Raw genomic sequence first — 72,089 nt, forward strand, 5'->3', positions numbered from 1 at the left:
AGATAGGGATCTATTTATAAAACAACAACAAACCAACTAACACTGGCTGATATTTTTTTATTTGACCTCTACAATAAAAATAGATCAATAACAGATGCAACAATTGCAATTTTTTTGGCAGTTTATTTTTTTTTAGTAAGTGTGACTTTTCTCCAATTGAGATTTTTTTTCTAAGAACTATAATTGACAGCATATCTACTTTTCAAGGCAAAATTTTAGTTTCTCTTAAAATAAGAACAAATAAACAAATTGCAACAACAGCACAAATAAATGCGAAGGAATAAAGAGAGATAAGAAAGATGTAAAATAACACTGGATAGTTTCATTGTTAATAGAATGTATTCAATAAAAAAAGTAATGCTTACAACTAATGTTATAAAAGTTATTCTCTCAAGAGCAGAGACTGATGTTCTTGAGGCTGATGTCTTTTGTTCTTTGATTAACATGACAGACAGCAGCAGGAATATTAGGATGCTGCCACCTTAAGAGTATATGCACAGATCCAATATACACAGCATGCATCATCTTTCTCAACTATTTATGAAACATAATTGACCTGAGTGTACACCATTTTGACATAATTTTATGCATTTGAGCCACTCATTTTGGTACTCACAAGCTGTCTGAGATGTGGCTTTATGTTAGCGGCACTTGTATAATGTTTTTTAATATATATATATATAGCGTTTTTGGTGTGAGCGTGAAACCTGAGGGAATTTGTAAAATGATGTGCAATACAAGCACTATTTAACCAGACGAATGAGACGAGGGAGTGTGAGGAGGTGGGTGTGTGTGTCACTTCGCCATTAGAGAGAAAGAGCGAGAATGCGCAGCTCACGTCATTGCCTGTGCTGCTGGCAACAAAACAGACCAGTTAAAACTGATTACGGTCCCATGCCAGTCGATTGATGCCTTATCTCTAATCAATAAGTAGTCATGTGTCCTAATTCAGACTGATACAGATAACACTTAAGCAGCAAACATTGGCCATAAATGTACCTGTTCTTCCAGCATCATGCGAACCGAGCGCTCTTTATCCAGCTGTTGTCGGAGTTCAATCATCTCTCTCCGCAGATCCTCCACCTTCTCCTCCTCCAGAATGTCTGGGGATCCAATCCCTTCATCCTTCTCTTCGGCGCGCCTCCTCTTCGGAGACGAGCCGCTGAACTCCTTCTGATGGGAGGAAGAGGAACATGAACCCAACAGGAAGAAAAGCGTGTGGGGACAGAGAGAGAGGAGTGAGGATACAGGACACACAGTGAAAAGGATGATACAAGTAATGTTTCACAAGCTTCACCTGTATGTAGCGTTTAAGTTGGGTGTTTTGTTGAAGCAGCCGCGTCTTCTCCTGCTCCAGAGAAAAGATGTATTCGGCCGTCTGCTGTAAGATGGCAGCCTGAAAAAGAGAAAGATCACATCACTGGCATCATGTGACGGATGCTAGAAGTGCACTACCATTCATACGTTTAGGTTCAGTAAGACATAATAGCAAGAATGCATTAATTAGATCACAAATGACAAAAGACATTTATGCTAGAACATTTTCAAATAAATGCTTTTCTTTTGAACATCTTTCCAAAGTATCCTTAAAAAACAACTGTTTTCAATATTGATAAAGCAGAAATGTTTCTTGATTATCAAATCATCCTATTAGAATGATTTATGAAGGGCCATGTGACACTTAAGTTCATTCAAATAGATAAGAGTTATTTAAAATGCAATATTTCACAACTTTACTGTATTTTTGATCAAACGGATACAGCCTTGGAGAACATAAGCGACTTCTTTCAAAAACATTGAACAGAAAACTTTTGAGGTGGCATATACACCGAGATAAAATCTTGATTTAAAGGAATAGTTCACCCCGAAATATTAACATTGCCATTACTTGCATTCTCTTTGCAAACCTGTTCATCAGATATTAAGTGTGCTCATGCAGCCCTTTATAATGCAATAAAGCAGATGGCAAGACTAATGAATAATGGAAAAATTTCAGTTTGTTTAAAAAAAAAAAACTATCATATGGGTTTAAAAGACATGAATGGACCACATATTCACTGTCAATCTTTACACCCGCAGTAGAAGTGCCACTAGTTTTCAGTGAACCATCTCTAAAAGGATATGGCTTAAGATTCACTCACAAGTCAATTGATTTGGTTTGCGTTTCTCAAAAGTATTGTGAGCAAAGTTGCTCAATCGTAGACCTCATTGGTGGCAACACACAATGCTTTTAGGAAATGCAGCCCTGGTTCACAAAAGGGTTGTAAATGATTCATTCATTTACACATTGGACTGATCGGATTCAGCTCAGTGACTCAATGATCAAATCCCAACTCACTCAACAACTACAAGTTTTGCAGTTTGGCATTGCAAGTTATATGGACTACTTCTGCACGATGCTTATCCATCCCTGTTGGAAGCTTTAAACTCACTTGACTTTGGAACAACATGAGGGCGAGTAAAAGTATTTTCATTTCTGAGTCAACTAATCATTGAAATCAACACTTCCACTCATACCAGGTGAAAGTTGCCGGACTCACCTTGCTTAGCTTTTCTCCGTCACTATGTGGGATGAGTGTTTTCAGAGACTGGAAGCCAGCGTTGATGCTCTGCATGCGCCGGCGCTCATTACTGTTGGCGATTTCCCGCCGAATACGCCGTTCCTGGTCCCGGGCCGTCTCTGGCGTGAGGGGAATGTTTGCTAAGCTGTGAAGAAGAAATGTCACTGCACTTTAGTTATTAACTCAATGAAACTCATTCTATATGAGATGTTTACACTACATATACTTAATCTAACGACTCAGATATGCTTCAAATGAAGCGAATGCACAAGCAAACCTGACTGTGCCGGTCATAATGCGTTGTGGACGCATTCTTCCTAACAGCACACTTAAACTACAATTAAACCCAGAGAATTCATAACATTTTATTACAAAGATGGTCTCATTATAGTGCTATGTATATGATAGTCCCAGTAGTTATTAATGATGTGCATTTATGTTTGAACCCAATCCTGACTTCATTTGATACAAAACACATATTTTACAGACTAATTTCGACTATTAAATTGCACACACAAAAAAGAAGCAATTTGTCTAACCAAGTTGTGTTCCAAATTTGAAGTTGATATCACAAAAATTGAGCCTACTTACAAAGTATAATTTCCATTCAATTCCATTGGTTTTCCCAGGATGAATTGAGTGTTTAAACGCTCAAATCACACCTAATATCTATGATGATTACTAAAATATGACACACCAAGTGTCTTTTTCATGACTTTTTTTTAGTAATCAAAGATTAGCTGTCATTTGAAAGCTTAAACACTCAAAATTCACTCAAAACTGTTATTAATTACTCGCTTTCATTCATACACAAATAAAGATCTTTTTAATGAAATCCGAGCGATTTCTGTCCCTCCATTGACTTCTACACAACCACTTTTAATCCCCAGAAAAGTAGTAAAGACACCATTACATGCGACATGATGCTCACATGAACACGTGTTAGATGGGAATATTTTGTAAATAAAGTGGCAAATTGCTTCATAAAATTGAGGTTAAACCACTGGAGTCACATTGATTACTTTAATGATGTCTTGGGACTTGGTGTTTGTGTTGACTGTCAATGGAGGGACAGAGAGCTCTGAGACTTCATCAAAAAGATCTTAATTTGTGTTTTGAAGTTAAACGAAAGTCTTATGGGTTTGGAACGACATGAGTTAGTAAATTACAGAATTGAAACCCTTTAATTAACAAGGTCATAAAGCAGCATTTATGATAAGCATGCACTTAAAGAAACTGTAGTTTGATTAATACACTGTAAAAATAAAATACAAATAAAAGGTGGAGACCGGATTTTTTTTATGTTCTAGTGACTGATCGGATCTAAATTTTTCAGGTGGCCAAACTGAATTTCTGTGAATTGATGCAATTTAAAAAAAATTGGGATGTGAACATTTTCAATTGGAGACCTGATTATTTTTACACTGTATATTGAAACACCATGTTATATCATATAATAATTCACTTCAAAGAATACCATGGCACTACCAATAGTGGTAGTCATTCTTTTTTCTCTTTTTATGATTTTTTTTGTGAATGAAACTTGTCAAAATGTTTATTTGGACAACGTACTTTAAATGTAAACACTGATTCAAGAAAAGGTGAATAAAGTTATATTACTTATATAAATGTATAATGTTGACATTTTTAATTATATAGGTAAGCTATGTGTTTTTTTCCTTGCTTGCATCCCTAAAATAGGATGCAACTAAGAGTATCAGAGTGCAAAATAGTAAATATTGACTTTCAATAAGTGATAATAAAAAAAAAAAAAACAAAGTGCTGCCCCCCACCCCTCCCCTACCCCTTTGCTTAGGTCCCTAAAACAGGATGCAACACTGAGAAAGAGAAACATTAGAGTGTGAAGTAGAAAATATTGACTTTCCTGAATGCTCATTCAAGTCCATTGTCTCTAAATTCAAGCCCCTGAAAATCTCTGCCTCACACGATCACATGCGTGCTTTGGCCGAGGAAATCAAACCCTAATTGAACTTCCTCCATGTCTGGGCATCTCGCGGGGTATCTCTGGAAAGCCTCTCTTATCAGCAGCGCCTCAGCTGCGTGAGGACAAACACGGGGAACAATTGTGCAGGCGCACATGAGGGGAGAGAGGGAGAGAAAGGCTTCCCTGCTCGCTTCCTTACATCCAAGCGGCTCAAACCCCAGCAAACAGATCCAAAGCCAAAATCACAACAAGAGCCAACAGTGGAACGAGAGATATGGTCAGATCAGCCATTTCCAGGCATACACATGAAAATGACCCAGCTTCTTTTATGCATGAAAATTAAATGGTCAAAAGAGAATTTTATTTTCAGAAGGGAGGCGTGAAACCTCGTACTGGTATAAATAAAGCTTTACAACAAAAAGTCTAACTTTTAAAATAACGTAAAATAGTTTATACATATAAAATTGCTTAATAAATATAAAATGATATATCAATCAATCAATCAATCAATCAATAATTTATTTATATAGCGCCTTACAGCAGCCAAAAGGTGCACAAGGCGCTTTCCAGAACAAACATCAAACAACAACATAAAGACAAATACAAACAAACAAGAACAAGACTAAAAGTCAAAAGCTTGATTAAAAAAGTGTGTTTTCAGATGTGCTTTGAAAATACTCAGCACCGTGATGTTTCGAAGGTGCACAGGGAGTGCATTCCACAACTTAGGTCCTAGAACACTAAATGATCGGCCTCCAAACTTTTTATACCTGTATGTTGTGGTAACCAGAGAAATTTGATCAGAGGAACGGAGTGTCCTGGCTGGCTGATATATTTTTACTAGTTCAGTGAGGTATACTGGGGCCGAACCATGGATGGCCTTAAACACAAACAATAGGATTTTATACTCCACCCTAAACTGCACTGGGAGCCAGTGAAGCGAGCGGAGGACAGGGGTGATGTGTGACCGTTTAGATGTGTTAGAGAGAAGACGTGCGGCAGCGTTTTGTACCAGTTGAAGGCGACTGATATATAATACCTTAATAGTCAAAATACCAAAATAATAATAGTATTGATGACAAGATCAATACTACAAGTACAAGATTCCTCAAATATTACTGAGCACTACTCATCTGTCTCTGTTTTAAATCTCACTAATTAAATGCTATATAATAATAATAATAATAGGACTTTTTTTAAATTTGAAGACAAGGGCGAATAGCCTTTACTTGCAAACTTGAACATGGTTTAAACCAAAATAAAATAGCTAGTGTACTGAATATACTTTAGTATAATTTCACCAACAAACATTTAGGCTACTAGCTTGGTGTTTTGAACTTTTACAGTTGTAAAATTAGTGTACCTTGGAAACCTTCAATTGAGATTTATATATACATGGAATTACCTGTAAAACGATCTGCAATTTGCCCCATGAATAACTAAACAACAATACCTTTGAAGGAGATAGCGCATAATTTGTATGCCAATTGACATCGGCAAAAACTACAATTCCCAGTACGCCATGCGCTAATCGGCTCACTGGCCCCGCCCCCTTCTGAGAATGGATCGCAGATGCACTGACGGGGCCTTCCTTCAACAGCATACACACCCCCTTATTAAAATAACACCAGTTATTAATTTACTAACCTCTAAAAACCAAACATCTCATTCACCGTGGACCGAGACTAAAATATTTAGCGAGATAACAAGCATAGCCGCTGGCCTAAATAAAAAACATCGTGTTCACAGTTGATACGGTCCGCCATTACAACAATGCGCCTCGCTCTCGCGCTTCCTCCGTCCATGCGGCAGCACCGACGCAGTCCAAATATCATCTGATCTCTTTCCCATCGCGCGCACGGCGATGTTTCTCGCGCTTTACGCCCATTTCAGCCTCATATGTCAGAGATACTCGCGTGCAATGAAAGTCTGGAGTCGTTTAACATTTGATTGCAGTGTGAAACAGACGACGCCAAACGCACGAGCCACAAGCATGGCCGCACTGCCCACAATAACTTAAGCCCCGAAAACGCACACCAGAACACGCGAACTTAAACCCAAACGCACTTTTAACCTACACACCTCAATACATTACGACTGATTTATGGGTGTAGCGAAATATGCGCGGTTTCTAACATTAAACACACGCGCGAGATCAGCAGCGTGGTGTGTGTGCATGCAACCACGTGGTTTGTGTTTGTTAGACACAAAATGTATCGATTTCGCCGAGATATTTTACAGGTAACACTAACCTGACAAGCCACGGTGGTTCCATGGACCCTCGGGAGAGGTATTAAATTGAGAAAATCGAGTCTCGCACGGGTTACGTCCTGTCTAAACCCACTAGATGGGCGCATGTACACAATAACACAGAAATCATGCGTGCATGTTACTCTAGTAGTAGTGCTGCTGCTGTTGGCGCGCGATTAAAGAATCGCGCACATAAGTGTGCGTCTCGAGCGCAGTGATTTAGAAGAGGGCACGTACCTGCACAAGCCCCCTATGACTTCTTTCTCGGTTTTCCTGAAATGTTGCAAGGAGGGCACCTTCTGAGCTGGTACCATGAAATACTCCATGCTTCCCCTCTTCTCTCCAGCTCTGGCTCCTCGAGTCTTCTTGTACTTTATTGGTTTAAAAACAAAACCGTCTATTTCTCATTTAAGAAGCAGAGTTGTGCGTATCCTGCTGATTTCGGGCATGAGCGCGTGAGATGAGTGTTGAGTTGTAAGGTTACTCTACTCTTCCAGCTGATGGGGTTCCCTCGTAGTGTGTGTGTGGCGCTCGCTTGCTCTCTTTCCCTCCCTCCTTCTGCATGTGTGCGCGCGCGTGTGTGTGTTTGCAGCTGATCGGATGTCTTTCAAGGCGGGAAACAGCTGGTAGGAATCACACACAGCCCTGCACTACCAAAAAGCCTCCTTCCGCCGAACGGGAGGACTTGCATGTAAACAAAGGAGTATTGCAACAGCGCCCATATTATTCTCCAGTAATCAGCTGGACTGTTTCATGTTTATTGCATGACGGAAAGCGCACTGTGTGATAGATGTATTTAAATGTATTTAAACAGCTGCCTCGCGCGCTGTGATTGCCGTGAATATCATGCATTATGTGACAAACTGCGCAGTTTTTATTAGATATATATTGTATGCAAATATGCGGTTTCATGAGTATGAATCCATAATTCACCATAATGCATATTAAGATTGTGACCAGAGCATGCAAGCGAACTCAATGCATGAATATTGAAGTATTAATCTATATGTCTTACATTGCAAATGTGTGTGTGTGTGTGTGTATATATATATATATATATATATATATATATATATATATATATATATATATATATATATATATATATATATATATATATATATATATATATGAAAGCACGATACTAATCAATGCACTAATGCTATAATAAGAATATTGAATATGATCATGTAAACAGATTATATTTTGTATAGCTTTTAGAGCCAATAAAGAACAAAATGCAAAATATCAAAGCGTGGATTATTTTAAAACGAATGTAAACATGTTTTAAAAATCAATGCATAATGCATTTTTTTAATGAATGAATAATATTGCTTTAGAATTGTTATGCCGTTTAGTGGATGTGAATGTTTATTTCTTTTTGACTGGGGGGTGAAACATGCGAGATCAGCTGACATGCTGGCAGGGCTTTATAACAACACCAACCAACGGAGGAGGAGGAGAGAGGAGAGGAGAGGAGAGGAGAAGAGAAGAGAAGAGGGCTGACACTCAAACACCATTTTGGGTGCATGAAAGTTGTAGTTGTAGGAGGAGGAAGAGGAGTTACCTAATCGTGTACTCGGAGCACAAATCACACACACAGACAAAATGGGAGCGGTCATGAAGAACCCGGAAATGTGTTTTACTCTCTGCCACTCGACTACATGCCGAGGGCGAGAACGAGCACGAACATGCGTGGACCAGACGGAGGAAATCACAGTGTAGATATTTCATATCTACGAGCTACGAGTTCTGCATAAAAGGAACACTTTTCCATGTGTGTTTTATATAAAATACATAATTATTCATATTAGTTTCCATATTATAATATTATATGTGTACACTTGTATATGTGTATTATATATATATATATATATATATATATATATATATATATATATATATATATATATATATATATATATATATATATATATATATAATGAATACATTAACAAATACTGCTTGTTGCCTGACCATAAGTTGCATAAGAGTTCTTATGTGGATATAATATTGAATTGGTTATGATTATGCATAAATTCTGCATTGATTTTAAGTTTAGGAAACCCAATACACACACACACACACACACACACACACACACACACACACACACACACACACACACACACACACACACACGCACACAGTAAAAAGGAAAAAGTGAAGGAACTTTTGTTGGTGTATAGCCTAATACAGTGAGATTGATTCGGATTTATTTCTTGACTTAAATAATACCTAAATTATAAATGAAAACAAATTCATTTAGATATGCCCTCAAACACATTTTTTATGTAGCTGACAAAACATTATTCAAACCTCTTGAAATCTGTCAAACATTTGAGAAAGACAAGACTTATGACTTAAAAAATAGAAATGAAACAGAAATGAAAATAATATTAAATACGTTAAAGAATATATATATATTAACAATAAATCTACATCTAAAACATTACAGTGCTGCTTACTGATATATATATATATATATATATATATATATATATATATATATATATATATATATATATATATATATATATATATATATATATATATATATATACATATATATATATATATATATATATATATACTGATATTACAGTGCTGCTTACTGATATATATATATATATATATATATATATATATATATAGGCACCTTGCAATACATACTGAGATCATTTATAGAATTCTTTTTTGTCCTTTAGCAGACCTCAGAGCAGTGCTGCTTTAAGCAGGTGCCATCTAGTGGTCACCTAGTTCAGCTCTACTACAAATAAAACTGCCTCAATTTTTGGGAGGCATACAAGAAAAGTTTTCAGATGGAAATATATATGAACATGGGTAGAATAATTAAAGTAATAAAATTCATTTTAAACCCTTAAAATGAGAATGTGATGTTATGTTATTCGATGTAGGCCTAATATCAGATCATTAGTAAAATCTAACTTCAATGGGCATGGAATCTGAACAAAGCTCACCCAAAACTGAAAATTATATCATGTACTCACCCAAGGTGTTCCAAACCTGTATGAATTTCTTTTTCCTGCTGAACACAAAAGAGGATATTTTGGAAAATATGGGGAACTAAACGGTTGATGGACTCCATCGACTTCCATATAGGGAAAGTACTATACTATGGAAGTGAATGAACTCATTGAAACATCAACTGTTTACCAACATTCTTCAAAATATCTTCTTTTGTGTTCAGCAGAAGAAAGAAATTCATACAAGTTTGGAACAACTTTGGGAATACTAGGAATACTTTTAGCAATACTGCACAATCAAATCCTTGTCATGATCTAGCGGTGTTGTGTTTTCATTTTATATGTAGATTCAGAAATATTAAAATTTCGTATATAATATAAAATATCTTGACTTAAATGATACCTAAATTAAAAATCAATACCACTAAATTTATGAAAATGTATGCAGCTGACAAAACATTGTTTTTTATTGTACTTTGCACTTAAATATAGGCCTATATTTTAACATTTTAAATGCTATTTTTCAAATTATATTTCAATACGAGTTTTGGTGTCATTATATAAAATCAATGTTATATTTTTGAAATGTAATAATGCTATATTTAGTATTATGTTTTTAATTAGATTTTAGTACAATACATATTTTTTTACATGTTTGCATACGAAAGCAAATATATTTTATTATAAAATAAATATTATTTATTATTTATATGATTAATCATATATTTGATCCAAAGTTTTATTATAAATATTACAAAGAGTGTTTTATTTATTTACATTATATTATGAATTGTCTGAAAGAAATTAATCAAGAGTGTCCACTATGCTGGACCAAAAATAATAGATCTAAGGAAGGGGTCTAAGGAGGTAATGTTTATTAAAGCTTCGGCGATAAAAAAGCTTTATTGCCATGCCAATAAAAATCTTGAGCGCGTTGTGGGGAGAGAGGGAGGGGGAGGTGGAGGGGAGTTTGTTTGGATGGGAGCCCAGGACGGCCTCCTCCTCGGCGCTGGATGGGGCGGAGCAGCACACATGCGCTGAGCTGGCAGAGTCACAGTCAGTCAGGGCTGATCCCTCCGCCCGCTGCGCCCGAGGAGAGGAGAGGAGACACGGACAGGCTCGCGTCCGGGGTGCTGGAGACCCACATCACCGCTCACTGTCTCCAAGGACAACATTAAGGCCCCAGGACTGGAAACGACCTGAGGAAATCGCAAACGGACACGGAGACACCGTCCGGACACGAATCTGAAAAGGGGACGTCTCCTCTCCATCGTCTTTGCGCACGACCACCCAATAAAAAAACCCTCTGGACCAGCGCCGCCAGCAAGCGATGCACCTTGATGTCAAGACAACGATCACCACGATCCATTTTTGTTTGTTTGTATGTGTTTTTTTCCCTTTTTTCCCCTTTCAGTGCATAATTCCTAATCTGTCATTCCAGGGTCGATAAAAACAGTACGGACACTGTTCTTGGTGTTGACACGCATGCATTTAACGGGTTTCTGCTTCATGAGAATATCCTCATGGCCTGAAACTGACACAAACTATCGATCTGTCGCGTTCACTCTGGATTGACGCCTTTTCTTCCTTGCAAGTCTCTAGTTTGTGTTGTTGTTGTGCTTTTTCGAACACTGTCATGTGTGTCCAGACAACAGTCTGATGGTTTCAGACAGCAGTAGATTATTCAGCCACTGGTGACAGTGTCTTACAGGTCCTTCTGCAGAATCAGCTGGGCCTTCCTTAAAAACTGAGACCTTATTTTGCAATCCAAAGGAATTGGAGCGAACATCCCCCCTGGAAAGTTTAAGGTGGAGACCAGTGCTGGGCCAACAACATATATCCAGGAGGTTTTACTGAAGGTAAGTCAGTCTAATGAACTCCGATGGCACGGCAACCTTGCATCATTGATCTCGAGTGCATTGCCAATATAAGCATGTGTATTTAGTTTTGTCCACTGAGCACGGTCATTTAGGGCAGCTTAAAGACCCTGACCTATTTTCCAAGAGTGTGTTCTCGGCTTTTGCCACAGATTTCTCAGGAGTTGATGCCTGCACTGCCTCCAAAAAATGAGAAACGGAGCTTCCACTTCCACTTCAATAGCAGACAGCCTGTCTGGAAGCACGTTGTAAATCTAGCATCATGTGATGAGTTTGTTGTCATTTGGAGTGCTTGACAATGATTCAAATGAAAAACTTTTGCGTAAGCACTCCTGCGTGGAAAAAAAAGGAGCTAATGTAATACATCCAAATATGATGCATTCTGGAAAGTTACTGTTATTGTTTGTCCATAGTGGTTTAGGCCTGGACATAAAGCAGCCATCATCCAATTAGGCAATTCCAGTGTCCCCGCGCTTAATTGTGAGCACATTGAGATGTGGTTTGGAACGGAGCCCGTCCTCATTGGCTGCTACACATGGGGCCATTGATAAAGGAGATGCCTGCCAGGACATAGTTAACCAACTGTGAGAGGGACATCACACACGGAGGGGGGGCAAAAACGCTCTTGAATAAAGGTTGTGCACAGGGCGGATTGATTTAATTTGGTTTACCTGGATGCATTTGAGATTAATGATTGCCTTTATTGAAACCCAAGCCTGTTTAGTTTGTGCAATGGTTTGCACGATATTTGACCTCTTAGTGTTGTGTTTTATAACCTTCTTTCTCTGTTTCGAGTTAAATGAAATCATTGTTCATATTCTGGATTAAATGCATTGAGATGTCCCTATAGTGACCCAAAGTTTCCAGATGTCATCAAACAGACAGATAGTCGATCTCATACTCTCACGTGTGTGTGTGTGCACAGCTTTCTGCCTTATTCTGCTATGCAAACATCTCATATTATTGCCGTCGGAGTCCTCACTTCACCGTATATTCTCCTCCAGCTGTGCGTGCTGGCATTGACTTGTGTTTTCGCGGTGCGAACCGACAGCTCTGCGATAGGTCTGTCTGTTTCACAACGTGCTCAAAGACAAAAAGAGAAGGCTGCAAATGCTTCTGGCTCACATATGAAGGGAAGCTTGGTAAGCTAAAGCAGAGCTGAACGTTGCAGAAATCTGAGATCTTGGCACACGGAGGCTTTGGCGTACTTTTGTGAGGGGTCTGGCCAGTGAATATACCGCTTGTTCTTCTCGATGCTCAGAATGGTTTGCCAAATATGACCCACCCTGAAGCGCTTCTGTGAATTCATGCCCATTACGCTCTCTAATGCTCAGTGACTAAAGAGGGGCCCCGGTCTGATCTTTACTCAAACGTGGGGCCAAACAGAAAGAATACGCCGAGGCTTAGGACACGTTCTTATGTGTGCACACTGCAACGCCTAAACACAACATTTGATAAAAGACCAATTGAAGTGCTTGGCTTTAGCTGGCGTTTGAAGATGTTTGGGAGAGGTTTATCCATGAATCAATGGAACGCCAGCACCAAGATCAAACGCTGAGTCTATCAAACTGCATAAAGGACAAAAATGTGTGCACTTTATTCAAAATCCTATATGATAGCATTATGTGAGAAACAGACCAATATTTAATGGGTTAGTTCACCCATTTTTGTGATGTCATTTCAAACCCCTATGGCTTTCTTTCACAGGTGGAACATTAAAGTAGATTTCCTTTTTTTTTGGTCCATACAATGAAAGTCAGTGGGGTCCAATGTTGTTTGGACCCTAGATATCTTTTTAAGTGTCCCACTTAATCATACAGGTTTGAAACAAGATGATGACCCAGTTTTCGGTTTTGGGTAAACTATCCCATTTTATTTAAACACAGAAAGTCGAAATGTGTCATGCCAGAATTGGAGTCAGTGACAAGACATGCAAGAACCAATGATCAATCACTGATACCAAAATTTATTTTATTAAAATGTTCTTTACACTAAAAAAAAGTTTTAATTTTTTTTTTTTAGAATTGTTCACTGAAAGGCTCTTTGAGGAAGTCAAAATTATTCTTCTATGGCATTGAAAAATACCAGTTTAGAACCTTTATAATTTTGAGTCAATCAGAATTATTCTTCTATGGCATTGAAAAATACCAGTTTAGAACCTTTATAATTTTGAGTCAATCAGATTTAAGAGCTAAGCCGGGGAAGATTTTCACTTAAAATGGATCTGTTCCTCACACAAGCCATTCTTAGACTTGAAATATAGCATGTAATATTTTTTGGACTTTAGTCACCATTATGAAGACGACTATGGACATTCAGCATAACATATTCTTTGAAAGAAATTCATATTTGGAAAGATTTGAGTACATGATGACAAATTTGAATTTTGAGTGAACGGTTACTTTTTATTTGTGCCATTGTCTCTTCATAATTGCTACTCCGCACACCAAAAGTGCATTCTTGGGTGTTTCTGTTGGTTGTTAAATATCTAGTAGCTCTAAGTAATTTGCTTTATGGTTTGAAGCCACAATTAAACAACCCTTTAAGGTATTTATTTAGAGGCTGCAACCCATACAGGGCATTCAGCCTTAACACCCGTGTTCCTCCACGTGGGCTAGATTTACAACCTCAGAAGAGTTCTGCAATGGAATTGAGAGTATGAGATGGTATCGGTGATGGGAATTTCAGATGGTCTTCTGCATTACTTCAGAACAGAGACAACTGACATCCACTTGGAATAAATGCTTAGCATTTGCTAAAAGGTGGGAGGAGGGTCTGGGAGGTCAGTGAGGCTGGGAATTTAACAAAGACTGGAGAAAGATTCCAGAAACATGTAGAGTTTTAAATGAAAATTAATAAAGAATACTTATAATGGAATACAGGACTGTCTGAAATAAATTATTTTGTAAAAATGTATTATAACGGGTTTAATATTTTGTTAAAAATATTTGTATAAATAACAAAAAATACCACAATGCCAAATAATACTTTGTATTTGCAGCACATTTCTGTATTCAGTTGTATTGTGAGTATTTTCAGCACATTCTGTAATTGGTTTCGTTGTGAGTACTTGCAACGTGTTTCTGTAAGTGGTTGCTTTGTTAGTATTTGTAGGATGTTTCTGTAATTGGTTGCATTTGTGAGTATTTGCAGTAGTTTCTGTATTTGGTTGTGTTCTGACTATTTGAGGTAGTTTATGTATTTGGTTGTGTTGTGAGTATTTGCAGTGGTTTCTGTATTTGGTTGTGTTGTGAGTATTTGCAGTGGTTTCTGTATTTGGTTGTGTTGTGAGTATTTGCAGCGGTTTCTGTATTTGGTTGTGTTCTGACTATTTGAGGTAGTTTATGTATTTGGTTGTGTTGTGAGTATTTGCAGTGTGTTTCTGTGTTTGGTTGTGTTGTGAGTATTTGCAGCGGTTTCTGTATTTGGTTGTGTTTTGAGTATTTGCAGCGGTTTCTGTGTTTGGTTGTGTTGTGAGTATTTGCAGCGTTTTCTGTATTTGGTTGTGTTTTGAGTATTTGCAGCGGTTTCTGTATTTGGCTGTGTTGTGAGTATTTGCAGCGGTTTCTGTATTCGATTGTGTTGTGAGTATTTGCACCGTGTTTCTGTATTTGGTTGTATTGTGAGTATTTGCAGCGTGTTTCTGTATTTGGTGGTGTTGTGAGTATTTGCAGCGGTTTCTGTATTCGATTGTGTTGTGAGTATTTGCAGCGTGTTTCTGTATTTGGTGGTGTTGTGAGTATTTGCAGCGGTTTCTGTATTTGGTTGTGTTGTGACTATTTGAGGTAGTTTCTGTATTTGGTGGTGTTGTGAGTATTTGCAGCGGTTTCTGTATTCGATTGTGTTGTGAGTATTTGCAGCGTGTTTCTGTATTTGGTTGTGCTGTGAGTATTTGCAGTGGTTTCTGTATTTGGTTGTGTTGTGAGTATTTGCAGTGGTTTCTGTATTTGGTTGTGTTGTGAGTATTTGCAGCGGTTTCTGTATTTGGTTGTGTTCTGACTATTTGAGGTAGTTTATGTATTTGGTTGTGTTGTGAGTATTTGCAGTGTGTTTCTGTGTTTGGTTGTGTTGTGAGTATTTGCAGCGGTTTATGTATTTGGTTGTGTTCTGACTATTTGAGGTAGTTTATGTATTTGGTTGTGTTGTGAGTATTTGCAGTGTGTTTCTGTGTTTGGTTGTGTTGTGAGTATTTGCAGCGGTTTATGTATTTGGTTGTGTTTTGAGTATTTGCAGCGGTTTCTGTGTTTGGTTGTGTTGTGAGTATTTGCAGCGTGTTTCTCTATTCGATTGTGTTGTGAGTATTTGCAGCGTGTTTCTGTATTTGGTTGTGTTGTGAGTATTTGCAGCGTGTTTCTGTATTTGGTGGTGTTGTGAGTATTTGCAGCGGTTTCTGTATTTGGTTGTGTTGTGACTATTTGAGGTAGTTTCTGTATTTGGTTGTGCTGTGAGTATTTGCAGCGGTTTCTGTATTTGGTTGTGTTGTGAGTATTTGCAGCGGTTTCTGTATTTGGTTGTGTTGTGAGTATTTGCAGCGGTTTCTGTATTTGGTTGTGTTGTGAGTATTTGCAGTGGTTTCTGTATTTGGTTGTGTTGTGAGTATTTGCAGCGGTTTCTGTATTTGGTTGTGTTTTGAGTATTTGCAGCAGTGTTTCTGTATTTGGTTGTGTTGTGAGTATTTGCAGCGGTTTCTGTATTTGGTTGTGTTTTGAGTATTTGCAGCGGTTTCTGTATTTGGTTGTGTTTTGAGTATTTGCAGCAGTGTTTCTGTATTTGGTTGTATTTTGAGTATTTGCAGCGGTTTCTGTATTTGGTTGTGTTTTGAGTATTTGCAGCAGTGTTTCTGTATTTGGTTGTATTTTGAGTATTTGCAGCGGTTTCTGTATTTGGTTGTGTTGTGAGTATTTGCAGTGTGTTTCTGTATTTGGTTGTATTTTGAGTATTTGCAGCGGTTTCTGTATTTGGTTGTGTTTTGAGTATTTGCAGCAGTGTTTCTGTATTTGGTTGTGTTGTGAGTATTTGCAGCAGTGTTTCTGTATTTGGTTGTGTTGTGAGTATTTGCAGCAGTGTTTCTATATTTGGTTGTGTTGTGAGTATTTGCAGCGGTTTCTTTATTCGGTTGTGTTGTGAGTATTTTCAGGGTGTTTCTGTAATTGGTCGTGTTGTGAGTATTTTCAGGGTGTTTCTGTTATTGGTTGTGTTGTGAGTATTTTCAGGGTGTTTCTATAATTGGTTGTGTTGTTAGTATTTTCAGGGTGTTTCTGTAATTGGTTGTGTTGTGAGTATTTTTAGGGTGTTTCTGTAATTGGTTGCGTTGTGAGTATTTTCAGTGGTTACTGTATTTGTTTGCATTGTGAGTATTTGCAATGGTTTCTGTATTTGGTTGCGTTAATAACTGTTTGGACTGCTTGGAAATGCCACAAAATGCTGCTTTAAAGGCAATTGCGGAAAAAGAGAAAACTGATGCAGAAAAGAGCTGCGCAAACAAACTCTGGTCCGGTGTAGAGAGACCCTGAGTCACACGGGCTCGGTGAGACCAGTGAAACCACCCTCTCTCGCTGGGCTTGGACCATGCATTTTTCTGCAGTTAAACTGCAACCACTAATCACAGCGTGGCCTCACCGTTTCCTCTTGGAACGTTTCGCTCACATCCTCCCTGCTGCACAGAGCCTGGTCCCGCCCCAGCCCGAGGACCCTTCGCTTTCTCTCTCCCCCCTCTGCACCTTCACGGGACACCGGAGGATGGTCCACGCCACCCGTCTCTACGTCCATGAGCCGCCAATGGTCTGGGTTCCAGTGCAACCGCTCCAAAATAAACACAGACTGCCTCCACACGGCTCACTTCTTTCCACTTTCTGTTTTCTTTTATGCCTTTCAGCCACGTACTTTCTCCTTATGACCACTGCAACAAACAGAGAGGAAGTATGACGGAAAAAAATTAACAGAACAGCACAAGAAACTCAAAAGAAGTCCTTAGGTCAAAGGTTATGACTTTACCAGATAATGAAGAAAAAATAGCCAGCAAGATACTTGCTTCTAATTCAATAGTGCATCCCATGATGCACCTCACAAATTTGTTTGTTGAATGTCCAGGGTAAGCAGAGTTGGAATATCTAGGCTCTATCTAAGACTAAGCTCTTATAGGAGAGTCACTATATGGGTCCCTATATTCCCAAACCTCCATTTGCATGTCAGTGTTTGAGGACATTACTATTCTTCTAAGATGGCCAATGTAGTACTAGTAAAGAATAAAAAGCTGTATGCAAATTTGGCTGGTAGTGTAATGACTCGAACGATCGGATCGAGTAGTAAAGTTTAAAAATCGTGAGGATGGTTCAAGCCTTTGCTGCACGACTCCGAATCGAGGAGCCACATCACCACAATTGTTTTCCAACTATAAGCTGTGTGCTGGATCATAATGGGCCAAGGGCTTCAGCAGTTAAACTGAAGCACAGCTGGTTATTATTATTATTTACTTACAAAGCCAACTGCCTGGATCTTTCAGTACAGCCACAATAACGCAACTGGAACACAATAACCGAATAAGACTGTAGAGAAAAGGGGAAGGGAGGGAGCTAAAACATTTCAAAAAGAGAAAAATGGCTCTCTCAAGTCTGGGCCTGGGCTTTACCTCCGTGTCCAGGCAAATCCTTTCCCGTCAATGTGTGCGAGAGTCCGAAACTGCCGCCTTCTTTCCATGATCTCCTGTTACCCACAGTCACTCTGGAGTTGTACATCACAAGCGGCACGTCTTGAGCCTGTTCATGCGTTCTGCCTCATTATAAAGTGATCAGAGGATTCAACTCTTTTCCAATTATCCTGTCCCTTTGCTCTCATATCTCTCTGTTAACTTTGGCACACAGCTGAGGCTGTTGAATGGGAATATTTGGTACTTTCTGTCAATTCTACAGTGTATTGTAATTCTTTGTCAGCGTCTACTCTACCATGAAACAAGAGGAGAGTTTTTTTCTAGCTTTTGGTTAAAAAAGTGCACGAATTCTAGAAGCTTCAATGCATTCACTGCAACTTTTTTGTTTACTGCAACACAACTCATGAGATAAAGAGACACTATTGATTACTTGGAGGGGAATTGACCATAGGGTTTGTAAAGGTTACAAATTACTTAGAGATTGTCGATACATGTGGTGTTCAGCCAAGGAAAATTGACATCTTCCTCCTTTTTTTAAATATTGTGAAGTTGTAGCTTGGAATCAATTGTTGAGTTTGTGATAATGCATTGAAACCAAATTGTGCAACTTCGTTTTCGGCCAGGCTGTCAAAGAAATGATCAACACATGCTTTGATGGGGAGATGAAAGCCAACATATGTCTTGATATTTGTTTTTCCACTAAAACGGTTTTGAAGAAACCAATTAAATGCTACTTGTTTACTGTTAAGATCTAAAACAGTTAAAAGTGTAGTGAAAAATAAATAAATGAACTAATTGTATTCAATATTTTATAATATATCCAGCAATATAACAAAAAAGTACTAAACATTTCGCAACCTATACTAGCGTTCAAAAGTTAGGGGTTGGTAAGATTTTGGTAAGATAGGAAACGTACATAGTGTAGCTTTAACTAGCTTTAGCATAACCCTTTTAATTCAGTTCAAACTATCTTACTTTGGGTGTCTATGAGGACCTCTTGTGGAAAAAAAAAGAATATAGCATGGGTGTTGGTAGAAATTAGAAATCACATTTGGGCACTTTGGGGGGCTATAGCCTAAAAGCCCACCGCCTGTGCATGTCACTGATGTGGACATTATAAAATCATTTTTTGGTAAAGTTTTAGCAGTTTTAGTTTACATTTTGAGCATTTTTAGGTTTTGGAATTTTGAGCATTCTAATATTCAAATTGACCTGCGAGTGACCTTACTTTTTAAAATTTCAACCAAAAAAGTCCTCGAATCCAGGCAATGTTTTTTTGTGTATTCATGGTTCAAGTAAGACAAAAGTCCAAGGGTCTTGGACCACTCAGATAATCACACAATTCTAAAAAAAATTATGATAACTCGAAAATGACCCGGGGGAAGGATGAGGGTTTACAAAACTTAATGGGCAAATAAAAAGTGCAGTAAAATCACTGTGATGTTCATTGTATTGTTTAATTTAATTCCAAGACTAATTTATTTGTGATGCATCACCAGCCCTTTAGTATCACAATGTGAATGCCATGGTATATAAACACAGGTACAACTCTTCAATAAAGGCCTCTGGTTTTAGCCGCTTGCCTCTGAAATTTTACATTAACTATTGCGCTGTATTATTTGTTGTTTTGTTTTTTTCCCGTTACACACCAAACTATCATTCCATTTATCATGCCGAAATGATACAGGTACTCACACTGCCTATCTATCGCCCTGTCCCTTGTTTGCTCTCTCTGACTGAGACAGAAGATGAAAGGCTCTTCGTGTTCGGGAGGAGCCTGCCGCTCAGCTGAGCTGAGTCAAAGGAACGGAGGGAGATAAAGGGTGAGAGAAAGAGGGAAGGAGGGGGAAAAATCCTGTCATGTTGACCTTGTCCGGCTGCCAGGGACCGGAGGGGGCGAGTATTGAGGGGAGGGCAGTCTTGCTTTGAGAAAACAGGCGCCCCATGTGAGGGGAACGAGAGAACACAGGCGCACAGTAAGGTTGGCAGAGACACCGAAGGAAAGAAGAACAGAGGCAGAGAGAAAACAGTGTGTGTGTGTGCAGGTGCCTGAAGATCCGCAACCACGTCCACTGTCTTCCAGCAAATCAGAAAAATGTATTTATATGAAAATAAAAATTCATTTGTGGTTTTCAGGGCCACATCATGGTCATGTAAGATCATTTTGGGCCATTTGGTGGTTTTGAGATGCATAGCTTAAAGATTTGATGACCCTGACTCCACTAAATCGATCCATAGTCCAACTCCGTTAGTATAAATTAAAACGTTTTGTGGTTTGGGTCATGGACAGTATACAATCCATTTCTGATACAATCAAGCTTTTTGATTGTAAGTAAACCAAAATGAAAAAATGAAGGCCATTTATTTTGCAGTCAGAAAACAGAATTTTGTTTGCCAAATTAAATAATTGCCCTTTACATTTTTACTATACGGAAGCAAATGCTAAATATCTTTTCTATGAAAATATTGCCTTGTCAAAAATAGAAAAGCTCACAAAAAATGACACAAATACAATCCGTTATTCATAAATGTAGGAAATAAATTATATTTTTGTATTTCAATTTTCCTTAAAATAGTTTTTTTTTTTTCTGTTAAAAACTAAAGCTGCCTTAAATAAGTAACAATCATAATAATTATTAATTTAAAAAAAAAAAAAAGTATTATTTCTGATCCGTCTTCAGGAAGTAAAATGAAACTAATGTAATATGAAAACCAGAATTGTTTTTTTAATCTTAAAAAAAAAAAGTGTTCACCTGCCTGATTCATGTGACCATTAATATCAGAGAACTGTGAACATGAAAAAGGTGTTGTTGAATGATTGAAATATTTACTTAAAATCTTAATATTTTAGGTGAAAGGGTTTCTGATGGACAAAACGTTTCAGGAATCCCTGGGTTAAAAACCACCAGCATGCCTGATTTAACATCACTTTAATTTGTCATCTAATTACATTGTTCTCTTCTAAGTTCTTCCTGTTTTCTTTCCACCACAATGTGTTTTGGTCCGCCCAGCTTCGGCCTCCTGAACAGCTCCTCGTTCCCAGAAAACCTCCCGGTCGCCCCCAGCCCCGGCACACAGGTGTCCATCAACATGCCGCAAGCCACACGGGCCGGAGGAACCCTGGCTAAATTAAAAAATCACCACAATACTCCATCATGTCGACAACCACCGGGATCCTGACACCACTGACGTCCCTTGAGGCCAAGCGGCCGAGAATCCCATCTACTGTCAAATTACACCCGATTTCAGCTTAACTGCTTCTTGCACCTATGACATACTGCAAACATTTATTTTCTCATGGTTTTTTTTCAAAACTTGTTTTCCAGAACAAATATCTGAATTATATCTATCTTGATATCACTCTTAAATCAAAACTTGACTTGAAGTAAGTCTTGCTTTCTGAAAGAAATATTTTTTTAAATACTAGAATTAAGCCTTGAGAAACCGGCAAACATCAGGCATTTTTGCTTTTCAAGGAAATGTATCTCATTTTAAGAATGTTTAGACGATTTTACTGAAAAACAAGAGTAAGAAAAAAAAATCAGTAAGTGCATGGGCTTTTTAGTCGAAAGAAAGAAAGAAAGAAAGAAAGAAAGAAAGAAAGAAAGAAAGAAAGAAAGAAAGAAAGAAAGAAAGAAAGGTGATCCTCCTCCATAATATTGGGATTGAGGAAATGAGTGCGAGTCTGAGGCAGCACCTCCCAGTCTAAGTTTGAAGTATATCCACTGCGCCCAGTGTTGGCCCGAACTCAAAGTGCAGCCTGCCTGCTGTATGTTTTATTTCTCTTACAAAAGCAAGAGCCCCTCGAGTGGCTAAGCTCACATTTGTCATGACATTCGCTCACGGCATCGCTACAGAGAACTGAAATGTCGTTGCCCAACGTGCCGAGTTTCCATGCGCCCGTCAGCTCCCGGAAATCTGCGGCTCGGAGTCTGTTAACGCTGTGGGATGGAAGTGAACGCCAGACCCTCGCTCTGCTCCCAGACATTTGCCACCCCACCCATTGGTCCAAGTGTTGAGGCACGTTTTTGCTTTTCTAGACGGGGCGATCTTTAACAGACCCTAAACATCTTCAGTTTATCTCGTGTGTATTTAAAGGGTTAGTTCACTCAAAACATGAAAATCTCCTCATCATTTACTCACCCTCATGCCATTCCAAACCTTTAGGATTTTCTTTCATTCTCTCGAATCAAATTGATCCATATACAATTACTATACAAAAATGGTGACAACTTCAAACAATAACATTAAATCTTACTGGCTCTCAAATGACATTTGAATTCTGATTGGTCAGATGGCTCAGTCTGTTGTGATTGGTCTACTCTGCTCTGATTGGTCAGATGGCTCAGTCTGTTGTGATTTGTCTGCTCTGATTGGTCAGGTGACCCAGTATGTTGTGATTTGTCTACTCTGCTCTGATTGGTCAGGTGACCCAGTATGTTGTGATTTGTCTACTCTGCTCTGATTGGTCAGATGACCCAGTATGTTGTGATTTGTCTACTCTGCTCTGATTGGTCAGATGACTCAGTCTGTTGTGATTGGTCTACCACTTACAGTGTAAATCAAAAACCAAATAGACATTACCATATTTGAATTTCAGCTCTGTATCGTCCTCAACACTAGATACACAGTGATACAAATAGAAGCAATGGCATCTGTTTTACCATATCAATTCGAGCCCAAATCCTCATCCTTTGGTTTTGCAGCACACAAAAACAGTGTCTTCGCAACATGTCGACCACATTCAGCAAACTCTTACAGGACACAGTTACAACTACATAGTTTGAGGGTCAAAGTAATCACTGTTTTGGTCAGCCAATGAAGCAATTTATGCATTATGCAGATTTTTTACAAACCTACGTAGATTCATGCAGTAAGTGAGACTGAAATTACTTATTTCAACAGTTCAGAATAGGTTATTTCTTTTGGGAGACAATAACTCAATGTATTGGCACTTTGATCTTTGAAAGTTTACTGACCTTTTAATAATAATAATAATGCGTTCGATTTATATAGCGCTTTTCAAGGCACTCAAAGCGCTTTACATAGAAGGGGGGAATCTCCTCAAACCACCACCAATGTGCAGCGTCCACCTGGATGATGCGACGGCAGCCATATTGCGCCAGAACGCTCACCACACACCAGCTGATTGGTGGAGAGGAGACAGAGTGATGAAGCCAATCAGGATATGGGGATTATTAGGAGGCCATGATGGATAGGGGCCAATGGGCAAATTTGGCCAGGATGCCGGGGTTACACCCCTACTCTTTTTCCGAAAGACATCCTGGGATTTTTAATGACCACAGAGAGTCAGGACCTCGGTTTAACGTCTCATCCGAAAGACGGTGCTCTTTGCAGTATAGTGTCCCCATCACTATACTGGGGTGTTAGGACCCACACAGACCACAGGGTGAGCACCCCCTGGTGGCCTCACTAACACCTTTTACATTTGCAAAAAAGCTGATTTACACTCTACATGAAAGGTAATATCTGAAAATGCATAATACAGGTCCTTCTAAAAAAATTGATGATTTTGGCATACAGCTCATGAAAACCCAAAATTCCTATCTCAAAAAATTAGCATATCATGAAAGGTTCCCTAAAGGAGCTATTAACTAATCATCTGAATCAACTAATTAACTCTAAACACCTGCAAAAGATTCCTGAGGCTTTTAAAAACTCCCAGCCTGGTTCATTTCTCAAAACCGCAATCATGGGTAAGACTGCCGACCTGACTGCTGTCCAGAAGGCCATCATTGACACCCTCAAGCGAGAGGGTAAGACACAGAAAGACATTTCTGAACGAATAGGCTGATCCCAGAGTGCTGTATCAAGGCACCTCAGTGAGAAGTCTGTGGGAAGGAAAAAGTGTGGCAAAAAACGCTGCACAACGAGAAGAGGTGACCGGACCCTGAGGAAGATTGCGGAGAAGGACCGATTCCAGACCTTGGAGGACCTGCGGAAGCAGTGGACTGAGTCTGGAGTAGAAACATCCAGAGCCACCGTGCACAGGCGTGTGCAGGAAATGGGCTACAGGTGCCGCATTCCCCAGGTCAAGACACTTTTGGGCAGAGAAGCAGCACTGGACTGTTGCTCAGTGGTCCAAAGTACTTTTTTCGGATGAAAGCAAATTTTGCATGTCATTCGGAAATCAAGGTGCCAGAGTCTGGAGGAAGACTGGGGAGAAGGAAATGCCTGAAGTCCAGTGTCAAGTACCCACAGTCAGTGATGGTCTGGGGTGCCATGTCAGCTGCTGGTGTTGGTCCACTGTGTTTTATCAAGGGCAGGGTCAATGCAGCTAGCTATCAGGACATTTTGGAGCACTTCATGCTTCCATCTGCTGAAAAGCTTTATGAATATGATTTTATTTTTCAGCATGACCTGGCACCTGCTCACAGTGCCAAAACCACTGGTAAATGGTTTACTGACCATGGTATTACTGTGCTCAATTGGCCGTGCAACTCTCCTGACCTGAACCCCATAGAGAATCTGTGGGATATTGTGAAGAGAAAGTTGAGAGACGCAAGACCCATCACTCTGGATGAGCTTAAGGCCGCTATTGAAGCATCCTGGGCCTCCATAACACCTCAGCAGTGCCACAGGCTGATCGCCTCCATGCCACGCCGCATTGAAGTAGTCATTTCTGCTAAAGGATTCCCGACCAAGAAATGAGTGCATTACTGAACATAATTATTTGAAGGTTGACTTTTTTTGTATTAAAAACACTTTTCTTTTATTGGTCGGATGAAATGCTAATTTTTTGAGATAGGAATTTTGGGTTTTCATGAGCTGTATGCCAAAATCATCAGTATTAAAACAATAAAAGACCTGAAATATTTCAGTTGGTGTGCAGTGAATCTAAAATATATGAAAGTGTAATTTTTATCATTACATTATGGAAAATAATGAACTTTATCACAATATGCTAATTTTCTGAGAAGGGCCTGTAGAGGCACGTTTAAAAATCTTTGACAGGAATACATGAATTGACATGAATTGTATGGATTAAAACAGCCAAAACACTCTTCAAAATATTTTCTTTTGTTTTCTGCAAAAGAAAGCAAAGAGCATGAATGACATGAGCATGAACGTTTTCCTGCACTCACTGACCTGTTCATTTGACAGGCACGTCTTATTGCATGTCTGCACAAGCTATGTGGTGACTGTGGAATATTGTTTGATTGCACGCAGAGGAATGCCATGTTTTTGTAGGTAGGCTCCACGTGGAGTCTCAGCAGAGAGTGGAAAAAGTGAGTGAGTGTATATGCTTCTAGGATTTAGCCAGGTGCCAATCCCCCGGCATTCCTGCGCTGACCTCGTATGTTTCTTCCCTCCACCGCCTCCAGGGGAGGTCTGTCTCAGCAGAGCCGACCGGGCTAGGTCGAGTCAAGGGGCGGATCTGAGGAACAATCAGCAGAAATATGCACAAACACCACCATAAACTGACCATAATCGTGCTCTCCATCTACGCTAAGGTCTGTTAGAGTTCACCGGTTAGTGGGTGGACGGGGTCTGTGTAGTCAAAGGCCATTCGCAAGCTGTTTTTAGAAGTTAAACAGATCACTGCGAAAATGTAGAATAGAAATTGTAAAGAATTGGTTCTGCTTTAACTGCATGGAGCCGGCAAGCATATTGACATGTTTATGTCTTGAAAAAAATGCATTGTTTCCTCAAATAGCCAGATTATGGAATTATATTTGGAATTCATTTTTTGAAATTAAAAGGTTTTAATTTCAGTTGGACAATTTTTTTAATCTTTTTTTTTTTATTAGGAAAATAAGTATTTGAACACCCTGCTATTTTGCAAGTTCTCCCACGTAGAAATAATGGAGGGGTCTGAAACTGTCATCTAAAAAAAAACAAAAAACTGAAATCACAATGTATGATTTTGAAACCACATGACTTTCACCCATGACTCCTCTGGATCATCCAAATGTTCGTTGGCAAACTTAAGACGGGCTGGACATGTGCTGGTTTAAGCAGGGGAACCTTCCGTGCCATGCATGATTTCAAACCATGACGTCTTAGTGTATTTTCAACAGTAACCTTGGAAACGGTGGTCCCAGCTCTTTTCAGGTCATTGACCAGCTCCTCCCGTGTAGTTCTGAGGTGATTTCTCACCTTTCTTAGGATCATTGAGACCCCACGAGGTGAGATCTTGCATGGAGCCCCAGTCCAAGGGAGATTGACAGTCATGTTTAGCTTCTTCCATTTGCTTGTATTACTCCAACAGTGAACCTTTTTTCACCAAGCTGCTTGGCAATTTCCCTGTAGCCCTTTTCAGCTTTGTGGGGGTGTGCACTTTTGTCTCTAGTATCTTTGGACAGCTCTTTGGTCTTGGCCATGTTTATAGTTGGATTCTTACTGATTGTATGGAGTGGACAGGTGTCTTTATGCAGCTAATGACCTCAAACAGGTGCATCTAATTTAGGATAATAAATGGAGTGGAGGTGGACTAACAGGCTCAGGCTTTAACATTTTAAAGGCAGACTAACAGGTCTCTGAGGGTCAGAATTCTAGCTGATAGACAGGTGTTCAAATACTTATTTGCAGCTGTATCATACAAATAAATTGTTAAAAAATCATACAGTGATTTCTGGATTTTTTTTATTTTTAGATTATGTCTCTCAGAGTGGACATGCACCTATTTCATACCCCTCCTTGATTTTCAAGTGGAAGAACTTGAAAAAGTTCAAATGCTTATTTTCCTCGTTATATATATTAGGGGTGACCCCTAATAGTCGAAGATTCGATGCATCGATATGCAGGACCAGATTAGACCACTGATCTCATGGTCGAATCTTCGCGGGTGTTATGAAATGAGGATCATACCATTTTGGCAATATGGGGGTGCTCAATATTAGTGTTATAAAGACGTGTCGCGGCGCTGAGCAATCGTCCCTTTAAGGGCACTGAGCTTCGCACCGGACGCACCGCGCCTTTAAAATTCGAACACATATCCACCGACAGCGGCATTCGACGCCTGTCCGCGGCGATTAAATGTATATTTCCCTCAAATCGTGAATGTACATACTGATTTCACCCTGTGCTACAAGATACACTCATCCTACAGCTCTTCTGTCAGAAGTCGATTCAAAATTGAGCTTGCGCGTATATAATGTTCACGTCTGCCTGGTGTGAGATACCCGAGACACGGCGCTGAGCTTCAGTCCGGTGTGCGACCCCCTTCAGCCACAATCGGCTTAAGAACGTGCATATAAACGCACTCAAAGTGTTCTTTTCCTCTCTAGGCAGGTATTTTTTTAGGTTTATTTATCAAAATGTTCTTTTATATATTTGTGTGATGTTCTGTGTTTCGATGGCGGCCCTTAAATGTTATGAGAGAACGGTTAATTTACGAATGTGTAGTGTAGCCTAGTTTGATCAAAAGTGGTGGCTGTGGGCCGTGTGTAAAGTAAAATAAAAATAGTCTTAGCCTCCTGCTGACTAGTGTCCTGTCCTTCCCAACCTGTTTATACAGTTTATTTTTTTCCGGTCTATGGTTTACACACACACAGATGATTCAACTATCGGTCGACCATAGAGAGATTCGAAAATTCTGATTCGAATGTGTAAATCCTTAGTCGGGGACACCCCTTATATATATATATATATACACACACTCACATAAAGGATTATTAGGAACACCTGTTCAATTTTTCATTAATGCAATTATCTAATCAACCAATCACATGGCAGTTGCTTCAATGCATTTAGGGGTGTGGTCCTGGTTAAGACAATCTCCTGAAGTCCAAACTGAATGTCAGAATGGGAAAGAAAGGTGATTTAAGCAATTTTGAGCTTGGCATGGTTGTTGGTGCCAGATGGGCCGGTCTGAGTATTTCACAATCTGCTCAGTGACTGGGACTTTCACGCACAACCATTTCTAAGGTTTACAAAGAATGGTGTGAAAAGGGAAAAACATCCAATATGCGGCAGTCCTGTGGGTGAAAATTCTTTGTTGATGCTAGAGGTCAGATGAGAATGGGCAGACTGATTCAAGCTGATAGAAGAGCAACTTTGACTGAAATAACCACTTGTTACAACCGAGGTATGCAGCAAAGCATTTGTGAAGCCACAACACACACAACATTGAGGCAGAAGGGCTACAACTGCAGAAGACCCCACCGGGTACCACTCATCTCCACTATAAATAGGAAAAAGAGGCTACAATTTGCACAAACTCACTAAAATTGGACAGTTGAAGACTGGAAAAATGTTGCCTGGTCTGATGAGTCTCGATTTCTGTTGAGACATTCAGATGGTAGTCAGAATTTGGCATTAACAGAATGAGAACATGAACCCATCATGCCTTGTTACCACTGTGCAGGCTGGTGGTGGTGGTGTAATGGTGTGGGGGATGTTTTCTTGGTACACTTTAGGCCCCTTAGTGCCAATTAGGCATAGTTTAAATGCCACGGCCTACCTGAGCATTGTTTCTGACCATGTCCATCCCTTTATGACCACCATGTACCCATCCTCTGACTTCCAGCAGAATAATGCACCATGTCACAAAGCTCAAATCATTTCAAATTGGTTTCTTGAACATGACAATGAGTTCACTGAACTAAAATGGCCCCCACAGTCACCAGATCTCAACCCAATAGAGCATCTTTGCGATGTGATAGAACGGGAGCTTTGTGCGCTGGATGTGCATTCCACAAATCACCATCAACTGCAAGATGCTCTCCTATCAATATGGGCCAAAATTGATGAAGAATGCTTTCAGCACCTTGTTGAATCAATGCCACGTAGAATTAAGGCGTTTCTGAAGGCCAAAGGGGGTCAAACACAGTATTAGTATGGTGTTCCAAAAATAATTATACTGTGTATATATATATATATATATACACACACACACATATTGTCAGCGTTTTTGATAATTTTCACAAAAATGTCATGGCCCCCAGATTATTTATTTGTATGTTATATCTGAACATGCAATACATCAAAAGAAAGAACAGACCCTTTGCCTTAAAAAAAAAAAAAAATCTAACTTAATGCATTCTTTTTTTTTTTTTATTATCAACACTTGGTTAAGTGTGGGTAAGTTTCCTAAAAAAGATTTTTAACAGAAAAACACGTCTGGATCAGATTCAGAATGATCAAAACACAGAGTAGATAGAGTCACAGTCCTACATCTCTTCCTGGGTTGATATTTCATTCAGTGACATTAGTCCGTTTAGATTTTTTTATGCTGTTTGATGTTGGTGATCGTGTTATTTTACATATGCGCATGATTACATATGATATTGCTTGTTTCTGCATCTTCCTTGTGTAACAGAGTCCAGCTGGTAGTAGTTGCTGTGCGAGTAAACCTCACTCCTCTGACCTCAAGAGACGCTCTAGCGACTGACGCTAGGGGTTGCAGCCTTTAGCCTCCTTGTAAGAGTGTCCAACTTCCATGCTGGCGGACCAAGGTTCGAGTCCCGGTCCGAACAGAAGGGGTTACACTTGCACACATGTGTTTTGTTCAGGAGATTCAGTATGCTTTTAGAAGATGCGTAATAGCGCCCCCTACCATACACCAGTGAAAACAAGTAAAGCCGGAATATTCTGTCTAAATATTCGCTCTGGAAAAGGGTAAACAAGCTTGATCGTCGCTACTCACTGACAATACTTAATTACAATGATGAACATGAGCGGGACATTTAAAAATAAAATAAAAAAAATCTCCTTTTGTAGTCCATAACAGAAAGAAGGGCACTAGAACAACACCAGGGTGAGTAAATAAGGATTTCATTTTAGGGTAAACTGTCCCTTTAAATTAAAGCTCACTGCAGACTAGGATATACAGTTTCTAGAGAAGATTGTTGTCAGGGATATATCTGGTCTCGTTTACCTTGTTGTGCTTCCCACTCCTCTGAGATTACATTCCTGTCTATTTAGGAGATGCTTTAAGATTAACTCAAGCTCTTCAACCTTTGAAGAAAAGCCAACAACACGCCACCCTCATGCTTAATGCTGAAAACCGTCCACTTCTATCCTAAAAGCACAAATTAGCAAAGAAATACCAACCACAAGCAAACAATGAGCTCTTAATATGAGCGGTCTCTTTTCTGTCTGGCTCTCACCAGCCCAGAACCCTGCTTTTCTTTTTCCTACTCTTTGGTGCTCTCTTCCAATGCACTTTTTATTCGTTTCAGACTGTTGGAGAAATCCAGACCGCCCTGCCCTGCTAGCACTCTCCAGGCCATGTTATTGCACGCAGGAGTCTGCGGATTGCATCACTGCTTGTGGCTGGAGGCGGCAGGAATCAAAACGGATTGAGGGAGGGGAGCGAAAGGGGAAAAGAGGAGAGAGAGAGAGAAAAAGACACCGAAATGATGCAGAGTTGGGGAAAAAACAAGTCAAGGGCCGACCAGTGCCGATTTAGACAAATTGCCTGAGAGATTGTAGTCGTGAAGCGTGAAGCTCTGACGTAAAGCAACCCCATTACTCTGATATATGTTTTTGGTTTATTACATAAGCAAAAAAGGAAAGTAGAGACTTTTCTCACAGGCGAAAACCCGAAAAGTTGAAAAAAAAAAAAAGGTTGCCTTTGCACCTAACTGAAATAAGTTTAAGCTGAAGAGATCAAACACCGAAACAAAAATTAAAAACGAATGAACATAACGAAGAAAAAAAAGAAAAAAATACACCTGACCCAATACAATTTTAAAGCTGCAGTCTGTAACTTTTTGTGCTAAAAATTATCCCACATACATTTTTGAGAAAGTACATAACCAGCCAGTGTTCAAAACTATCTGCTTACCTTAGCTCGATTTACAACGGTAAGCTTGTGATAATGTTTTTTAATTCCAGTGGTACTGGTGGATTTCCGCGGGAAATTCAAGCATATCTTTGCGTCATTGCTTCACATCTGTACACATAAAGAAGGTGTCCCGGCTAGTTGGCTAATATTGTGTGCGAGGATGTGGAGGTGGAGCTTTAGATCCTTTTCTCACAGCACTTGATATAATTTAACTTATCAATTTGATGGCGGATCCAGAAAGGTTCAAATCACAATCACCATTGACAACTGGAGATCGGCCCATTGTAAAACGCATAAGTCTTCGGACTTCGGAGGGGCTACAAAAAAAAAAACACTTCAACCGGCCCATGCAAAAACAAAGATAAAAAGTGCTTTTAAATGTGGCGTGAACTCCGTGTTTTGAAGGTTTTTTCAGGTTTTTTTCTTCTGCTGGACAGGTCAGACATTTCAATGGCTGAATTAGGCTATGTAACAGTAGCACACGTTCGTGTAATTCATACGGTTACAGAGTTTTCTTTGTTGTGCCTCTCTCGTATGTGCATTATGGTAAATATCAAATATGTTTGTGCTAGCTATAATAGGGAGCAGTTCACCTCTACTCATTAGTTGGTAACGTTATATGACGATTAGAAATTAGACTGCACAGAAATGGAAACAACTACAGGTGGCTCTAATACACATTAAATGTAGTCAAGCAATGCTGATGTTAACATGAACTATTAGAAAACAAATTATAATTTGCACGGTTTGACGTGATATTAAGCGATTGTTAGATTAATCATCATGATTTATTGCAGTGGTTGTTTTCCCCTTAGTTGGTCAGAACAAAAGTAGATGTTAGCTACTTGTTCAGATGACATTCTTAATTTGGTCATATTTTCAAACTGTGTATATATATATATATATATATATATATATATATATATATATATATATATATATATATATATATATATATATATATATATATATATATATATACATATATATATATATATATATATATACACTCTAAAAAATGCTGGGTTAAAAACAACCCAAGTTGGGTTGAAAATGCACCGACCCAACAATTGGGTTGTTTTAACCCAATGGTTGAGTTGTTCTTACCCAGCAAATGGGTTGTCTTAAGCAACATTTAACCCAACCACTGGGTTAAAACAACTCAATTGTTGGGTTAGTGCATTTTCAACCCAACTTGGGTTGTTTTAACCCAGCATTTTTTAGAGTGTATATATATATATATATATATATATATATATATATATATATATATATATATATATATATATATATATATATATATATATATATATATATATATATATATATATATATATATATATGGTTTAAGATGGATGGCTTTACACCAAAATTACAAAGAATGCTGTAGTTTGTGGATGTTTATCGACATATTCAGCATTGATGCTGCTATCGGTTGCCAAATAGTGATTCATCTGTATATGCTTAATCACTCATCTTCCTTTTGTTTGTTTTTCTGATCCTAGGCTGTTTGTTCAGTATTAACCTTGGCTTCTACTCGGCTCTGTGATTTCAGTTCAAACTGTGCTATTATCAGGTTTATGTTGTGTATTGCATCTTAGCTAATAAGGCAGTGGTGTTGTGAGCTACAGAAATGTTGCATTTGCACAGCTTGCCTGTGATAAAATCTCATCTATCTCACCATGGTGCATTGATTGTGTGACTAATGTCACAAGGTGCATTGATTGTGTGAGCTTTCATAATTGAGGAATAAGTGCCATTTTATGTTGGTTATAACATATGACATAGTGCTATGTTAATAAAATTGTTTGCAATTTAATTCAATTCAAAAGTATACTTTTTTGTATTGCTATTACGTACAAATAGCTGCCCAGTGAAATGACTTGCCTTGCCAGGGACTTTGCAGTAAGGAATTGCAATTATTATTTTTTATAATGCATTGCAGTACATGGGTTTTAAGTAATCTTTTGGCCTGTTTTGGTCAGTAAAAATATCAAAATAATTATGATGGATATTAAGACTTTACATGGATTATAAAACATGTATTTTGTGTTAACCTTATACAATGATTTTTCAAAATGTCCATTACTTCAATAATGCAAAATTACACATAAAAGTACATATTTAATAGTCGAATAGTCCAATACAAACGCACATATGCGGATACTGTTGTGATAGTCTCTTCTTATCTATTTTGACGTATCAGTAAAGTGGTTTCACAAACAAGAACAAATGTAGGGCGGGGCTTGATTTTGTCCATGTGGATTTGATTGGATGGCTGTGGTGTGCTATTGGTGACATTGGATGGCTGTGTGGTGCTATTTCATATGAGTGACAGGTTGCCCCGTCCTCACACCAGTAAACACATCCTCAGAGATGTTATTTTGATTCAATATTGTGGGCAAAGATAATGATGTGCACGGATATAGTATTTATAATAAATACTACAATATTCCATTAAACAAACTTTTGATTTCATGGTGACTTTAAACATCAGTACCCAGCTATGAGAGTCTAATATAAAAGTTCTGTGCTGCTTGGAAGGCTCTTATGCTTCTTTTGCCAAAGCCTAAGATCTAAACCCCACGTCGTCCCACAATACCTCTTGTTTCCTTTACATGGAACAACGCCCTAAAACATATCAGACGTACCACAACCATATGGCCTAAATCCAAATACTGATTAAAATCTGGACAAAACATTAAACCTTGCCTGTATTTATCTTGTACTGAATATTTTAATATACTATCAAAATGATTTAAAATGCAACTGGAGTTATTGAGTCAAGAACTATATGATGTTTAAAGCTGGTTTGAAACATGAGCCATGGGGATAAAGTATGACTTTTAAACGGGGGGATGATAGGACAGGCAGTAATACAAAACATTATGTAGCAGAGCTGTTGTATCTTGTGACAGACACAAAAACCCAGAGCGTGACCCTTTCTCCACCCCTGAGCTCAGACCCCCGAGTCAAGTCAGGTCAGCTTGTGTTTTATAATCCCACCCTCGCCTCTGTTTACTGCAGGAATGATAAATACAGAGTGTAGAACCATCAGCATCTATCTTATTCCACTTCTGCTCCTCACGCGTCTCAGGTCCACCAGTGACGTTCAGTCTGCTGCAGGGAAAAACAAGCGAACAAACCAGATAACAACATCAAATCAAAACCGATCATATTTACTTTCTTGAACACTTCACTTCATTCCACACTATTCTTCTATGGAATGCAAAAAGGAGAATTTAGAATTTTTACAAAGATCTTTTTCAAAGCAATGCCAGTTCATAAAACACAAACAACAACAACACCATCAAAACGGCATTTTTCAAAATGATATACTATTCGTAATTTGTTCAAAATATAATAACTTGCTCTGCCTCTAAAACCTAGATAACGTCACAAATTCCTTTCTTTTTTAACCGCTCCCATATGAATACTTAACTTAAACGCCTGTCTGTATGCCACACGCACTTTTTACAATCCAACCAATTCCTGAAGGATAAAACAAAGCTCGGCCCTACATTTAGTCTCATTTACATATCCTGTTGACTGGGAAATATGGACGTTTTTTTGAAGTAAAACGGATTACAAACAGCATTTCATGATGATTTGAAAGTCGTCATTCAATGAATAGTCACTTTCTTTTTTATAAATGAATGTTTTAAATCTTCTTGTGAACATTTCTTGCATTAATGTATATGTTTTATTTTTAATTTTTAGCCTATTGATGTTTAAACAGACACAGAAGCTGAGAGAATAATTTGCCAGATCACTTTAGTTCTAATCAAGTTATGTTAAATCATTTAGCTTTATAAATCTTCACATTTTTCAATGTCTGTCAACACCCTAACAACATTACTGTGTATTTAGGACATCATTTGGTTGGCATAAGCAGTGTTTAATTGCTTCTTTTTTTGGTCCTTTTGGGTCTTTCCCAGGTTGTGCTCCCTTCCTACACGCATTTCTCTCTGTTTTTCCCTCCCTCCTTCCAACCCTCTGTGAGGAATTCCTTAGTGTCTGAGATTTCTGGCCGTGAGCCATCAAAAGGCTGGCAAGAAGCTTCCTGTTGCAGTCCTTCACCTCGCCTGCTTCCCTCCCGCTCTCTTAAGGCTCCGTTCTAAAACCTAGTGAGGCATCGTATGAATGTTCCCAATGGGAAGGCTGTTTCAAATTATAAGCAAAAAAATTACGCTGTCTTATAAGATGCTGAGATTTTGCAAGATTTTGACTTTTGAAGGCAACATTGCTTGTATCTTTGGCAATGCACTGCTATATATATATATATATACCGATCACGCCATCTCTTAGTGGGTGGGATATATTAGGCTGCAAGTGAACATTTTGTCTTCAATGTTGATGTGTTAGTAGCATGAAAAAAAGGTGCAATAGTAACGATTTGAGTGAATTTGAAAAGAGCCAAATTGTGACCGGTCTGCAGTCGTCAGTATCTATCAAAAGTTTAGTCAAGGAAGGAACAGTGGTGAACCGGTGACAGGGTCATGGGCGGCCAAGGCTCATTGATGGACGTGGGCAGCGAAGGTTGGCCCGTGTGGTCCGATCAAACAGACGGCCACAGCACACCTTCAGGAGTCCATGCCTCGAAGGGTCAGGGCTGTTTTGGCAGCAAAAGGGGGACCAACACAATATTAGGTCATAATGTTATGCCTAATGTTGATTATGCACGATAGGATATTGTGTTACGAATATGGTAATAAACTCACTATTAAAGCTACACTGTGTAACCTTTTTCGTTTATTCTTAACTAAAAACACTTCTTTCAAAAATATATATGCTCATTAATGTATATTTACTTCTTTCAAGTATTCTCGTAAGTTTATAATATGCCATTGAAAATACATACGGGTGAGGGTTCGGATGGCGGTCGCCATGTTGCTCCTCCATCTTGAAAGTACATTAGCCAAAGAGGGACATACCCGTAAATTCAAGCTTCGCCTTTCACGTTTTAACACTCAATGGCACAGTGTCAAATGTGAAGAAGGGGATTGCCATGTTAATCTTGGACTAAATCAGCCACCGTAGGAGTTAAAATGAAATTTGAAACAGAAATGAAACAGAAACTATGATTCGCTGGAAGGTCATATACCTTTTCACCGCTAGATGGGGGAAAATATCACACAGTGTAGCTTTAAATATTGTGTGTGCTTTATGCTAAGAGTGCTATTTTGTGTGGCTGTGTAGCTGCTGTTGAAAGTTGTGTCGCTGCCTTTCAGTGTCTCGTACCATCTCAGGATCACCACATTCAGTTCCATCATGTTGCTTTCTTTCTATCCTGCACAACACCTAATGCAGCACTACTGTAGTTTTGGATGGGAAATAGCATTTCTTATTAAAATACTACAGCCAATATTTGTGTAGCCACTAAAAGAAAGCAGCATTAATTGGCTAAAGTGGTATAGCCACCAGGCTAGTTTCATCTTCTCAAACTGGTAACTTGTCAGCTGGTCAGGCTGGGAGACCAGTTAAAACAGCTGAACATCAGACTAGCTGGTCTTGTTTTATTTATTTTAGAGTAGGCTACTGCATGGTTAGCTTAGCAACATGCTAACATTATAGGGATGCTGTATTTTTGTAGGCATTTTAACATTTCTGGTTCCATTGTCCTGAAGTCTGTGAATTAGTTTTTGGCTAAATGCCTGAAATAAGGTCTGTGGTTAAGCTCAGGATATTTTTTGGTTTGATTCTATGACATAAAGTACATCAAATACACCGCTAGTGACTTTTGAAAAGTTTTACTTGTCTTGAAAAATTAAGTAGAAAAAGTGGCTAACTGAGTTTGTCTGGAACATTAAACGTCATCAGTTGAACAGGTAAACTCACATTGCGCTCTTTCAAACTATTCTAACTCAAAATTTCAGAGAAAATGTTTTCAAAGACTGAAAGAGTTGCCAGAAGTATAGTGATTTTGACATTGAAGTCATGTTTCCTTAGAAGGCAGCTGCCTATGTAGTTAATAGAGAGCAGCTCATAAGTTTAAGAACAGAGCATTGCGCTGTGTTTTGAATCTTTTTCACTCCTCCTTTTTTCCCTTTCTCTCACACTTTTTTAGAAATTGGCCCACTTTCGCTGCCTGGCAGTCTTCCGCGTGTAGCCCCCGCTGACGCTCGCCTCAGATCTTTCCACGATTTATGTGGCTCTCTCCTTACCATTTTTCCTCCCTTCATCCATTCTCGGTTTCTCCCTCCCTCTCCGTTTTGGGTTATTACATAACGTCGCGTATGTTTCTCAAAGCATTTTTTTTACAGGAAGACACTTGAAACGGGGCACAAAACATCTCAAGCTCCACTGGCGGCAGCTCCTTTGAGGAAAACAGATCGATTGCCGTGTTTTGTAAAAATAAAGAGGTGGGGAGAGAAAGGGGCCATCCGTTTGTGCACCCTGTGAACTGTAAAGAGAAGAACACTTTCAGGGAGGGAGAGAGATGATGGGAAAGCAGCAGGGGTGGGAGAAGAAAATCCAAGCAGGGAGATGGGGAGAAAGAGAGAGAGAGAGAGAGAGAGAGAGAGAGAGAGAGAGAGAGAGAGAGAGAGAGAGAGAGAGAGAGAGAGAGAGGCCCTGCGGAGGCGGAGTGGAAACTGAGGTTTCCTGTCTGAGAAGGCGGCTGGCTGAAGGTGGAGGGGCAGCAGGAAAAAAATCTCTCAGCTTCGGGACTCTGTGTTATATGTGTGTGTGCCAGGGGAGGAGGGGTGGACACATACTATGGTTTGGGTGTATGTGCGTCAGGAGAGGTGGGGTCAGTCTGCTTCAGGGAAGGTCAGGAATGGAGAGAGAGACAAATATGGTTAAAGCGATAAAGCCTCTTAAAAGTAAAGGTTCCTTAAGGGTTCACCTCAGCACCTATTTGGCTGTATAAAGTTGTTGAATGGCTCTTTTTGTTTCATTATAGGTTCTTCAGATTAGTGTGTTGGTTTCTGGTTTGTTTAAAGTACAGATGGTTTTCTAAAGTACTTAAAGATCTTTTAGTAACTTTTCCCCATGATATTTTTATGGAATTGAAATGTTCAACTGTTCTAATGTAAATGGATCCTTTATTTTTAGGGGTAGAGAACACTGTAGGTTTAGCTATTGGCATCAATGGCTCCATAAAGAATCTTTAACATCCATAGAACCCTTCCATTGAACAAAAGGTTCTTTATAGTGAAATACATTTCTTTAGATTATTACTTTGTTATTCACATAAAGACAAAAATAGTTATTTTAAGAAATGATCGTTGAAAGGTTATTTGGAGAAATAAAAATTATTCTTCTGTAGCATTGCTGAGAAACCCCACTTTTGGAACCATTATTTCTAAGAGTGTAGGGCTCTTCAGCTGGTATTTGGATCTTTGCAGATGAAAAAAGATATTGATAGAGTATAGTATACTAGCGATGCGCCAAAAGTTCAGCAACTGAAACTGAAAAAAAATATTGTGTTTCCTAATCAATATTAGGCATGGTACAACTTGGCACTCACTCACGGTAAATCAAGAAAATGTATTTTTACTCACCCTCGTGCCTGTGCAAGCAGTATGACTTGTTTAATTTGTAAAAGAAATGCAAAAAAAGAAAATCTGAATGTTGATACAGGTCTTTTTCATAAACAAAAGAGTATAGTGACCTAGCCTGGATGCCAGCCAAACTTAGCCCCGCCCACAAAATGTTTAGGTCAGGCGGTTCGGTCAGGCCTCGCTCCATAGAGGAGTAATTATCTCCGGACAGAAACTGTTCAGACCAATGAGATCATCAGGGCGGGCTTTAGACGATGACGGACAGATGATCAACAGTAACGTAATCATCACGTCATCAAAGGGGCTTGGATTATATTTGTTCAAATCCTAAACGGAGAGCTTGTTTGTATCTGCATTCACGTTCCCAATTTCTCTCTGAAATGATGATCATGTTGGGTAAGTACTCTGTGTATCATTAAATTCTTTTTATTTTTTTACAACACCGGTAAAGATCGTTTATTCCAGCGCACGTGTAGACAGGGTTGCCAAGTTTTTAAAACAAAACCCGCCAACTACTAGCCCTAAACAATAGCTTCTCGGGGGGTTCTCCGGGAAAAAATGGTGTTTGGGGGGTAAAATGTGTGTTATTTTGGCATGGTCGCCTGCTAAAATTCACACTCATGGGTTTATATATCACATAATAGTCGCTTCAACCCGCGGACATAGAAAACAACCCGTGGGAAAAAACGTGGACTTGGCAACACCGTGCAGTTAAACTCTGTTGACATTTGACAATGCGTCCCTTCGTTGCTCTGATTGGTTGTAGCTCTATCCAATTGAGGTCTTTCCTGGTTCGGTTGAAACACGCCTCATAATCACAGCCCAATGGAGCAGTTTCAGACTCATATTCTGACTAGAATTGAGTATGACCACATCAGGCTAATAGTGACCAGTTTTAAAAATGACAAAACGATAATAATCTTTTACAGCGTCTCTTAAATCTAAACACATTTAAAGTGGTGCATTGCTTTCAGTTACGAGAGCCAATGTCATTGGTGTCCAACCTGGTGTGGAGACGTACCTTTGCACAAAAAAAGGTCTTTTTTTTTCTTCAGCCCAAAATGAATGAAAAATCGAACTATGCAGGCTTGGAACAGGTGTATAAATGATAATTATTTATTCTAATCCTCATCGTAAAGTCAATGGCACAATAGAAAAGAAAATCAACAAAAGTTTCCCATTTATGCATTTTGGCCATTAATTGACACGGCAATGGCATTTTGGGGGCCTGAAAGCGCAAACCTTTAAAAACGGGTTTCGAAGTAGTCATGAAGTTATCGTCTGATGGTGACGTCATGCGTATGCGTATTACAAGCTCAATCTATAGGCGCATAGTGTTTCTGATGCGAATAATACAGCACTTTTAGTCGTTTTTGGTGATCGCTGTGAACAGGAATCATTTTGAAAACTTTGTCGTCTTTACGCAAGAAAACGCAACAATTTTAGTATATTGCTGTTGTGTAAACGTACCGAGTAACCTATAGACATTTATCATTAAACAATTCATAATATGTATCATAACCTAAAACTCTGCAAAGAAAAAGGCAACTTTAAAAATGCCTCACAGATGTGGATTGATCCATCAACACAGAAATATTTTTGCTGCATCTACAGGGGTTTGTTTAAGCCCTGTTAGCGGTCACATTAAACCCCCAAGCCAGACCATTGCAGGTCTAGACACAGCCCTTCAGGTGCGCAACATCTTTGTGGGGGGAAAAACTTCTTTTTTTTGCTAATGAAGAGTGTTTTTTTAGCAGTGGTGTTGAATTTCAGCAGGTTTCATCACCTGCAGGTGGTCTCTCATGAAAACTCATGATTGCGGACACATACAGATGACTAAAAAACACGAGCAGCTGACCGCCTGCATTAACAACCAACATTTCAACCAGCTGGCCACATGCTCATTAAATCCAGCCAAAATGCAGCGGTACTAATGCCAATGCAGACATGGAATTAGTGTGTGGGTAGCCTTATGAATACAGATCACATCCAGACACTTTTTGACCAAATAACACGCATGATTCAGTTGCTGGGAATTTCAGAGCGGTTTCTTTCTTTAAATGCTTTTTAAAATGTTTATAATACTACGTAAGTCATATTAAGTTTTTTAATGATACTGAAATAAGGTGTAATAGGTTCTAAGAGCATTGGAGATGCTTTAATATAACAAATACATAAAAAGCAAAGCCCTCTTTATGTACTATATACTTGAGGGAGGGTGAAGCGGGGTCCTTGGACACCTGCAAGACCGTTTTCCTGCAAGTACTGCTGTGACAGTGATGTAGCTCAAACATGTTTTTACTTGTATTTGTAAACCTCATTCGAGCCCAATCTGGTTTGTGTGTGTCTGCAGCGGTGAAAAAGCTCTCCTGCGGACGACCTCCCAGGGCCAGAGCGCTGGGAATATAGAATTACACCCACAGTTCAGTACAAAGGAAATCGCACTCAAAAACACATGCGTTTCACACTCACACCCAACAGCTGGCTCTTAAAACACACAATCTCACACCAGCCACCATTCACCAATGAGTACAGCTATCAGCCAGGCTCAAGTCCTCCTGGGAAAGGAGTTCGAAATGAGTTCGAAATTGCAATTACAACGTGATGCGCATTTTGGTTGGAACAAAATGAATGTGTTTAACCCTTTTCGAAGACAGAGAGCTTTGTAGCACTAATTCAACGAAACGAAGAGCAAAGGATTGGTGCTTTATTATTCAATTTGTGTTGCTGAAGAGCATGATGGGAAATGTAGCTTGGTAACGTACGCTTATCACCTCATAAAAATGCATTACAAGCTAAACCAGTAATATTTTTGTGTTATTTATACACCGTTACTCTATTTTACTTTTATTTTTACATTTTATTTACTTTGTTCTGTTTGTTTGTGGCAGAGGCTCTGTTATTTCTTTTGAAATGCTGCATGTTCAGATATTCGGAATCTCGAGGCCACGACATTTTTGTGAAAATGATCAAAATCTGGCGGGGAAAGACTTTTCTTAATTATTATTATTTTTTATTTCTATTTAGCTTTTTAAGCAATTTTAGCACTTCAAATAGCATTTCTAATTTTCTCTAATATTTGTCATTTTTTAATTAGTTTTTGATTGTTAAAATTTCAATTTATAATTAATTTATAGAATTTTTAAAGTAATTTTTGTACTTAAACTAGTTGCCAAGCCAACATTTATATATATTTTATAATAATAATAATAATAATAGATTTTATTTATAATGCACTTTTCATTCCGAAGAATCTCAAAGTGCAACAAAGGGGGGGGGGGGGATAACAACAAAAAATGAATAACAAGTAAAAATATAGAATGCTACAAACAATCAACCAACACAGAAAACAGAACAGAAACAGAGCTGATGGTGAACAGAAACAGAGCTGATGGTGAACAGAAACAGAGCTGATGGTGAACAGAAACAGAGCTGATGGTGAACAGAAACAGAGCTGATGGTGAACAGAAACAGAGCTGATGGTGAACAGAAAACAGCTGATGGTGGAAGTCTCTGTTAGCTCCGCAGCACACTGTGGTCCACTCCATGTTTCAGATTTCTCCCAGCGGCAGTGTCCCGATGACATCGCCGAGGCATGACAGCTGAAGACCAGATGATGGGACTTCTTCATGATGATTCAAACGATGGGGATCGCTGCAGCACCATGCAGGAGGCAGAACATTCCTCCGGGCACTTCTGTGGACACAACGGGGCCGGCGCGGATGTCCAAGCCGCTCCACGGTCGCAATGCAGGACGGAACAGCGGCGCAGCCGAGAAGCAGAACATCCCAACATCATGCCGGACGCCGACGACGAGAGCCCGGATGACGCTAGCCCGGTGCAAACTTTAGCCACCATGCAGCTTAAGCCCAAGGGAGACCGCCAGTGAGCACCCGCGGCGAGAAACATCAAATGTCCTCCAAACCAGAACCAACCGCAGCAATTCAAATGTAAACATTAGAGAAGCGGTTGAAAACGGCGAAACGACGAACAACGACCTCTCAGTGGCTGCCAGCAATCAGCAACAGTCCCAATTGTAGCTCTGACTGTTAGACTAGTCACAAACATAAGGAAATAAAATAAAATGTAAATCTAATAGTACATTAACATGATTTGTTGTGGGTGGAGAAGCGGCGAACAGACAACGCCAGACAGACAACGCCAGCGTCCTCTCCCCCACGTTCCACTATATATATATATATATATAATATATATATATATATAATATATATATATATATATATATTTTTTTTTTTTTTTTTTTTTTTATTTAAGTGTGGTTTCCATTTAATATTTCCATTTTTTTTTCAACTTTATTACAGTCAATTTTTTTGTAGTAGTTAAAGCCACAATATGTTACTTTTCGCCACTAAAGTTTGCTTATTCAAAACAAAGGCGTAGCTTGATGGTGCCTTGACTTCGCAGAGCTTTTATTATGCCTCAGACGCCGCATCCACTTCTTCCTCTCATGCGTATGAGGGGTAGCTCAGCGCTGTTTTATCATATTAGATACATTTGAGTGTGTTAAAAGTTATGTTATAAAGCTACTCTGTGTGTTCGCTCTCCGGCTACTATGAGACACTTGTCATATTAGGCATGGCGAAACATGGTACTCGCGGTAAATCAAGCAAACAAGATTTAAACTGGAAATTGAGGGTAACACAGGTATTATGTCATTGATAGGCGATGCACAGACACGGCCCGTCTCCTGATTTAAAACTGCTTATTTCTCTGGATTTACAATAACAATAAAATACTTTTATTCTTGGAAACATTTGGGATAATGTAAGTACACAAGTCAACAAAACATATAACATTGTTCTTGCGGTTTTTGGACATATTACTCCAAAAATCGTACATATTGTGCCTTTTAGCAAAAAGAAACATACCAAAACAAAAACTCTATATTCACAATTAGAGCTTCTGAGTTTTAGACAAAACGTCCCACTGGCAATTTAGTTGTAGTGTGCTTAACTCACAAAAATAAGCATTCGACATGACCCGAAAGCAGAAATAGATCATGCTGAGTGTGTTGTGACCTGTTGCGAGCTGAAATCTTGGGTTAATTAGGATCAGCTCAGAGGTTTGACCTCACAGGGCCGGTGAAACCCATACTCTCGTTGACCCTGCCTTATCCTGACCCCATTCTTTGCCCACATCACCCCTACCCAGGAAATGGCAGATTTGGTGACTTCCGTAAGGGGGGCAAAAGGGTCCGGTCGCCGAGGCCTCTGGCCACCGGGGTCACAGCGGAGGCACAAACATTTCATTCAGCGCTGCACCATGTGGAGCCCAGCTTCCCGCTCCAAAAGCTCTCCTTCACTGTTTACTCTACAGGGGAGAGGAACGAGGGGGTGGTAGGACACAGACAATGCTGCCTTTTAAAGCCCTGCCAAGCCCACGGTGGGGTGGGGAAGTCTGCATGGGGCAGAGCAACACCTTCTCCCAAAACTTCACATTCAAGCGCTACCGCTTGGCTCCGTTCCACCCTAGAACCTCCTCTGCCAAAGGAACCCGGCCGTTTCCCTGGGACTGTTGAGTTAGTTTGGAGGTTTTCTGAGGTGAATGAACAAATGCAGTGTTTATATATGATGTAGACATAACAGAACCTGTAATGTATGAAGCTTGAAAGATATAGCGTAGCCCTCGTATAGCGTCTAAGGCTAATATTTACATTCTCCAGTCAAATTGAGAAACAAAGGCAACATGATGCTCTTAATGATAGTCTTCACTTAAACTATTTGTTTTGCCCATTTAAATAAGACAATTCACTAAATGCACCCCAGATTATCATCTATGTCAAGTCTTATTCATACAAAGGATTGCATTTGGGTAACAAACTGGATGATCTTTAACCCGAGGCTGATAGACATGAAGAACTTATGTTGGTAGGTGTTTATGAATCTGACAGGCATGCACTATAAATCTGTCACCTGTCAAAAACTGGAAAAAAAAAATGAAACATCTTCCCCTCCTCATCCAGAATCTTCCCCTTAAAGGTTGGATTGTACCATTGCTGTGAAATCTGGGAAATGTGAGGGGGGTCGGTGTGGACGGTTTGGGGGGCTAATTTAAATAAGGAAGAGATGATTTATTGCAGCTGGCCTTAGGCATGGACTAGTAATGGTTTACACATGGAGCCGTTTTCAGTGTGAGGAGCTCTTTTGTTATGGAAACTTATGACCAAAACATATGGGAGCTAAGGAATCATGGTGGAAGCTATAGTTGGTACTTGGTACACTAAAAATCTTGGATTCTTTTTTTCTACCCAAATCCTGGGTTGAGCCTTTGGGGGAATTTTTTTTGTGTTACCCAGCTCCTGGGTCAGACGTCACAACCCAGTATTTGGGTATTTTTTGTGTTACCCAGCTCCTGGGTCAGACGTCACAACCCATTTGGGTATTTTTTGTGTTACCCAGCTCCTGGGTCAGACGTCACAACCCAGTATTTGGGTATTTTTTGTGTTACCCAGCTCCTGGGTCAGATGTCACAACCCATTTGGGTATTTTTTGTGTTACCCAGCTCCTGGGTCAGACGTCACAACCCAGTATTTGGGTATTTTTTGTGTTACCCAGCTCCTGGGTCAGACGTCACAACCCAGTATTTGGGTATTTTTTGTGTTACCCAGCTCCTGGGTCAGACGTCACAACCCAGTATTTGGGTATTTTTTGTGTTACCCAGCTCCTGAGTCAGACGTCACAACCCAGTATTTGGGTATTTTTTGTGTTATCCAGCTCCTGAGTCAGATGTATTAACCCAGTATTTGGGTAGTTTTTGTTACCCTGCTCCTGGGTCAGACGTAACAAACCAGTGTTTTGGGTATATTTTATGTTACCCTGCTCCTGGGTCAAATGTAATAACACAGCATTTGGGTATTTTTTGTGTTACCCAGCTCCTGGATCAGACATAATAACCCAGTATTTGTTTTTTTAGTTTTTTTTTTACCCAGCTCCTTGGTCAGACGTAACAATCAAGTGTTTTGATATTTTTTTTTTTTTTTTTTTTTTTTGCGCAGGTTTGCACAGAAAGCATCCATTGTTTATCTAGAAGTGAAAGCGGAAAAAAAAATAGAAGTGAAAGCGAGAAATGTTACACAGCATGCCAAAATGTTCATACATGTTCATTCGTACTGACCAAAATCACTTGAACAAACGTCAAACTGTAAATACTATTATTATTGATTTTTAAACTTATGGGGTATGAACTTCCATGGAGGTCTTACCTTCTGACGGAGATTAGGCCCAACTTTAATCAAACACTCCTGAAGCAGCTAATCAAGGTCTTTGAGTTCACTGGAAAATTACAGGCAGGTGTTCGCAGGTGTTGCTCAGACCGGGACTGTGGCCAATATTACTATAGTCATCAGCACACTCTTTAAATTAATGTTCTTTGCAGCACACTCCCTGTATAGTGTTGCTGTATGATTTTTTTGGTGATTAAAACACAAGAACATCAATGGTTTTATAAAGAACACAAGAGATGACACCAACATCTACTGAATAGTTGTTTTGATGTTATGGATGATAACTAACACATGGCTAATATTAAAATTCTATAATATTTTGTGTAAATTATTGAGTAAAATAAATAATTATATATATTTCACTAATCAAATTAATAACAACAAAAATAAATAAATAAATAAATAAATAAATAAAAGAAAAAAGTAAGCAATACACATCCTTATAAATAGACCTTAAGCATTCCTGGTTCTGTTGTTCACAATTCATCAGTACATGTTACTTAATAATAAATTAGTGTTCATCTTCATAATCTGTTCAACCACCTGAAAAACACGGACACTTCAAATCCTAATGGATTGAATCAAGTCCTTCCCTACATGTTTTTTTCTTGTTAAATGTCCTGATTCACTCAGAAATATGTGAATGCTGTTTTTAGAGTCTGACTGGAAGCTCAGAGTACATAACAATGTCTGCTGTATTGAGACACATTTATGTGAAAATCATTAACTAAACCCTTAACATGCCACACATATCAACATCTCAAACCGCGCCCCAGTCTGCTATAGCTCTTCCAGACGGCTGGAAATACTAGAGATTGCACATTAACTCCTGCCGTGACGCAACATGTTTTTTTTTTAAGTAACTCGTTGACTGTCTGTTTCTTTAGGGTGCCGTCAAGGACCAAAAACTGACATTTTGATTTTTTTTTAGAGGACAGATAATTTCAGGACGCGGTTCAGGGTCAGATGATGTGTGTGGGGGGCGGAAGACGCTGATCTGGTTGATAATGCAGCCCTGTGTGTGGTTATCTGCTGATTATTGGCCCTTTCGGCTGGGTTGTTGAACTCGGTCACCCACTGCCTTGACCTGGCTGACCTTCCTCATGTTGGCACAAGCTAAACCCTCTCAAAGAGCCATTCAGCATGACTGGACGCATGTTGTATATGTCACACAGAAAGACATGCGAAACTGTGGTTAAAGGTGGAGCTTTGTGAATGTTGTATTTCACATGGAGTCAAGGAATGTGGAAGCAGTAATGGGTGTAATTGCCAGTGTGCTTTGTGAGGACAGTTTGAGGCGGGGGGGAATGAGGGGAAGCTGGTGGTGGAAGTAATTGTGTGAGAAGATTGGTAAGGTTTTATCAGAGGGGCTGACTGTGTGGTTGTGTTTTTTAGAAAGACAATGAGCACGAGGGAGAAAAACTTTCTTGCAAATGAATGTCTCTGATGAAATTTAGCACACTTGTGTGTGTGTGTGTGTGTTTATAAATGCAGCTGTACACTATCATACTGTTTCTTAATTAGCTGATTAGAGTCTGGCTCCAGGTGTCTTCAATATTGAACCTTTTCACAATATTCAAATTTTCTCAGATAATGAATTTGGGATTTTCCTTAGTTGTCAGTTGTAATCATCAAAAGCAATTAACATTTGAAATATATCAGTCTGTGTGTAATGAATGAATATATATACAAGTTTCACTTGTTGAATGGAATTAGTGAAATAAATCAACTTTTTGTTGAGCGCGTAAACCAACCAAATGGCCAATCACAGGCATATATGTTAAGCGTGTGAAAACAATGTCCAATCAGAGACATATATGCTGAACATGTGAACATAATGGCCAGTCAGAGACATCGAGCTCTGTAAAAAATAAATAGACCACTTACCATTGATAAATCTATGTTAAGTGGTCTCTTAATTTTTTTCCAGAGCTGTTAGTGGTGGAAATTTTGATTCTTTTAAGAGAGTCGTTCATTTTCAGTTCGTTCACCAAAATGATTCGTTCAGATTCGTTCATTGATTCGTTCAGTAACATTTTTTTTTAAATATTACATAAATATGACCGCACGTGACGAAAAAGAGTGTTTCATGTGTAATGTCTTAAGTCAACGAACGTATTTACTTACAAAAAAACTGATTTGGCTTTATTAAAATGTGCATAATCTACTCATTAAATAAAATAAGTCTATTGGTTCAGATGACCAAAGCATGTTTTCTTGCATGATTAACATTTAATTGTTTGGTCAGACATTTAGACATTCATATATCTGGGATTATGGTAAACATGGGGTTATAAACATGAGGTTTGTCTATAACTGTGCTTTGCATCCGCTTTCTGCTGATTGCTGAACGAGACTGACACGCATGCTAAATGACCAGGTATAGTTCGTTCACGAACGAGATCTCTCTCTCTCGTTCAGAGCTGGTTCATTTTGTTCACGAACGAGAAGTACCACATCGTTCACGAACGAGATCCCTCTCTCGTTCAGACTCAAAACAGCAACTCGGCCAGTGAAGTTCGTTCAGTAGCTCAGAATGCTATTTACTGACGTGACACACAAGATCTTTTAAACCATAGGCCACTGTCACATATTTTATTTGTTTTACAGTTTTTAGAGAAGTGCATTGTTTTCATTACAGGGGTAAAGTGTACATTTCTTTCTTTGCTGCAAATATGCCACCTACACGAGCCGAGCTGTTCGCTATCAGTATCCTTCAACAACTGGTTCATTTCATTCACGAACGAACGACATGTAGCCTACCAATTCGTTCACAAACAACATTTCTCGTTCAGAGTCAGACTCAAAGCCCCTCGGTCAGTAAAGGGCGTATTCGTTCACTGAATTCAACAAATCATATGCTCCGTCACATCTCATACTCGAACGCTATTGGCTTGAGGTTTTGTCATTCTTTGACAGAATGAAACAGCCGACAGAGCTGAGCATGCGCTCGCTGCAAATAGCGCCACGCTGCGGTGGAGGGAGGAATTTCAGTGAACGAGAAACATGAGTCAATAGACTACGTGAACGAGAACGATTCGTTCACCTAAAAGATTCGTTCAAAAAGAACGATTCGTTCACGAACGTAACATCACTAATCACTAAGAGCTGTATATGTTGAGTGCATAAAACACAGTGGCCAAACACAGACATATATATTGATCATGTGAACATAATGGCCAGTCAGAGACATATATGTTGAGTGCGTAAAACACAATGCTCAATCAGAGACAAAGCCTATGTTGAGCATGTGAACATAATGGCCAGTCAGAGACATATATGTTGAGTGCGTAAAACACAATGCTCAATCAGAGACAAAGCCTATGTTGAGCATGTGAACATAATGGCCAATCAGAGACATATATGCTGAGTGCTCAAAATACTGGAGGGAAAAGCTGGTATCGTCGCTTTTAAAAAAAAAAATCAGTGCTAACTTGGTACCGAAATCGGTACTTTTGACAACTATAACATTGTCATATTAGCCTTTACCTTGCTAGTTGTCATCTAACTTTTTATTTTTAGGGACTTAAAAGTTTGTATGCTCACATCTGACATTAAAACATACTAAATTTATAAAGTAAAGAGATGCCCCTACAACTGTCCAAAATCCACAAAAAATCTTCCCATTTGAATGATAACCATTACACCTACCCTTATGGGGCTGTTCTGGTCTATTTAGGACGCTACAGTTATGGAAGGCTTTTGGATTCATGAAAATCATGATGGTATTATGAATGCAACAACTATGCTCACTGCTCTTATGCGACAAATGTCCTGCTATTACAGGATTTGTGTGTATGTTTCAATTTTCACCTACTGTACTCTCTCTGTGTCTGTCTGTAAAGTTTTCAGGCTCCGGTCCGCATGCTGTCATGCTGTCCTTAGATGAGCCACTAGACCTGAAGGTGCCGAAGGGTCGGGTCGGTGGGCGGGACAGATACGCCATGTCTCCGCCCACTATGACCGCCTCTCCCATACACGCCAAAGGGGCCGGGCAGCTAAGGATGGCAGACGACGGTACCGCAGTCATCATTCCAGCATCTCCTGCCTCCCCACACACAGGTAAACAAGAGAGATTCAATATACTACAACATAAATATAATAGCAGGGAGTATTATAGAGGCGTGTGTTCGCAGGTGTCCTGCAGGACAAGTCTGAGACCCCCACACCGCCCGCCGTGGACCTCAGCATGTCCCCGTCCTCCCGAAACACCGCCTGCTCTCCGGATCTCACCAATGGAAACGGCTCAGCTCACATTTTCCACGGGGTGAGTTGACAACGCTAAGGAATAGCACAACAAGGGTACTCGGAAGAACTATTTGAAGTCTGAATATACTAGAAATATTTATGCAAGCAAAAACTTTGTTTCATGTTGCAGTGATATTTTCCTTGAGTACTGAAAAAATGACTAAAGGTTTTAAGGGTTTTTGTCTAGTTAAAATACCTCACATATACTACTAATAATACTTTTTCCAGAATGCATCTTTAATATAAGTTCAAATCAGTACATGTATCATGTTTTAAGGATATTTTAACTGAAATACATTATTAACTATTATATATATATTGCAGTGTTCCTTTAAGTGTTCTATAATTAGATTTAAACTAGGCCTACTACTTCTTAAATGCGATATCTTGCTCATTAAGCAAATCAGCTGAGGTGAGACTAAGAAGTAGCAAAAGACTCAATTCTGATGGTGATTCCATTTGGGCCTTAATCATTAAAGTGCATTAAATGCTCTGGCCCGTCCCTCACCTCCCCTTAACACGAGACATTCACATCTGCTTCCCTCACTGACCCAGATATGGTGTTGCTTCTTATCAAATGCCCCCTGTGTTCCTTCACAAAAGTGTCTCTCTTTCTCTGTCTGTGGGGCTGAGGGATGGGACGCGAGGTTAAATCAGATTTACAGCGAGGTACAGCCACACAGAGCTCTTTCTGCTTAATTCAATTCGCTCAAAATTGAATTGGCAACGAGATGCATGGCTTTTTGTGTGCTTATGTGTGTCTCCTATGCCTGCCGCCCCTCCTTTAAGCCAGTGGATGAACAGTGGCCAGGTCTTAGATGATGGCACCACCGGAGAGCAGAGCAATCAGCCTCATTTTACACGATTTTCCATGCACATTTCTCACATAGCTTCCCAGACAGCACCGACACTGTTGTGCAGTCAAAGTCATCATTGTTTCTCCTCTAATTAACCCTTCTTAAGCATCAGTATTACTGTTTCTCATACGTAGGGCAAGAAATATGAGCACATCCCTAACACTAAGCATTAAGCTTTGTCAACTCATATAGCATGTTTGTGCCATAAGTTATTTACTTCCAAAGTATTGCATAAAATATTTGCGAATAGAGTTTTCCATCCAGTGAGTCCAGTGACTATCAGAAAGATACAAGAAAAATGGAAGTTGCTGCAATAGGATAAGCAACTCTATGTAATTATTATCATATATATAATAAATGACTTGTGACAGAACGCAAATCGACCAATCGCAAAAAATGTCTTTTGATACACATCAAGGAATTTATTTGGTAAATGTGTTTCCATCGTAGTTTTTGCGCGTTTTCTTATCGGATAAAAAATGGAAATTGAATGCGTACGTTTTTTTATGTGCATTCTTATAATTTATATCCATATGGCATTTATAGGTGAATGGAAACATGGCTATGATTAAAGAATTTCATAAATCGTACAGTTTACTAAGCTTTTCAGTATGTTCAGACTTTGTTTAGCAAACGTTAGAAAGAAAGCAAAACAAATAGAGGTAGGTGTAAAAGAAAAAGATATATTTAAAAATTATGACAGTATTTTACTTCATAATACTGTTTAAATATTGTGATGACAAAAAATAATAATAATCGCTTCACCTGAGATGGGTGTAACAAGAAATTGCCTATTTATGTATTAAATATTACACTTATTCATTAACATGAGAAGTGCTAGGAATACAGTTTATATTGTATTTAAATAAAATAATAATAATAATAATATTTTTCAGTTTTATATTTTTGAGAGTAGTACTCTGGAAACCACAAGAGATAAGTAAATATTAAATCCATAGTATTTAGTATACAATTTATCATTTAGTATTAAATATTATAGTCTCATGATATTATCAATAATATCAGTCTTGCTGTGAGATATATTATCGTTCAATCGGCCTGTATTTTGGTCTTTCGACGCAAGCCACAACAACTTCGCCAGGATTTTTGATACCTGGCCAGACCCGTCTTGTCTCTGCCAATGTCTTGTCTGAGCGAGTCCCGCCATGTCGAGAGGCAGCCATTCGGTCACAGCCCATGTCCATCGCCTGGCCGACATCCTGCCCATGTGTCTGGCCCAGCAGAGATATATTATATCTATATATCACACAGCAAGAATCAACCCACCTTCCATGCCGGAGACGGCGGTTCAAATCCTGTGTGGAGCGGGAGTAAGAGCTGTGTGGCTAAACCTCACTCCCTTGATCTCAAGAGACTGCAGTCTTTAGCATTCTTGTTAGTGTGCTTGCCTCCTGTGTCGGAGACGCCGGTTCGAAACCCTCCGGGAGTAGGTTAAATAGGACCAGTTACAATTGATGCCATGACCCAGATGGGAGTGAGGTTTGGGGGTGATGGGTGAGTGTAATGGATGCCTGCTAGTAAGATCTGTGTGGGTAAACCTTACTCCCCTGACTGCGTTCTTTAGCGTCCTTGTGAATGCACCTGCCTTGCATGTTAGATACGCACGTTCGAATCCTGTGCGGAACGGGTCGAGTAAGGCCGTTTACATATGCACAATTACACTTCAGACTAGGGCTGCGTGATAAATCGCAATTAAACCGCTCACGCTGGGATCCGTAGTAAATGCTGCTTTACCTGCAAGCCAGAGGGCGCTCTCATGCAATGTACTCCAAATATCTGTGGCAGAAGTACAATAGCTCACGTCATTTCAGAAAATCCCTATGAAGGTCATACTATTGGTGAGCTGAATAAACAAGATTGAAAAGTTTTGATTGATTAAACGTGACTAAATGCTTCTCAAAAGATGTTTGACGGTTGTTGCTTTTTCAATTGCACGCGACAAACTCAAGTGATTTTAGATGTAGCAGTATTTACTACTGATCACAGGGCCGTCCTGCACTTATAAACTACTCATTAAAAAAATAATCACAGCCTTCGCGATTTCATAATCATGATAATCCTTTTAATTGATTGCATTTATCATATGGCCCTGCTGCAGTTTAATCATCACCACGGTCATCCCATACGTGTGTTTTGCTGAACTAATGACGTCGCCATCATATAAAACATCCGGGTAGGTTACTTTTTTCGCCTGAACAAGTGTGTACGTGTTGTTTTCACATTCACATCGAGCCACAGTTCTAGTGCCACTGAACTCAGACCCATTCCTACAATCTTGGCTCTAAAGCTCTATGCATTAGATTCTTTTTTCATTTTTTTGCGATTATTGGTGGCATCTTGCTTCTCTCGTTAAAATCTTAAATCTGTGATTGAGCATAAAGTGCTCAGATCAGCACAGCTGGGGATAGAAACACAAGGATGATGAGCAGCCACATCCATGCTCATAAGAGTCTCTTGCTGTGAGGGCGATTACAGAACATGGACCTCCTGTAGCTCCTGTTACTGTCAGTTTAACAACTATTACCAGATTCACTAGCCTGCTGTGAAAAAAGATAAGGAGGCCTGAATTATGTTTGCCTTTTCTCGCAGGACTCGGCTCATATCCGTTACGTGGAGGGAGGAGCCACATCTCAAGCGTTCCAGTTCTTCGTACCTATTGGAGGAGGAGGAGGGCTTCACCTGCCATCCTCCATGTTCATTCGGCAGCCCAGGGACACACGAGCTTCTCCAGACCTCTCCGCAGATGAACAGCTGGCCTGTCGCTGGAGGAAGGTGAGAAATAAAAGCAGTTTAGCGCAGATGCTAAAGCGTATTTATCACCTGAGCTCATTGTGCATATTATTTCATCTCACAGTGCCACCTACTTTTTGACTCCTTGCAAGACCTGGTGGATCATGTCAACGACTTCCATGTGAAGCCTGAGAAGGATTCTGGGTACTGTTGCCACTGGGAGGGGTGTGCACGCAAAGGACGGGGATTCAACGCCAGGTGTGTTTGCTAAATTTTCTCCTGTCCAGCTCTTAAATACAGATGTAGCTTTACCCTAAATACAATAGTAATCTAGTAAGTAAAAGTTTCATTTCTTGATAATTGGTGAAGCTTTTATCATAATATAAAGTATTAACACAGTACAAATACAACATTTAAATGAAACATTAAATACTTTATATTATAAAACATGCTGAAAGATAAACTACAATTGTTGGTCCTAATGACAGCCATATTTACATTTTAAACACCACATTTGCCTTTTAAATTAAAAGATCACAAAGTAACCATAAATATTCAAGAAACTAAAAAGAACCATGAATATGTAAACTAAATTAACATTTAAAAACATGAATACATATATATATATTTTTTTTTTATAAATAAATTAAATATTTGAAGAAAAAAGAAAGTCAAATGGTTCCTATTCTTAATGAATATTTATGTCTTATGAAATAATATCTACCAAAATATTATTTTGGTGATTTTTAGATATTTTCTACAGGACTGTTCAAAGATCAAGTCAACTAATTGTGTAGTCTAATACAAGTCTTTTTTTGTTTTAAAATACTTACCATATAAGCAATTTTTGTTTAATTTCCTTGGAAAGAAATACTTAAACATAACATGTACCATTAAGTCAAATGTCTGCCTCATTAGGTACAAGATGCTGATCCACATCCGCACTCACACCAATGAAAAACCTCACCGTTGTCCCACCTGCAACAAGAGCTTCTCGCGACTGGAGAACCTCAAGATTCACAACCGCTCACACACAGGTCAATACCAAATTAAATGTATGGATTGATACATGAAGATCGCATGACCTGGCTAATTTGGTGCTTGCATTTTTTAGGAGAAAAACCCTACATCTGTCCTTACGAGGGCTGCAACAAGCGCTACTCCAATTCCAGTGACCGGTTCAAACACACACGCACACACTACGTGGACAAGCCCTACTACTGCAAGATGGTGGGCTGCTTGAAACGCTACACGGACCCCAGCTCCTTGAGGAAGCATATCAAAGCTCACGGGCACTTTGTAGCCCAGGATCAGGGAGGTCCGGGTGGGGTGGGCTCCTTGTTGAAGCCAGGGCAGATTGCTGGGGCGGGGAAAGAATCTGAGCTGACTTACGTCAGCGGGGCTCACATCATCATTCCTGGTGCTGCTGCTGCTCTTTTGGGCGGTCATGGTCTGCAGGGTCTTGGAGGCTCCCTCCCCTTGTCCCCCCTCAGTCCCCGTCCCTTGGACTTGAGCACGCTGGGCTGTCCGAGCTCCCCTTCAGCTGGGCTTGGGGGGACGCCCATTCTGTCTTTCAGCGGTTCCCCACTTGGCCTAGCCAAGTCACCCTTGCTGTCTCCTACCTTCTCATCTTCCACGCTGGGGTTGCCCATGGTGCCCATTTTGGGCTCGGAGCGCAGGGACCATGGCAAGGGCAAGGCTAGGGGCGAGGAAGGCGAGGACGAGATCCATGGTGGTGTGCTCAACCTGTCTACGGGAGCGTCCCACGACCCACTGTCTTGGGTTGTCATTCCCTCTGGCCAGGTGGTGCTGAAGCCAGCTGTGGTCAACTGAGCACCACATTCCAGAAGAACGGCAGGGGAAGGGTGGGGGTAGAACAGGGGTCAGAGTTCAGAGGCAAGCCTGTGGGAGGTTTTCACAAAGAAAATCCAGTTCTCCTTGGAGGTGACACCCTCTTCTTCAAATTTTACTGCTATTTCAGTTGAAATGTCTACCTTTTAGACAAACAATGCTACCTGTTTCTTGTGATAATAATGATGGAAACTAAGCTAGCATCACATTTCAGAAAGTATCCAAACATTCACCTCCATTCCATTCACTTTCTAGCTTATCTTATCAGGGTTATTCAATCCTTCTACTGGAGAGTTTAGCTCCAACCTGCTCCAACACACCTGCTTGGAAGATTTGAGTAATCCAAAAGACCTAGATTGACCGGTCAGGTAATTCAGGTGTGTTTAATTATGGTTGGGGTTAAACCAGAGGTGGGCAACTATGGCCCTCAAGCTCTACTGTCCCTCACAGTTCCAATGCTAACCAAACACACCTGAACAAACATTACATAATAAACACAAAATTACAGTTGGGTGAGCTTGATCAGGGTTGGAGCTAATCTCTGCAGGACAGTGGCCCTCATTGGCCAAAGTTTTCCACCCTTGGTCTAAACTCTAAACACCTCAAGTCTTATACACTTTGTTTTCTTTTTTATAAGAGTACTGATCTAAACAGCAGACTTAGGAATCTGTGCCCTTCAAGAGACGACTTCTGTGTATTTATGCGTGAGAAACTTTTAGACGACAGTGTACACAACACACTAAAGACACAAATGTATGTTATTTTTTATATAGAAACATCTTTCAAGGCATTCCGTGCATTACGAAAAAGACCTCTAAGCTTAGCGAGCTAGAGATCTCTGAGGCTAACTTGCATGGGTTTGGTCAGGTTTGCAAAGAAGGTGCTGAGGTCGTAGGTCAGACGAGAGCAGCTTGTTTACTTGCTGACAATCAGCATCTGTTGTACCATTCAGACCAATCCTTTTCCTGGAATGTCACTTTCTTGCAGAGTTTAGCTCCAACACACCTGGCTGGAAGTTCTAGTTATCCTGAAGACACCGGGTAGCTTGCTCAGGTGTGTTTAATTAGGGCTAGAGCTAAACTCTTCTGCAAGGTGGCACTCCAGGAGCAGGAGTGTAAGCCTCCTTCTGCTTAAGACTGTCCCAAGTCCCACCTCAGTCGGCAGGCATCATCTGCATCTCTTGCAAGTGAACTTCCTTAGCTAAATGCTACGGCAAGCTATATCACGAACCTTGCATTTGCTGCTAGCTGTGTCAATGCATTGTAAGCAAACATCTTTGAATAGAAATATACAAAAGTATGAACGACAATCTGTCCTCTGAGGAGGAGGAAATAGAAAACCTTGACTAGCTCTTTTTTGTTGAATAAGATATCTAGAGACACAAGGCTTATACTGACTGAGTTTTAAGTCATACAAGGGCACTAACTCACCCAGCAGTTATGCTAACGCCCCATAGGATATGGTATTGTTGTATATAGTGCCATCTTCTGGTCATCAGTTATACTGCACACTTCTAGCTGAACCAAGGGCCAGATTTAACAGTATTATCCTGCTTTGCAGTATACTAGCTTGGGTGGGTAAAACAAAGAACTTTTGGCTGATGCAGAATAGTGGAATGTTTAAAAAAAACTGTTATCCCCAAGCCAATGAACACGTTGAGACTTGCAATACACCAGTTTGGGTGCATCTCAACAGTTAAGGGCCTCGTTTGTTCATTCAAAACTTTGCTTTGCCCCAAATTAAATAATTGTGCTAAAAATGTAAACGCATAACCAGAGATTAAATTATGGACTTAATAATAAAGTGCAGAAACACGATTCAGGTGGCCAAAAGATAGCATTTTGCTTTAAGACCCTTTCACATGACCCACCTCAACTTTCTCCAATGAATCAAACACTTTTGAGCTAAAGGATAACTCCAGGCGTCACGTTGCACACATTGTGTTGTAGTGTTTTAAGGCGATGCTCCAAGTACTACAAATTTCACATTTGATCCCATTTGCCTCCGATTTGCCTGTGTTTATATGTGGTACATCGTACAAACTGGAAATCAAAACGCAAAACTGATCTAGACATCAAGTTGTACAAACACATCCATGACAATCAGAAAATAATCATATTATGTTAGATCTTCATATTCTGTGTTGAGAGGTGCACTGAAGTCCTGAAGTGGGTCAAGTGAAAGAATCTTAATGCAGTCATTGTCATCCTCCATTAATGATCAACATGTCGCCATCAAGACCTCGTTTAGATTAAAACAACACACTTGATCAAGTCTTCTCTCCTGAACTCAGGCACATGAACATTCTCTGTCCCTAAGAGCATCCTTCAATAATGTCCATGGGTTGCCAGGAAAAAAAAATCAGTTTTCGAGAACAAACGAATGTAATGTAAAAACATTCCGACTGAAATAATAACACTTCCTTAAAGCAGTACCCCACCCTCTTCTCCAAACCATTTTTACACTCAAAAGTCTTATTCCAGAATTGTTTTGTTTTATTGTTTGTGGAAACTACACAATTAATGCTGTTTTGTTTGAATGACTTTCTGTATTTTTGGACGTGACATTTCCTGATGTTGAAGTTGCTTTATGTCTTTGTTTCTACTATCATTACTCTCTGTTCAGTTTTCTCCAGCTGATGATTGGAGAGGAAATAGGGAGAAATGACAGATAGATTAGATTAGATTCCATCCCATAGTTCCAGACAGCAACATAGTGTCGGCCCAGATCCGGGCCACATCTGGTACATGTGGATTCCGCGCGTACCAGATGTGTGCCGAATCTGGCCCGATACTATGTTGCTGTCTGGGATCATACCATGACGTTCGAGATGTCCATAGATCTGTCCTAATGCGGACCTGAAAAGAGAACTTAAGAGCAAAACTGCGCCAAATAGAAGAGAAATGTACACAGCAAGACTGCAAAGTGCTTGTGCGTACTCTATCCCCTGCTGCAAAAGTCACCACTGTCCATATCTCGATTGTGCGCCAAGCTTCAAAACTAGACCACTCGTTTTGAAGCTTTTAAACACATACACAATCCTCTCAGGTTTGCAGAGCTTTGGCATCACTGTGCATTTAGGATTCTTTAATGGAAATCACATGTACGTAACCCCTTTCATCTTTCCAACTAGCTGTAAATCTCTTTGTCTGCCTTCTCCTACTCCCTCTCATGTTGTTGGCTGGAGAAAGCTGATACTGACACAGACCTGTTAAGGTCTACATCAGTGTTTAATATCGGATAAGCTGTTTGAACCTTTAACCCTTTGAGCACTCTGAAGACGGCTGCACTGTTTCTCACAGGTGATTCCTAATAAAACGAGGGTGCGTTCCCGACGAATGTATGTGAGAGGCTTAAGCAATACATTCAATGGCAGGAATGGCTTCACGGCTAGATATTCAAATTTAAATATTAAATGCAGTAAAACACAGATGTCAAAAATATACACGGTACATAAATTAAGCACCATGACAGAATGAGAAAAAAAAAATCAGCTCACACTAAAGGTTAAGATGTTCATCTGTTCCTAAAAATAAACTAATAATAGGACACGATTCTTGACACAGAGATGCACAAAGGGTTAACAAAAAGACTATGGCCTGGAAAGGCCAGTATCCATTATTATTTTTCCTTTTTTGCACATTTTTGAGATTTTAATATCAGTATTTGTTTTTTCCAAGTGCCTTTTATTATAGTTCAAATGTAGATGTAATACAGTATATGAAAATAAATAAATAAATATATATATATAAAAATAAATATATATTTTTCCCAGCATCATGTTCTGAAGCCCAACATGCAGAATTTTAGAGCTGTAAAAGTCTCCAGTTGGTACAACATAGGTGTGTGTGCTCCTGTTTTAGAGGAATTTTACTACGATATTGATAAGGATGTCAATGAAAATAAAAGATACAAATGTTTAATAAATTTGCATTTGATATATATATATATATATATACATATATATGTTGCGTTTTGCTGCGTCTTTTTTGTTGAATGTTTGGGACATTCGTGTACCGAGGGCTGAAATGTTTACAGTATTAACTCAGACCAGGGTCTTAGCTCACGACCTCCGATGAGACGTTGAACTATTTTTCTTGGCTCTTGCAACTGTTTGCTTTAGTTGAGAGGCATCTGACTGATCCCTGTGTGAATAATCAAAATATACAATGAATCTAATGTAAATACAGTGTTTATGGGGATTTCATACAGTCATGGCCAGAATTATTGGCACCCCTGGTAAATATGATTATATGAAATATGATCAAAGATGACTGTAAAAATAAAACTGCATTGTTTATCCTTTTGATCTTTTTTTTGGTGCAAAATTCTAATCATTCATTGACATAAAATAATTGAAAGTGGGGGTGGGTGGGACTCACATTATGAAATATATGTTTCTCTCCAAAGCACATTGGCCACAATTATTGTCACTCCTAGAAATTCTTATGAGTAAAATATACCTGAAGTATATTCCCAATCATATGTCATTTGTTTTTTTTTTTAGCTCTCCAGGGTGACTAGGATCATGACATTGTTTAGCCATTAGCCATGACTTCTTGTTTCACAAGAGTATGAGGAAACACAAAGGCCAAATTCCCTTAATCATCTTCACAATGAGTAATACCAGTAAAAGATTGTTGAGCTTCACAATATAAAAAGTGGCTGTAGGAAAATATGTAAAAATGTAAAATCCCCATTTCCACCATCAGGGCAATAATTAAGACGTTCCAATCAACTAAAGATGTAATGAATCTGATGGAAGAGGACGCGTGTCTATATCGTGCTAATGCACGGTGAGGAAGAAGGTTTGAGTGGACAAAACCGAAGAGTCACAATGATTATCTGAGTGATTATAAGGTCAGAAATCCTAAACAAAAAACAAAAACAAAAAAAATGAATCGAACAACTCCTACATCATCACATGTTGTTTGGGAGGGATTCAAGAAAAGTCTTCCTCATTCATCCAAAAACAAACTCCAGCATATTCAGTTTTCACACACATCTGAAACTTTAAACAGGACCGGTTTCTATGGTCATATAAAACAAAAAAGAGCTTTTTACAGCAAACCCACCAGATGGAAAACAAGTGAAAATGGATAAAATGAACTACATATTATGGATTCTAGCAAATACCAACAGATAAAAAAATCTAAACCTGACGGCCTCTGCTGGAAAACTTATAATGGGCAGTGGTTGGATCTTCTATCAGGACAATAATCTACAGCAAACGTCAAAAAACAAAACAAACAAAAAAACATAAAAATGTTTCCCTGAGCATAAAACAAAGCTTCTGCCATATGTCCCAGTCCCCTGACCTGAACCCTATAGAGAATGAGAGGGGTGAACTAAAGAGAAGAAGCACCAACATGGATCTGTGTATCTGAAGGATCTGGAGAGATTCAGGATGGAGGAATGATCTCTGATCTCGTCAGGTATTCTCCAAACTCATCAGGCATTATAGAAGAAGACTCAGAGCTGTTATCTTAAGAAAAGGAGGTTACAAAAAGGAGGGTGCCAATAATTATGGCCAACGTTAGGTAAGGTTTTTGCAATTTTTTCATGAAAGATCAATAGGATAAACAATGCAGATGTATTTTTACTGCCATCTTTGATCAGATTTAACAGGGTGCCAATAATTCTGCCCATATGTATACACATTATATACATACATACAACACATTTTTTTTTTAATTTATTACTTTTACTAACAAGCTTGTACTATGATTGCAATAATATTTAATTACCATATATACCCGAATATAAGACGAGGTTTTGTGTCCTAAAAATAGGCTGAAAAGTGGGGGTTGCCTTGTATTCGCGATATAGACAAAATCACACATCTATTAACTGACGATAACAAGGTCACGCTGTTGACGCTCGTGCAGCCTCTCGAGATAAATCACAACACGAGCGACGCTCACACAGAGAAACTGCGCTAAACATTCAAAGTGTTGTTTTATATACATAACATATGATACAATTAAACATCCCTCAACCAAAAGAGTGTTTTTCTGAATCTCATTACGATTGAAAATGACACTGATTTCATATGAAAGTTCCATAAATAAATTAACATTAATTCACTTACATTTTAGATGCAATATTGAGTGTTTTTGTTCTATTTCAGCCGTGAAAATCGTTCCAAACAAAGATTCTAAGCAACACATTCTTTAACAGCACGTCTCACAGCAAGAGTGTGCGTTACTGAATGATTCAGTGTTTGAATGACTCGGTTAAATCAAAGATTCAATAACCTGTTCGTAAACGACTGCCTCAATCTTGAATCAGCCGTTTGAATGAATCGTTTGAATGAATGACTCAATGACTCACTCATTAAGATGCACCTGCTGCCACCTACTGGAGGTTTAGTTTCATGTTACATACTTTCTAAAAAATTTGTCCAAAAATACAAATCTCATAACATTATTTAATGCAGTTGTAATTTTTCAGTGTAAATGATTTATTTTGCTTAGTAACAACCCTTTAGTGTCTTATTTTAATTGAATAAGGTATAGGTAAACTGCCCTTTAAAAAAGGTAAACATATCACAAATATGCAGATTTCAGTATGCCAAAGCTGATTGAACACTGGTGAGAATATTGCTTCAGAATAAATTATATTTAAAACTCAAAAATAAAATAAAAAATAAACCTTTTTTTCTGGACAATCACATTTTTTACTCGGACAAGTGACTGGATTTACTTATCCAAAGTCCTGTAATGAATGCTGTTTAAACAATTCCAATGAATTATGAGCAGAATTTTGAAATAAAAAAATATATTTTGAAAACCAACTTTTGGAGAGAAAAAATTGGGGTCTTCTATTCTGTAAAATATATTTTTTTATGCAATTACAGTAATGTCATCCAACCAGCAAGAATAATCTAACTTCAGTTATCACTCTTTCAAGAATCATTATTATTTATTTCTATGATCACTTGAATAGCAACCCTTGTATATTTAGTTGTGCATTGCTTCCCACTCACAGTATTTATGGTGTTTGACTCTTGCTAAAAAATGAAGGACAAATGCATAAAAATGTTTAAGGACTAAGTTCTGGATTCTGAAAACACCATCAGCTGCACACTCACTGTTGATTACTATAGACGATCATCATCCCTCTAAATGAAGTATATACAGTCACACAGCTGAAGACGATGGGCAAGACATTACACTGGGATAAATATGCTAAAGAAAATCAGTATAACCAATCTTAAAATCTGTCAGTGACATTGTTTTGTCTGAAGATGCACATTAGTTATGTTTTTTTTCTAAGGCATGTTTATAAAAGTTACTTTAATGTATTAATTAAACTAAGACGTAATCCTTGCTTAATCTAAGCCCTGTCATGAAACCAGCCTTTTATGTTTGTAAAAGTACAGCCACAAGACTTAAACATCATATGCGTTAACATGATGGGTGTAATAAAATCGCTTCCTAACCTTCTCTGGTCAATCTTTCAAAGCTGGGAACAGATGGACACAGGATACCAGGACATTTTACTGAAAACAAACCCACTCAGTAAATTACTTCAGTCCCATACATTACTTGAGTTCATTCGCCCAGAACTGCTTTTAAACCCAAAATGTTTTCATCTTTAATTGTTGAATAACAGTAACAATGACTTTTTAGTGTTAAACGACTTTCTGTAGTTATAAATATCAAGGCAGAAATGTTGTTGAAACAGCTCACGTTGTATTGAATGCAGATCATTCCTTTAACCACGGACAGATGAATGATTAAATAATTTATTCAGCAAGGATGCAGTAAATTGATTAAAAGTGACAGTAGAGACATATGTCACAAAAAGACCTCTATTTAAGATAAATGCTGGTCTTTTGAACTTTCTATTCATCGAAGAACCCTGGAAAATATAACAACCGCACAGCTGTTTTCAACATTGATAATAATCATAAATGTTTCTTGAGCATCAAATCTTCATATTAGAATGATTTCTGAAGGATCATGTGACACTGAAGACTGGAGTAATGATGCTGAAAAATCAGCTTTGATCACAGGAATACATTTAAAATAAAATGACAATACATTTCACAATATTACTTTATTATTGTATTTTTGATCACATAAATGTAGTCATTCTTTCAAAAACATAAAATCTTACTGACCCCAAACTTTTAAAACGGTATTGTGCATATTTAAATATATTAAAAAGTTCCATGAGCTCCCTGATCCAACATTCTAGAACTCAAGAACATTCCAGATGAATCTGATTCTCTCAAGTAATGTCCAGAAAATACTCATCCACTCTGACGAATGAATAAAGAAATGATTGACATTTCAATGTAGAAAAAGAAGAAGCTTTATTGGGGGTCTGGGTGATAATTACAGTGGTAGGACGTGAGGATGGAGATCATGTCGGCTGCTGTTGCTCTGGAGGTTTCTTTTGTTGCTGATCTTGAATGCTGAGCTCTTCGTCCAGGCGCTCTTTCGCCCGCACCACCTACAAGAGTCCCAACACAAATAAATCAATATTTCTCTGCTGTCTCTAGATTTACTGCTAATTACAGGCTTGTTTTCGTTAAGACTTATGAATCGTCAGGTAAGTTTATATGACAAAGATGTACTAAAAAAACAAAACCGACTAAAATTGCTGTATTATTCAGACCAGGCCAGTAGATGGCGCTCTCACTACGCACCTATAGAATGAATGTGTTATAGAGTGGTTCAGGTATGACATCACTTTGTAGACCAATCAGCAGTTAGGATCGCCCCATAGGATTTTGGATTATGGATTATTGTAAAAACAAGCTGTGATCAACACAAGTTTATGATCCTTAAACATTTTGTCCATCAAGATTATAATCACAGATGAACACAACTTTTATTAATTTTGAATGCAGTCGGCAAAAATAAAAAGCTTAAGATCTTATTTTCCCAGAAAATTAATTAGATTAGTTTATAAGAGCACAATTATGAGCATAATGAGGCTGTAGAAGTGCAGAGTTCACCTTAACAGCGTAATGTGGTTTAATCTCCACGACTGCCTCTGTAGTCCCATTTAGCCATTTGTTAGCAACCGCCTTTTTGAAGACATGTAACAGCTTCAAAAAAATCACCAGTGGGGTAATACTGATGCATTTTATGTCGTCGAATAAAACATGAAAGTGTCTTGAGCTTGTTTTCACCACAGACTTTATTTCAGCCATTTAACCAAAACCTCATTCAACACATTTACTTTGGGACAAGGAAACCAGAAGCATAAAATGCTAACTCGGTTTTAGTGTTTTGGTCTACAAAGTGATCTCTCATACATACAGACGACGTCACCATTTTCAAAAATTCACATTTTTGTAGTTTACATGCTGACGATAATGGTTTCGTTTTTAAAAAAAAACTTGCTCTTTGAAACATGTTTTCAAAAGTTTGCTGTTTTCAGGTCCCTAAATTGCTGTCGTCGTAAAAATGAATTCAGTTTTAGTTGCATGTAAACTGCCCCTAAGATTGCATCAGAATTCAAATGCCTTTGTAACTTTTATTTTCTAAAAGATTTTCTATCTTTTGGAGCATATTTGTGAAAAAGACAATGACAACTAGCCTAGAAATCTAGACGCACCCTAGTGGCAGCAAATCTAATTTGCCGTGAGTGTCGTCTAGCAACTCTCAATTCACTTCTGAGCTGTAAACGGCAAACTCTGGTCGGGCCAATCACATCGTGAATAGAGTCGGTAGGCGGGACTTAACATAATGACGGCAGAGTTGCGTTTGCGAAGCTTCTATTAAACAAAGAAACTGGCGAACGGCGGTCTTTCGAATCAGCTCTGACCGCCACTCTGGAAGACTTGGAGTTAAGCTTTTCTCTGAGAAAAGAACGGCACTGAAGTCATTCTTAAAAAGGGAAGATGTGTTCGGAGTTTAGCCGACCAGATACGGCGAATGTTTAATCTATCAGCGAGCTCTGCTTCACCTTCGTTGCTCTGGTTGGTGTAGCGCTATCCTATCGCGTGCAGAGGGAGTTTGAAAGACAACGGTTTATCCCGCCCCTCGGATTGAGCCCTGTCTATGGTGAGTTTCCAGACCAAACATCTTGATGTGGGTCTGGCTAAATAACAACAGCACTTTCTAAATGTCTCTTGAATTTTTGATAGTGACAGATAAAAATAGCATAAAAATACCATAAAGTAAACATGCAGGGGGAAAAAAACACATTGAGAGACTGCCAAACCAAGTTTCTTTGACCACTACTTTTCTTTATCACTATTGCGGCCTGAAAGATCTAAAACCATGTCTCTGAAACTACAAAAATGACCAGTTTGATTGACAGCATCACTGCTTACCTTTGACTGAATATAGAAAGAACCGCCAACAGCTTTGTCATTGACTTTAAATAAATGCTCATAATTCTGTAGAGAAAATCAAACCACATCAAATTAAAACATATTTCGTCACAGAACGCTGTAATAATGGCGTCATGTGTGCAGTAGTGTCAAATGCTGATCTAGTTTTTACACTGAGACCGACTCTTACCTTCTGGATCTCCTCTGGTGTTAACGTTGAGACGTTCAGTATCTGTTGGGCTTCTTGTAAAGTCATTCCTGTGAAACTGGACGCAGCCGCAGACTGTCTGCCCGCTTGACCCCGCGCCTCCGCAGCCGCCTGACTGGCTGCATTCACATTCACACAAGACACTACAGTTATATTTCACTAGTAGTAAGAGCCCCAAATATGATACAATTAGAAGAATGCATTTACATTATAGCATTTGGTGCTTATTTCATGGAGACATTAAAGGGATAGTTCACCCAAAAACGAAAATTCTGTTTTTAATTACTCGCCCTCATGTCGTTACAAACCCGTATAAGACCTCTGTTCATCTTCATAACACAAATGAATACATTTTTGATGAAATAAGAGATTTCTGTCCCTTCATTGACAGCTGCGCAACTACCACTTTCAAGCCCCGGAAAGCTAGTAAAGACTTTATTAAAAGTAATCCACCCGACTCCAGTCGTTCAACCAAAATCTGATTTCATAAGAAATAAAATAAAATCTTCATTTGTGTTTCAAAGATGAATAAAGATCTTATAGGTTTGAAACAACATGAGGATAAGTAAATGATTACAGAATTTCATTTTTGAGTGAACTATCATTTTAAATACAATTAGATCTATAAATAATATACTAACAACAAGAACATTTACCAATTATAAAATTGATTTAAATTTGAAAATAAAAGAACATTTCTTTGCACCGACCTGCAAATTCTTGACGTAAAGCTCTTGCAAAAGCTCGTCCGACCACCTGAGCGCCCATCACAATGATCTGAGCCAGATATTTGGCCTGTGTGAACACAAAAACACATTAAACATACAAATCACAACATTAAACATAAGGAAAGGGTCCTAAACTAAGATTGTTACAAAGACGGCACAAATGTGACTGCCACATTCTTATTTCTTAATCTCCTGGGTGCCACTGTCCATGTACAAGGACTATATTTTTGGCTTATATTTGGATCATATTTGAGTGAATTTCTCTGACACCATACAAGTCTGGATGTCCTGTAAAGAGCACATTGAGGGCTTTTCAGAGACACCATTTGTTATGAGGTTTCACCAGGACAACAACTTCTTGGTCTTAAAAAAATGACTGAATGATCAAATGTAGCACTCTTATGGAAATATGATAATATTGTGTAATTAATATTTAAATCAGTCAAATTTTCAAACTGTTTGTTATAAATTAACATCTCAGGAAAATGTTATGCCATTTCTAAATGAAATATGACTTTCTGTAACAAAACAGGGCAACGATTTCATAGATGTCCACTTAATAGGACACCAGAACATAAAGCATCTTTATCATCCATTTTGCACAAGTGAATTGCTTAAGAAATTAAATGTTCCTATAAAATGTTAGATATTATAATGAAAAAATTGCTATTGATTACTCCCATTATTACACTTCTTTTTTCATGACATGTTGCTCCAAGAAACAATTAATATGCAAATTAGATTCTGTATGGAGCAAAACCCATGCATGGTCATTTTACCCACATATTGATTGCAACAAAATACTCCTTTAGTTATATCTTTCATAACATAGTTGAGAAGCATCTTTAAACAAAGTTTGGTTAAAAAAATCCTGAAACCTGAAAATTGATTGCAAAAAATAAACAATTTTCATTTGTTTCTTATGCTCTAAGTCTAAACAATGTAGTGACAATTTTTTTTTTTTTTTTTTTACTAAATTCAAAAAACTTCTCCTGGGTCTTAGGACGATAATAAAAGGTTTTAACAAAATTGTTTCATCATAAATAATGTTAAATAAAGACTGAAATAAACTAGTATATATATATATATATATATATATATATATATATATATATATATATATATATATATATATATATATATATATAACACACGTCTTTCAAGCCAACATATTTCTTCATTGCTTCACACATTGCCCATCAGCCTCTTTACACCACTTCTGCAGTCAGACTTATTAACCGATCATACAACGATATTCGGTTCATAATATGACAGTATTCTTTTAATGGAAATGAAATACAAGGTCGTTGCATAACGCTATCTGATATTCACCAATGACATCAGATGAAATATAGATGAAAGTATGAAATATAGACCTGCCGACATAAAACGACCATAATCTGTATATGAATATACACATACCATGGTGGATCTAATGTGTTGATATTGAACACTTCAGTTGAGGACGAATGTTTTCACGTGCAGCTCCATCAATGTTGATCAAACCGGAGAAGAAGAGCCACAAACACACACAACACACACCGACACCTGCTGGCTGGAGGAGAGGAGGATGTCAACGGAGGCCAGAGACAGTTGTGACGTCATTTAGTAGGGCAGCACGGACGCCATAAAAATAAAAATGTTAAATATAAAAATAGACCGGTCTCCTACGACAGTTGGGTTAAAATGATATTCTAATGCTTTCACGATTGATAAATAAGGAGTGTTATTCATATAGAATGTTTAACGATATTTGGTATTTCGATGAAATACAGAAGTGTTGAGTCAAGGCATTAGTGAATCTCATAAGCCATCGACGTTTACGAGGGGTGTCTGTTAAACGGTGTTGATATTAAAGAAGCAAATGCAATAATAATTTTTTTTGACGTTTGATTTGCCCTGAAAACATTAGCTATAGACCGGGCTAGCTTAGTCTATTTTGTGGAATAACCATTTTAAGAATATGAATTAAAGATTTATTTGGACTTGCCTATAATGACAAATACTGTACCAATAATAAAGTTAATGAAGTATATTTTAAATTATTATCAGGCCTATTATTTATCCAACAAACCAGTTCCTAAAAAGATATTTACTAATCTTTCTGAAACTATTTTACATATTTCTTTCTAAGTGGAATTAAAATTAATATGGAGAAAAGAGATATAGAAAAACATATAAAGACAAGAGTCACATTTTTATGTTAAATCTTATAACATTACTTGGGAAATTTTATATACACAAATGTAAATGGAATTCCTTAGAACATTAAATGTGAAACATTTGTATCTTTCAAAATGTTTTTTTTTTTTAAATAAATAAAATACCATTATATTTTTAAAATGACATTTTTTAAAATGTCTAATAATTGAATCCCTTGTTATGATGCTATGGTGGATCACTTATGAGATATAATATTTTTCAGTGTTCAGTATATAATATTCATATAGCATTTGTCACATGTTCATTTGCAATGGTTTTGTGCTACAATACAAATTAGATACCTCAAATGTGAATTTTGAACAAACACAAAACAACATTTATATTATTACATGAAAAATGTGTCAATAACATTTTATTGAAAAATATAAGTGATGATAATAATAATTATTATTTCTAATAATAAATAAGCACTTAATTCCATATTTCTCAGCTCTCAATGTTTTATTTTGAGACAACATTCCAACAAGACTGATTCCATTCCAAAAGAGAAGTGTAAAACATTATTGCCTATAAAGGGTTCAAATGAATGCAATTACAAGTGCCGTGAAAAAGCATCAGGTAACAAAATTAGCTCACATTTAAAAAAACACTTAGCAGACCATTAACACATCTATTAACAACTCCTGTTTATGTGCGAGCACATGGTCACACGTCAAGCACAGGACATTAACATGCATGATTCCTTTCCTGATGTAAACATGTTCTTCTGTTAAAAAACAAGCAAATGAAATGAGTTGTATTGCCTTGTGATAGACCTGATTAGGAGAAAACCCTCATGAAGTAGATTTGTGTTAACACTGTTCGTGAGGCCGAGCAGAAGGAAATATACAGAGAGGAATACATTCCTGTTTTAAAAAGGAGTGTTTTCATTCAATTAGAGGTGCACAGAAAGTTTTGCCCCAGAGATATTAAAAAAAAACATTTTAACGCTGCAAAGAAAGTGCATTGCAAAGAACATGAAAAGTCTCTTGCACCTAAAGGAGGTGACATTTAATCCCACAAATTACCACAATATTAATGTACATTTAATCACATTTCAAAAGTCTAATTTCACCGATGAAAACATCCAGAGAGGTTTTGTGTTACAGGCATGTGCTATCATGCAGTCATCCTAGTCAATAACAGCAGTACAAAACGTATGCCCATTAAAAAATCAAAACATCAAAAAACCCTGTCGTACTTTTTAAATGTGCGTCGTGTCCGAGATGAACATCTGAGCTGTGCATATGAATGTGTTTATGTATGAGGAATCATATTTAACCATTAGTAACAGATATTAATATTAATACTCCAGTTAAACCAATGCAAGGAGATGACGGATCGATGATCTGGAAGATAGAAGGAGTGAATCATCAGGCCGTCTGAGGTGAAGCTGATGAGATGTGGAGCGTTTAAGAGGTTTAAAGGTAATTTGGCACCCTGGAATGGCAAGATTTAAAATCAGCAGGTACGTCCCATGTCTGCTTTGGCACCCTGACTGGACCGCGAGGCAAGGCTTGTGTGTTAGTCGTCCTGAAACACACATGCAGACAGGATTTAGAACATTTATGGTGTCATGAATCAACTGGTGTGTGTGTGTTTTTCTATCCTGGTGGGGACTTCCACCTGAATGCACACCGACACATGGGGACTCGTGTCACTGTGGGGACCTAAATTAAAGTACCCATTGGAACAACATCTTATTCTGTATGATATATGAGTTCTTTTGAAAATGTAAAACTGCAGAACGTTTTGTGTGATGGGTAGGTTTAGGTGTAGGGTTAGTATAAGGAGAGAGAGATTATATGGTTTGTACTGTATAAAGTGTCAGTGTGTGTGTGTGTGTGTGTGTGTGTGTGTGTGTGTGTGTGTGTGTGTGTGTGTGTGTGAGTGTGTATGTGTGTAGGATCAGTTCTTCACTCACCCACTCGTCTTCATCCACCCCCTCATATGACTCCTGTGGCAGAGGGTCTTCCCTGTTTCCCAGCTTAGCCACCATGGCACTGAGCAACTGCAAGAAATACACACAATTGTTTGACAGACAGACCGACCGACCGACAGATAGATAGATGATAGGCGGACAGACAGACAGACACACCTCCTCTTTTTTCTGTTCATCAGTTTTCTCCTCCAGATAGACAGAGGAGGGCAGGTACTTCCTCACAGGAGCCTCTTTTGGTGCTTCACTCACTGAAGAAAAGGACATAAGGAAAGGTATTTTAAAACTATGGTGTAGCAGTTTGGCAGTCTCTCTCTCTCTCTCTCTGTCTTTGGTCAATTGTGTTTGGTGAAGTTGAGCTGTACCGGGCATCATGTCTTTAGGCCTCAGGCTGATTTTGCGGTGCTGTCCATTGGATCCAGAGAGCCAGGCTGCAGCTGTCAGAGATGCTTCCCACCACACTGCAGTCTCAGGAAAAACATCATCCTGGAAAAACTCTTTCTATGGAGTCGAGACAGATTCAAATATTTACTTGTGATCATTTAGCATGAGAAACCCTGCAATGTAAGTGCTCAAAAATGATCGAACTAATGGAATGAAGAAATACAGACATAATATCAATCAAAATATTATATAAAAAACAGTATATGTGTACTCTTTGATCTTGGACTGTGTATTCCCCAAATGCCCACTAGAGGTCAGTGTTGTCTTGTTGTGGTGTGAGGGTCTCTTACTTTGACACGAGGCACTCTGAAGGCCACAGGTTCAATGGTGCTCTTGCCGAGTCGGATGGCTCGAGCCACTTCCACATCACGCACATCACATTCAATTTTTGGTAGGAAACACAGCCCCTGTCCCAACATGGTAGAACATTTGTGAAACTTTCAGTATTTGTGCAGTTTACAAAAACCTTACATTTTCAAAGAAATATATATATATATATATATATATATAGATACATGTACGATATATATATATCGATCTTACATATATGTATGTATGTATGTAAATAAATACACCTATCAGGCATAACATAATGACCAACTTTCTAATATTGTTTTGGTCACCCTTTTGCTGTAAAACAACCCTAACCCATTGAGGCATGGACATGAGGAATCTGGAGGCCAAGTTAACTCCTCGAACTCATTGTTGTGCTCCTCAAACCATTCCTGAACCATTTCTGCTTTGTGGCAGGAGCATTATCCTGCTGAAAGAGCCACAGCCACCAGGGAATACCGTT

General features: G+C 38.7%; 3 protein-coding genes across 8 annotated transcripts in view; 1 reads left to right on the plus strand and 2 right to left on the minus strand.

Annotated features, from left to right (window-relative positions):
* tfap4 (transcription factor AP-4 (activating enhancer binding protein 4)) overlaps positions 1 to 7,380 on the minus strand; it is an 18,831-nt gene extending 11,451 nt beyond the window's left edge. Inside the window, exons 1-4 of one of the 4 annotated variants that reach the window (XM_067422702.1) lie at positions 6,994 to 7,380; positions 2,541 to 2,706; positions 1,298 to 1,396; positions 1,000 to 1,173 (exon numbers count right to left, since the gene is read on the minus strand). In XM_067422702.1, coding sequence (XP_067278803.1) covers positions 1,000 to 1,173; positions 1,298 to 1,396; positions 2,541 to 2,706; positions 6,994 to 7,082 — 528 coding nt within the window. In that variant the 5' untranslated portion in view covers positions 7,083 to 7,380. Of the gene's footprint in view, positions 1 to 999; positions 1,174 to 1,297; positions 1,397 to 2,540; positions 2,707 to 6,153; positions 6,688 to 6,758; positions 6,918 to 6,993 lie in introns of those variants that run through there. The other 3 variants (XM_067422686.1, XM_067422695.1, XM_067422710.1) reach the window with 3 other exon arrangements.
* A 3,371-nt stretch (positions 7,381 to 10,751) lies between these two features.
* On the plus strand, positions 10,752 to 59,775 carry glis2b (GLIS family zinc finger 2b). Its single transcript, XM_067422766.1, has 7 exons — positions 10,752 to 11,602; positions 49,614 to 49,830; positions 49,905 to 50,035; positions 53,484 to 53,666; positions 53,749 to 53,882; positions 54,543 to 54,661; positions 54,739 to 59,775. The coding sequence occupies exons 2-7, from the start codon at positions 49,641 to 49,643 to the stop codon at positions 55,455 to 55,457; spliced, it is 1,476 nt and encodes a 491-aa protein (XP_067278867.1). The 5' UTR covers positions 10,752 to 11,602; positions 49,614 to 49,640; the 3' UTR covers positions 55,458 to 59,775.
* A 4,004-nt stretch (positions 59,776 to 63,779) lies between these two features.
* The window catches only part of coro7 (coronin 7), a 173,048-nt gene continuing 164,738 nt past the window's right edge, over positions 63,780 to 72,089 (minus strand). The window contains exons 24-31 of one of the 3 annotated variants that reach the window (XM_067422754.1): positions 71,584 to 71,700; positions 71,215 to 71,350; positions 71,009 to 71,100; positions 70,835 to 70,921; positions 66,691 to 66,775; positions 65,963 to 66,099; positions 65,773 to 65,838; positions 63,780 to 63,938 (exon numbers count right to left, since the gene is read on the minus strand). In XM_067422754.1, coding sequence (XP_067278855.1) covers positions 63,849 to 63,938; positions 65,773 to 65,838; positions 65,963 to 66,099; positions 66,691 to 66,775; positions 70,835 to 70,921; positions 71,009 to 71,100; positions 71,215 to 71,350; positions 71,584 to 71,700 — 810 coding nt within the window. In that variant the 3' untranslated portion in view covers positions 63,780 to 63,848. Of the gene's footprint in view, positions 63,939 to 65,772; positions 65,839 to 65,962; positions 66,100 to 66,690; positions 66,776 to 68,130; positions 68,258 to 69,359; positions 70,444 to 70,834; positions 70,922 to 71,008; positions 71,101 to 71,214; positions 71,351 to 71,583; positions 71,701 to 72,089 lie in introns of those variants that run through there. The other 2 variants (XM_067422745.1, XM_067422737.1) reach the window with 2 other exon arrangements.

This window comes from Pseudorasbora parva, chromosome 2 (genome assembly GCF_024679245.1).
Source record: "Pseudorasbora parva isolate DD20220531a chromosome 2, ASM2467924v1, whole genome shotgun sequence".
NCBI lineage: Eukaryota > Metazoa > Chordata > Actinopteri > Cypriniformes > Gobionidae > Pseudorasbora > Pseudorasbora parva.

What these genes read in the sequence shown, in the direction of transcription:
- glis2b (XM_067422766.1), top strand. Translation starts at nt 49,641, where the DNA reads ATGCTGTCCTTAGATGAGCCACTAGACCTGAAGGTGCCGAAGGGTCGG. An exon ending in TGGCCTGTCGCTGGAGGAAG is followed by an intron (nt 53,667 to 53,748) that starts GTGAGAAATAAA and finishes TTCATCTCACAG; the next exon opens with TGCCACCTACTTTTTGACTC. An exon ending in TCACAACCGCTCACACACAG is followed by an intron (nt 54,662 to 54,738) that starts GTCAATACCAAA and finishes TGCATTTTTTAG; the next exon opens with GAGAAAAACCCTACATCTGT.